At 42.5% G+C, this 63,734-nt stretch overlaps 1 protein-coding gene and 6 pseudogenes across 1 annotated transcript; all 7 read left to right on the top strand.

Moving 5' to 3' along the window:
- The first annotated feature begins 6,243 nt into the window (after nucleotides 1-6,243).
- On the top strand, nucleotides 6,244-11,789 carry LOC141540611 (biotin--protein ligase pseudogene; annotated as a pseudogene).
- A 4,053-nt stretch (nucleotides 11,790-15,842) lies between these two features.
- On the top strand, nucleotides 15,843-16,586 carry LOC141540610 (biotin--protein ligase-like). The gene has a single exon (XM_074264666.1). The coding sequence runs from the start codon at nucleotides 15,843-15,845 to the stop codon at nucleotides 16,584-16,586; it is 744 nt and encodes a 247-aa protein (XP_074120767.1).
- A 4,058-nt stretch (nucleotides 16,587-20,644) lies between these two features.
- Nucleotides 20,645-21,387, top strand: LOC141540609 (biotin--protein ligase pseudogene; annotated as a pseudogene).
- Nucleotides 21,388-25,449: 4,062 nt separating this feature from the next.
- LOC141540608 (biotin--protein ligase pseudogene) lies at nucleotides 25,450-26,193 on the top strand (annotated as a pseudogene).
- A 2,525-nt stretch (nucleotides 26,194-28,718) lies between these two features.
- On the top strand, nucleotides 28,719-30,991 carry LOC141540607 (biotin--protein ligase pseudogene; annotated as a pseudogene).
- Nucleotides 30,992-39,837: 8,846 nt separating this feature from the next.
- LOC141540606 (biotin--protein ligase pseudogene) lies at nucleotides 39,838-40,581 on the top strand (annotated as a pseudogene).
- A 2,538-nt stretch (nucleotides 40,582-43,119) lies between these two features.
- On the top strand, nucleotides 43,120-45,392 carry LOC141540605 (biotin--protein ligase pseudogene; annotated as a pseudogene).
- The last annotated feature ends 18,342 nt before the right edge of the window (nucleotides 45,393-63,734 follow it).

Raw genomic sequence — 63,734 nt, 5'->3', positions numbered from 1 at the left:
AAGTAGAGATCATTTCATCACACTGCATTCATGGAAAACAGACTCCAATTGGATAGTGGTTGGCACCCCAAAACATTGCTTCTGTGCCTCTGCAGGCCTCGGTGCTAAAAGAACTACAGCCACGGACAGTATCCCACATCACAGAAGTGGAGGAGTTTCACATCAAAGCAGAAATGTTGGAGCCTTTGAGAGACAGGGATGACCAAAAGATTCAAAAGGAGGAGTATCGTCGGAAGAAAGGCAATGCTTGTCAGCAAGAAGCCACCAATGCATGGGGAAAAGGAGCTGGATTGGATGAATACCATCACTTCCATCTTTCAAGCTGCCTGAGTGTTTGGGACTAGAAAGCAGCACCACTGAAGCTGTCAGATTGGCATCTGCAGAAGACCTTGCAGATCTTCCTCATGGTTTCAGCAGCAGCCAAGAAGGCAGTGTTAAGCCAACTTGCCAACCTGGACGAAGGAGAAGAGTCAATATTCCCGAGAAGCCACCGAACATTTTACTCTTTGTGGGCTCTGACTCTCAGAAAGGACAGCAGAGATTCCAGCAGCTCCATTCCCTTCTGAAGGATTGTATTGACACTGATTGTTATGTCATCTCCCAGCTGAAGGAGAAAAATGTGCTCAGCCATCCATGGCTGCATCACTGTTTATTGTTGATCATTGCCACAGAAGAGCCTATTTCTGAAGCAGTTTCCCAAAAGTTCATCTTGTACCTGTCCCAAGGTGGGAAGGTTTTGGGGCTATCTTCCTCCTTCACGTTTGGTGGCCTACAGCTGAAAAGCAAAGAGGAACTGAAGAAGAGCATCCAGACATTGGTTTTTTCCAAGGCTGATGACAGTGAAATGAAACTGAATGTAGTGACAAGTGGGATCCTATTTGAAGAAGGCCCTGGACAGCTGCCTACCCATCCTGGACAGCTAGAGGGTTACTTAGAAAACGTGCATCGAGACAGGATGATTGTTCACCTGCCTTGTGGAACAAACGGAGGAGAAGCAATTCTCTGTCAGGTGCACTTGGAAATGTCTCCCAGCACTTTGATAGAAGCTCCAGCTGCCTTTAATTTGCTGAAATCAAGCCATTTCACCCGATTGGAAGTCCTGAAGGAGATCCTGAGGGTCCTTGGCCTAAGGTGTGAATTAAAGAAAATTCCTCCCCTGACTCCTCTCTATTTGCTCACAGCTGATGAGGAAGTCCGAACTTCTTTTATGCAGTGGCTGGCAAGAAATGTGGGACCCGAAGGAGTAATGCAATTCAGCAAGCTGACCCTTCAGTTTGTTTCATCCCATCCACCAGAATTGGAAGTGACCCCATCTCATATGCCAGTTATCACTGCCACAGAGGATTTTGCCCCAGAACATTTTCACCTGGAGCTCTATCAAAAACATTTGCACACAAAGCAACTGGGAAAGATCATTCTGTTTGCTGAAGTGACTTCATCCACAATGGATCTTCTGGACGGCTTGATGGTTGAGGTGCCACCACACCTGGGTTTAGTAGCGATTGCAGCCCAGCAAACTCAAGGAAAAGGTCGTGATGGCAATGTCTGGCTTAGTCCTGTGGGATGTTCTCTTTCCACCTTACACCTCCACATCCCCCTAGATTCTCATCTGGGTCAGAGAATCCCATTTGTTCAACACTTGATGTCTTTGGCAGTGGTGGAGGCAGTTCGATCCATTCCTGACTATCAGGACATCAATTTAAGAGTCAAGTGGCCCAATGATATCTACTACAGTGATCAAATGAAGCTTGGGGGAGTGTTGGTCAACTCAACGCTTATGGGATCAACTTGTCATATTCTTATTGGCTGTGGAGTTAATGTGAATAACAGTCACCCTACTCTTTGCCTCAATGATCTCATCATAGAATATAATAAGAAACACAACCAAAACCTCAGTCTGTTACGTGTGGATTATCTGGTGGCAAGAACAATAACTGTGCTGGAGAGCCTACTGGATGCCTTTCAGGACAAAGGACCTAATGCCATTCTTCCTCTCTATTACAAATACTGGATACACAGCGGTCAGCAAGTCCGTCTGGGAAACGACGAGGGCCCACTGGGATGGATTGTTGGGATTGACGATTCTGGCTTCCTTCAAGTCCATCGAGAAGGAGGGGATGTTATGACTGTGCATCCAGACGGCAACTCTTTCGACATGCTGAAAAACCTCATCATCCCCAAGAATTAATTCAACTGTCCTGAGCAAGAGAGCAGAGTGGGCCATATCGAAGTGAGTTTCATTTCAGGCAAAAGTGCATAGCCACTTGCAAATACATTCCTGCTTTATTTCTTAGCTCTTTCCTACCATTCATCAGAAAGTTCTGTTTGGGATTGGGGAGGCTTGAGGTTTTTTTCCCTTAATGATTTTTCTCATGCCTTTTAGTTACTTTTTGTTTACTAGGGATTTCTCTCTTTTTCAGAAGAGTCGCCTGCCTTTCCCTTCTTAGACGGAACTTGGTGTATGTTGATACCTGGAGCTCTTTTATGCCAACAAGACAGGGAAATTTAGGTGTTTCACAATAGTCAACCCCTCATTATAGCTCCCTTTGAAAAGGGAAAAAATATCAGCCCCCCTTCTTGAGTCATTGCTCAGTTATGTGGGATGGTAATATCCTTTTGACTCAACCAAGGAGATATTTTGAAAACAAACAAACAAACAAACAAACAAATAAATAAATAAAAGCCACACAAAATACAGAAAAAAACCTTTGTTTTTATTTCTTTATTAAGAGAAGAATTATAAATAATCTTTCAGAGATGGTGCTTTCCTTATTTGCATTTGTTATACTTAAGTGGCTAAAGAAATTTAATATATGTGAGTAGAGGTCAAAGATATAGTGGAAAATCACTACTTTATAGTAAATGTCTTGGCCAATGTAGTTCATATATTGAAATTTACTACAAAAGTTGAATGAATATCATATAGTTCAACAACAATGCTATATGATGATCAATTCTCATGGACGTGGCCATCTTCAAAATGAGATGAACCAAATCAGTCCCATTAGAGCAGTAATGAACTGAACCAGCTACATCCAGCGAAAGAACTCTGGGAGATGACTACGAGTCACTACACAGAATTCCCGATCCCTCTATTTCTGTCCGCCTGCATTTTGGGTATCCTTCACAGGCTAATTGTACACTGTTTCAAATTCCGATTCTTCTTGGACAGCAAAACAACTCTTTGGACATGGAGACATATATCGTGTTTAACTTATACTTGAATTTCACATATGTAACATGTATTGGTCAACCTGACATCTGGGGGAGGGAGTGGGGAGAAGGAGGGGAAAGTTGGAACAAAAGGTTCGGCAATTGTCAATGCTGCAAAATCACCCCTGCATATATGTGTTCAATAAAAAGTATTATTAAAAAAAAGGAGTAACTGTTTCATTTTCGTGTTTGTTGTCATATTCTCAATGCCCACAACATTATCTGAAACATAGTAATGAGTCACAAATGATTGTGCATTTCATTCACCCATCAAGAAAGCATTTATTAAGAATCTACTGGCACAGTGTTTAACCCCTGTGTTAAGTGCTTGGGATAGAAGCCCCCAAATCATACAATTTCTGCCTTTAAATCAACAAGCATTTATTAAGCCCCTACCATGTGGCAGGCACTATGCAAAGCACTAGGGATACAAACAGAAGCAAAAAGATAGTCCCTCTCCTCAAAAAGCTTACCCAATTCTGAGGGGGGAAAGAGAACACAAACTTGGAACTGAAAAAGGAAAGGAAAGACAGGGTAGTCATAGGCAGAGAATTCAAAATGCAGCTTGGGAAGAATGGTTGATCTGAGATCCTTTCTCTAAATGGACTCAGAGAATGGCCCAATTCCATCTCCATAAGAGAACTAAGGACTAATGTTCACAGAGAAGCAAAGAAAAGACACATAGAAAGATAAAGCACCATACTAGGGAGGAGGAGAGTACAAACAACTGAGGGCTTCAGAAAGGACCTCTTGAAGAAGATGATACTGAAAGGAGCTAGAGCAGAAGGAGGAGTAAGAACTTTTCTGGCATGGGCAATAACAAAGGTACAGATGAATTAGACCCAGTGGGCCTCAAACTTTCAAATAGGGGGCCAGTTCACTGTCCCTCACACTGTTGGAGGGCAGGACTATAGTACAACAAAAACTCACACTCTGTCTCCGCCCCCTCAGTCCATTGAACACAATCTGGAGGACCTCATAAACCATCCTCAGTGGGTTGAGAACCCCTGAATTAGAGAGTCAGAGCAAAATCATTGGGGCAGTGTTAGGGTTCTGACAAAGTGGTAACAGGGTTATTAGCATGGTACTTAGCTGTTCTCTAGTTTAGAGTTCACACTTTCCCCCCTTTACAAGTTCACACCTCCCCCCCCCCTTTAAGAGTTCACACCTTTCAAAGAGCCTATAAAAGGACAAGCCCACTGGAAGCTCCAGGAGATTCAGAGCAGGATTCAGTGGGGAGATTCACTGGACCAGGAAACCCACAATCCCACCCTCTTGGAGTCTGATCTATTCCGACTTGTACTTTGGGGCTGGCTGGACACACTGGGAGGACATTGACAGGCTGAAGCTGGCTAGAGGCTGGAGGACAAATCTTTGGATTCGGACACACTCCAAGCGAGCTCTTGGGAACCAAGGACAGAGAAAGGCCTCTAGTAAAGCTCACAGGGCCCAGGAAAAGATTCAGGACTTTGAAAGACAAAATCAAAGATCTGGACTTTCACTCCTGCTTGCAGGAAAGTGGGCAGACTCTTGTTTGCCATTAGCCTGAAGACCCGGTGAGCCTTAGAAGCTAGTTGCTGAAGCAAGTAGAGATCATTTCATCACACTGCATTCATGGAAAACAGACTCCAATTGGATAGTGGTTTGGCACCCCAAAACATTGCTTCTGTGCCTCTGCAGGCCTCGGTGCTAAAAGAACTACAGCCACGGACAGTATCCCACATCACAGAAGTGGAGGAGTTTCACATCAAAGCAGAAATGTTGGAGCCTTTGAGAGACAGGGATGACCAAAAGATTCAAAAGGAGGAGTATCGTCGGAAGAAAGGCAATGCTTGTCAGCAAGAAGCCACCAATGCATGGGGAAAAGGAGCTGGATTGGATGAATACCATCACTTCCATCTTTCAAGCTGCCTGGAGTGTTTGGGACTAGAAAGCAGCACCACTGAAGCTGTCAGATTGGCATCTGCAGAAGACCTTGCAGATCTTCCTCATGGTTTCAGCAGCAGCCAAGAAGGCAGTGTTAAGCCAACTTGCCAACCTGGACGAAGGAGAAGAGTCAATATTCCCGAGAAGCCACCGAACATTTTACTCTTTGTGGGCTCTGACTCTCAGAAAGGACAGCAGAGATTCCAGCAGCTCCATTCCCTTCTGAAGGATTGTATTGACACTGATTGTTATGTCATCTCCCAGCTGAAGGAGAAAAATGTGCTCAGCCATCCATGGCTGCATCACTGTTTATTGTTGATCATTGCCACAGAAGAGCCTATTTCTGAAGCAGTTTCCCAAAAGTTCATCTTGTACCTGTCCCAAGGTGGGAAGGTTTTGGGGCTATCTTCCTCCTTCACGTTTGGTGGCCTACAGCTGAAAAGCAAAGAGGAACTGAAGAAGAGCATCCAGACATTGGTTTTTTCCAAGGCTGATGACAGTGAAATGAAACTGAATGTAGTGACAAGTGGGATCCTATTTGAAGAAGGCCCTGGACAGCTGCCTACCCATCCTGGACAGCTAGAGGGTTACTTAGAAAACGTGCATCGAGACAGGATGATTGTTCACCTGCCTTGTGGAACAAACGGAGGAGAAGCAATTCTCTGTCAGGTGCACTTGGAAATGTCTCCCAGCACTTTGATAGAAGCTCCAGCTGCCTTTAATTTGCTGAAATCAAGCCATTTCACCCGATTGGAAGTCCTGAAGGAGATCCTGAGGGTCCTTGGCCTAAGGTGTGAATTAAAGAAAATTCCTCCCCTGACTCCTCTCTATTTGCTCACAGCTGATGAGGAAGTCCGAACTTCTTTTATGCAGTGGCTGGCAAGAAATGTGGGACCCGAAGGAGTAATGCAATTCAGCAAGCTGACCCTTCAGTTTGTTTCATCCCATCCACCAGAATTGGAAGTGACCCCATCTCATATGCCAGTTATCACTGCCACAGAGGATTTTGCCCCAGAACATTTTCACCTGGAGCTCTATCAAAAACATTTGCACACAAAGCAACTGGGAAAGATCATTCTGTTTGCTGAAGTGACTTCATCCACAATGGATCTTCTGGACGGCTTGATGGTTGAGGTGCCACCACACCTGGGTTTAGTAGCGATTGCAGCCCAGCAAACTCAAGGAAAAGGTCGTGATGGCAATGTCTGGCTTAGTCCTGTGGGATGTTCTCTTTCCACCTTACACCTCCACATCCCCCTAGATTCTCATCTGGGTCAGAGAATCCCATTTGTTCAACACTTGATGTCTTTGGCAGTGGTGGAGGCAGTTCGATCCATTCCTGACTATCAGGACATCAATTTAAGAGTCAAGTGGCCCAATGATATCTACTACAGTGATCAAATGAAGCTTGGGGGAGTGTTGGTCAACTCAACGCTTATGGGATCAACTTGTCATATTCTTATTGGCTGTGGAGTTAATGTGAATAACAGTCACCCTACTCTTTGCCTCAATGATCTCATCATAGAATATAATAAGAAACACAACCAAAACCTCAGTCTGTTACGTGTGGATTATCTGGTGGCAAGAACAATAACTGTGCTGGAGAGCCTACTGGATGCCTTTCAGGACAAAGGACCTAATGCCATTCTTCCTCTCTATTACAAATACTGGATACACAGCGGTCAGCAAGTCCGTCTGGGAAACGACGAGGGCCCACTGGGATGGATTGTTGGGATTGACGATTCTGGCTTCCTTCAAGTCCATCGAGAAGGAGGGGATGTTATGACTGTGCATCCAGACGGCAACTCTTTGGACATGCTGAAAAACCTCATCATCCCCAAGAATTAATTCAACTGTCCTGAGCAAGAGAGCAGAGTGGGCCATATCGAAGTGAGTTTCATTTCAGGCAAAAGTGCATAGCCACTTGCAAATACATTCCTGCTTTATTTCTTAGCTCTTTCCTACCATTCATCAGAAAGTTCTGTTTGGGATTGGGGAGGCTTGAGGTTTTTTTCCCTTAATGATTTTTCTCATGCCTTTTAGTTACTTTTTGTTTACTAGGGATTTCTCTCTTTTTCAGAAGAGTCGCCTGCCTTTCCCTTCTTAGACGGAACTTGGTGTATGTTGATACCTGGAGCTCTTTTATGCCAACAAGACAGGGAAATTTAGGTGTTTCACAATAGTCAACCCCTCATTATAGCTCCCTTTGAAAAGGGAAAAAATATCAGCCCCCCTTCTTGAGTCATTGCTCAGTTATGTGGGATGGTAATATCCTTTTGACTCAACCAAGGAGATATTTTGAAAACAAACAAACAAACAAACAAATAAATAAATAAATAAAAGCCACACAAAATACAGAAAAAAACCTTTGTTTTTATTTCTTTATTAAGAGAAGAATTATAAATAATCTTTCAGAGATGGTGCTTTCCTTATTTGCATTTGTTATACTTAAGTGGCTAAAGAAATTTAATATATGTGAGTAGAGGTCAAAGATATAGTGGAAAATCACTACTTTATAGTAAATGTCTTGGCCAATGTAGTTCATATATTGAAATTTACTACAAAAGTTGAATGAATATCATATAGTTCAACAACAATGCTATATGATGATCAATTCTCATGGACGTGGCCATCTTCAAAATGAGATGAACCAAATCAGTCCCATTAGAGCAGTAATGAACTGAACCAGCTACATCCAGCGAAAGAACTCTGGGAGATGACTACGAGTCACTACACAGAATTCCCGATCCCTCTATTTCTGTCCGCCTGCATTTTGGGTATCCTTCACAGGCTAATTGTACACTGTTTCAAATTCCGATTCTTCTTGGACAGCAAAACAACTCTTTGGACATGGAGACATATATCGTGTTTAACTTATACTTGAATTTCACATATGTAACATGTATTGGTCAACCTGACATCTGGGGGAGGGAGTGGGGAGAAGGAGGGGAAAGTTGGAACAAAAGGTTCGGCAATTGTCAATGCTGCAAAATCACCCCTGCATATATGTGTTCAATAAAAAGTATTATTAAAAAAAAGGAGTAACTGTTTCATTTTCGTGTTTGTTGTCATATTCTCAATGCCCACAACATTATCTGAAACATAGTAATGAGTCACAAATGATTGTGCATTTCATTCACCCATCAAGAAAGCATTTATTAAGAATCTACTGGCACAGTGTTTAACCCCTGTGTTAAGTGCTTGGGATAGAAGCCCCCAAATCATACAATTTCTGCCTTTAAATCAACAAGCATTTATTAAGCCCCTACCATGTGGCAGGCACTATGCAAAGCACTAGGGATACAAACAGAAGCAAAAAGATAGTCCCTCTCCTCAAAAAGCTTACCCAATTCTGAGGGGGGAAAGAGAACACAAACTTGGAACTGAAAAAGGAAAGGAAAGACAGGGTAGTCATAGGCAGAGAATTCAAAATGCAGCTTGGGAAGAATGGTTGATCTGAGATCCTTTCTCTAAATGGACTCAGAGAATGGCCCAATTCCATCTCCATAAGAGAACTAAGGACTAATGTTCACAGAGAAGCAAAGAAAAGACACATAGAAGATTAAAGCACCATACTAGGGAAGGAGGAGAGTACAAACAACTGAGGGCTTCAGAAAGGACCTCTTGAAGAAGATGATACTGGAAAGGAGCTAGAGCAGAAGGGAGGAGTAAGAACTTTTCTGGCATGGGCAATAACAAAGGTACAGATGAATTAGACCCAGTGGGCCTCAAACTTTCAAATAGGGGGCCAGTTCACTGTCCCTCACACTGTTGGAGGGCAGGACTATAGTACAAACAAAAACTCACACTCTGTCTCCGCCCCCTCAGTCCATTGAACACAATCTGGAGGACCTCATAAACATCCTCAGTGGGTTTGAGAACCCCTGAATTAGAGAGTCAGAGCAAAATCATTGGGGCAGTGTTAGGGTTCTGACAAAGTGGTAACAGGGTTATTAGCATGGTACTTAGCTGTTCTCTAGTTTAGAGTTCACACTTTCCCCCCTTTACAAGTTCACACCTCCCCCCCCCTTTAAGAGTTCACACCTTTCAAAGAGCCTATAAAAGGACAAGCCCACTGGAAGCTCCAGGAGATTCAGAGCAGGATTCAGTGGGGAGATTCACTGGACCAGGAAACCCACAATCCCACCCTCTTGGAGTCTGATCTATTCCGACTTGTACTTTGGGGCTGGCTGGACACACTGGGAGGACATTGAGAGGCTGAAGCTGGCTAGAGGCTGGAGGACAAATCTTTGGATTCGGACACACTCCAAGCGAGCTCTTGGGAACCAAGGACAGAGAAAGGCCTCTAGTAAAGCTCACAGGGCCCAGGAAAAGATTCAGGACTTTGAAAGACAAAATCAAAGATCTGGACTTTCACTCCTGCTTGCAGGAAAGTGGGCAGACTCTTGTTTGCCATTAGCCTGAAGACCCGGTGAGCCTTAGAAGCTAGTTGCTGATGCAAGTAGAGATCATTTCATCACACTGCATTCATGGAAAACAGACTCCAATTGGATAGTGGTTTGGCACCCCAAAACATTGCTTCTGTGCCTCTGCAGGCCTCGGTGCTAAAAGAACTACAGCCACGGACAGTATCCCACATCACAGAAGTGGAGGAGTTTCACATCAAAGCAGAAATGTTGGAGCCTTTGAGAGACAGGGATGACCAAAAGATTCAAAAGGAGGAGTATCGTCGGAAGAAAGGCAATGCTTGTCAGCAAGAAGCCACCAATGCATGGGGAAAAGGAGCTGGATTGGATGAATACCATCACTTCCATCTTTCAAGCTGCCTGGAGTGTTTGGGACTAGAAAGCAGCACCACTGAAGCTGTCAGATTGGCATCTGCAGAAGACCTTGCAGATCTTCCTCATGGTTTCAGCAGCAGCCAAGAAGGCAGTGTTAAGCCAACTTGCCAACCTGGACGAAGGAGAAGAGTCAATATTCCCGAGAAGCCACCGAACATTTTACTCTTTGTGGGCTCTGACTCTCAGAAAGGACAGCAGAGATTCCAGCAGCTCCATTCCCTTCTGAAGGATTGTATTGACACTGATTGTTATGTCATCTCCCAGCTGAAGGAGAAAAATGTGCTCAGCCATCCATGGCTGCATCACTGTTTATTGTTGATCATTGCCACAGAAGAGCCTATTTCTGAAGCAGTTTCCCAAAAGTTCATCTTGTACCTGTCCCAAGGTGGGAAGGTTTTGGGGCTATCTTCCTCCTTCACGTTTGGTGGCCTACAGCTGAAAAGCAAAGAGGAACTGAAGAAGAGCATCCAGACATTGGTTTTTTCCAAGGCTGATGACAGTGAAATGAAACTGAATGTAGTGACAAGTGGGATCCTATTTGAAGAAGGCCCTGGACAGCTGCCTACCCATCCTGGACAGCTAGAGGGTTACTTAGAAAACGTGCATCGAGACAGGATGATTGTTCACCTGCCTTGTGGAACAAACGGAGGAGAAGCAATTCTCTGTCAGGTGCACTTGGAAATGTCTCCCAGCACTTTGATAGAAGCTCCAGCTGCCTTTAATTTGCTGAAATCAAGCCATTTCACCCGATTGGAAGTCCTGAAGGAGATCCTGAGGGTCCTTGGCCTAAGGTGTGAATTAAAGAAAATTCCTCCCCTGACTCCTCTCTATTTGCTCACAGCTGATGAGGAAGTCCGAACTTCTTTTATGCAGTGGCTGGCAAGAAATGTGGGACCCGAAGGAGTAATGCAATTCAGCAAGCTGACCCTTCAGTTTGTTTCATCCCATCCACCAGAATTGGAAGTGACCCCATCTCATATGCCAGTTATCACTGCCACAGAGGATTTTGCCCCAGAACATTTTCACCTGGAGCTCTATCAAAAACATTTGCACACAAAGCAACTGGGAAAGATCATTCTGTTTGCTGAAGTGACTTCATCCACAATGGATCTTCTGGACGGCTTGATGGTTGAGGTGCCACCACACCTGGGTTTAGTAGCGATTGCAGCCCAGCAAACTCAAGGAAAAGGTCGTGATGGCAATGTCTGGCTTAGTCCTGTGGGATGTTCTCTTTCCACCTTACACCTCCACATCCCCCTAGATTCTCATCTGGGTCAGAGAATCCCATTTGTTCAACACTTGATGTCTTTGGCAGTGGTGGAGGCAGTTCGATCCATTCCTGACTATCAGGACATCAATTTAAGAGTCAAGTGGCCCAATGATATCTACTACAGTGATCAAATGAAGCTTGGGGGAGTGTTGGTCAACTCAACGCTTATGGGATCAACTTGTCATATTCTTATTGGCTGTGGAGTTAATGTGAATAACAGTCACCCTACTCTTTGCCTCAATGATCTCATCATAGAATATAATAAGAAACACAACCAAAACCTCAGTCTGTTACGTGTGGATTATCTGGTGGCAAGAACAATAACTGTGCTGGAGAGCCTACTGGATGCCTTTCAGGACAAAGGACCTAATGCCATTCTTCCTCTCTATTACAAATACTGGATACACAGCGGTCAGCAAGTCCGTCTGGGAAACGACGAGGGCCCACTGGGATGGATTGTTGGGATTGACGATTCTGGCTTCCTTCAAGTCCATCGAGAAGGAGGGGATGTTATGACTGTGCATCCAGACGGCAACTCTTTCGACATGCTGAAAAACCTCATCATCCCCAAGAATTAATTCAACTGTCCTGAGCAAGAGAGCAGAGTGGGCCATATCGAAGTGAGTTTCATTTCAGGCAAAAGTGCATAGCCACTTGCAAATACATTCCTGCTTTATTTCTTAGCTCTTTCCTACCATTCATCAGAAAGTTCTGTTTGGGATTGGGGAGGCTTGAGGTTTTTTTCCCTTAATGATTTTTCTCATGCCTTTTAGTTACTTTTTGTTTACTAGGGATTTCTCTCTTTTTCAGAAGAGTCGCCTGCCTTTCCCTTCTTAGACGGAACTTGGTGTATGTTGATACCTGGAGCTCTTTTATGCCAACAAGACAGGGAAATTTAGGTGTTTCACAATAGTCAACCCCTCATTATAGCTCCCTTTGAAAAGGGAAAAAATATCAGCCCCCCTTCTTGAGTCATTGCTCAGTTATGTGGGATGGTAATATCCTTTTGACTCAACCAAGGAGATATTTTGAAAACAAACAAACAAACAAACAAATAAATAAATAAAAGCCACACAAAATACAGAAAAAAACCTTTGTTTTTATTTCTTTATTAAGAGAAGAATTATAAATAATCTTTCAGAGATGGTGCTTTCCTTATTTGCATTTGTTATACTTAAGTGGCTAAAGAAATTTAATATATGTGAGTAGAGGTCAAAGATATAGTGGAAAATCACTACTTTATAGTAAATGTCTTGGCCAATGTAGTTCATATATTGAAATTTACTACAAAAGTTGAATGAATATCATATAGTTCAACAACAATGCTATATGATGATCAATTCTCATGGACGTGGCCATCTTCAAAATGAGATGAACCAAATCAGTCCCATTAGAGCAGTAATGAACTGAACCAGCTACATCCAGCGAAAGAACTCTGGGAGATGACTACGAGTCACTACACAGAATTCCCGATCCCTCTATTTCTGTCCGCCTGCATTTTGGGTATCCTTCACAGGCTAATTGTACACTGTTTCAAATTCCGATTCTTCTTGGACAGCAAAACAACTCTTTGGACATGGAGACATATATCGTGTTTAACTTATACTTGAATTTCACATATGTAACATGTATTGGTCAACCTGACATCTGGGGGAGGGAGTGGGGAGAAGGAGGGGAAAGTTGGAACAAAAGGTTCGGCAATTGTCAATGCTGCAAAATCACCCCTGCATATATGTGTTCAATAAAAAGTATTATTAAAAAAAAGGAGTAACTGTTTCATTTTCGTGTTTGTTGTCATATTCTCAATGCCCACAACATTATCTGAAACATAGTAATGAGTCACAAATGATTGTGCATTTCATTCACCCATCAAGAAAGCATTTATTAAGAATCTACTGGCACAGTGTTTAACCCCTGTGTTAAGTGCTTGGGATAGAAGCCCCCAAATCATACAATTTCTGCCTTTAAATCAACAAGCATTTATTAAGCCCCTACCATGTGGCAGGCACTATGCAAAGCACTAGGGATACAAACAGAAGCAAAAAGATAGTCCCTCTCCTCAAAAACCTTACCCAATTCTGAGGGGGGAAAGAGAACACAAACTTGGAACTGAAAAAGGAAAGGAAAGACAGGGTAGTCATAGGCAGAGAATTCAAAATGCAGCTTGGGAAGAATGGTTGATCTGAGATCCTTTCTCTAAATGGACTCAGAGAATGGCCCAATTCCATCTCCATAAGAGAACTAAGGACTAATGTTCACAGAGAAGCAAAGAAAAGACACATAGAAGATTAAAGCACCATACTAGGGAAGGAGGAGAGTACAAACAACTGAGGGCTTCAGAAAGGACCTCTTGAAGAAGATGATACTGGAAAGGAGCTAGAGCAGAAGGGAGGAGTAAGAACTTTTCTGGCATGGGCAATAACAAAGGTACAGATGAATTAGACCCAGTGGGCCTCAAACTTTCAAATAGGGGGCCAGTTCACTGTCCCTCACACTGTTGGAGGGCAGGACTATAGTACAAACAAAAACTCACACTCTGTCTCCGCCCCCTCAGTCCATTGAACACAATCTGGAGGACCTCATAAACATCCTCAGTGGGTTTGAGAACCCCTGAATTAGAGAGTCAGAGCAAAATCATTGGGGCAGTGTTAGGGTTCTGACAAAGTGGTAACAGGGTTATTAGCATGGTACTTAGCTGTTCTCTAGTTTAGAGTTCACACTTTCCCCCCTTTACAAGTTCACACCTCCCCCCCCCTTTAAGAGTTCACACCTTTCAAAGAGCCTATAAAAGGACAAGCCCACTGGAAGCTCCAGGAGATTCAGAGCAGGATTCAGTGGGGAGATTCACTGGACCAGGAAACCCACAATCCCACCCTCTTGGAGTCTGATCTATTCCGACTTGTACTTTGGGGCTGGCTGGACACACTGGGAGGACATTGAGAGGCTGAAGCTGGCTAGAGGCTGGAGGACAAATCTTTGGATTCGGACACACTCCAAGCGAGCTCTTGGGAACCAAGGACAGAGAAAGGCCTCTAGTAAAGCTCACAGGGCCCAGGAAAAGATTCAGGACTTTGAAAGACAAAATCAAAGATCTGGACTTTCACTCCTGCTTGCAGGAAAGTGGGCAGACTCTTGTTTGCCATTAGCCTGAAGACCCGGTGAGCCTTAGAAGCTAGTTGCTGAAGCAAGTAGAGATCATTTCATCACACTGCATTCATGGAAAACAGACTCCAATTGGATAGTGGTTTGGCACCCCAAAACATTGCTTCTGTGCCTCTGCAGGCCTCGGTGCTAAAAGAACTACAGCCACGGACAGTATCCCACATCACAGAAGTGGAGGAGTTTCACATCAAAGCAGAAATGTTGGAGCCTTTGAGAGACAGGGATGACCAAAAGATTCAAAAGGAGGAGTATCGTCGGAAGAAAGGCAATGCTTGTCAGCAAGAAGCCACCAATGCATGGGGAAAAGGAGCTGGATTGGATGAATACCATCACTTCCATCTTTCAAGCTGCCTGGAGTGTTTGGGACTAGAAAGCAGCACCACTGAAGCTGTCAGATTGGCATCTGCAGAAGACCTTGCAGATCTTCCTCATGGTTTCAGCAGCAGCCAAGAAGGCAGTGTTAAGCCAACTTGCCAACCTGGACGAAGGAGAAGAGTCAATATTCCCGAGAAGCCACCGAACATTTTACTCTTTGTGGGCTCTGACTCTCAGAAAGGACAGCAGAGATTCCAGCAGCTCCATTCCCTTCTGAAGGATTGTATTGACACTGATTGTTATGTCATCTCCCAGCTGAAGGAGAAAAATGTGTTCAGCCATCCATGGCTGCATCACTGTTTATTGTTGATCATTGCCACAGAAGAGCCTATTTCTGAAGCAGTTTCCCAAAAGTTCATCTTGTACCTGTCCCAAGGTGGGAAGGTTTTGGGGCTATCTTCCTCCTTCACGTTTGGTGGCCTACAGCTGAAAAGCAAAGAGGAACTGAAGAAGAGCATCCAGACATTGGTTTTTTCCAAGGCTGATGACAGTGAAATGAAACTGAATGTAGTGACAAGTGGGATCCTATTTGAAGAAGGCCCTGGACAGCTGCCTACCCATCCTGGACAGCTAGAGGGTTACTTAGAAAACGTGCATCGAGACAGGATGATTGTTCACCTGCCTTGTGGAACAAACGGAGGAGAAGCAATTCTCTGTCAGGTGCACTTGGAAATGTCTCCCAGCACTTTGATAGAAGCTCCAGCTGCCTTTAATTTGCTGAAATCAAGCCATTTCACCCGATTGGAAGTCCTGAAGGAGATCCTGAGGGTCCTTGGCCTAAGGTGTGAATTAAAGAAAATTCCTCCCCTGACTCCTCTCTATTTGCTCACAGCTGATGAGGAAGTCCGAACTTCTTTTATGCAGTGGCTGGCAAGAAATGTGGGACCCGAAGGAGTAATGCAATTCAGCAAGCTGACCCTTCAGTTTGTTTCATCCCATCCACCAGAATTGGAAGTGACCCCATCTCATATGCCAGTTATCACTGCCACAGAGGATTTTGCCCCAGAACATTTTCACCTGGAGCTCTATCAAAAACATTTCACACAAAGCAACTGGGAAAGATCATTCTGTTTGCTGAAGTGACTTCATCCACAATGGATCTTCTGGACGGCTTGATGGTTGAGGTGCCACCACACCTGGGTTTAGTAGCGATTGCAGCCCAGCAAACTCAAGGAAAAGGTCGTGATGGCAATGTCTGGCTTAGTCCTGTGGGATGTTCTCTTTCCACCTTACACCTCCACATCCCCCTAGATTCTCATCTGGGTCAGAGAATCCCATTTGTTCAACACTTGATGTCTTTGGCAGTGGTGGAGGCAGTTCGATCCATTCCTGACTATCAGGACATCAATTTAAGAGTCAAGTGGCCCAATGATATCTACTACAGTGATCAAATGAAGCTTGGGGGAGTGTTGGTCAACTCAACGCTTATGGGATCAACTTGTCATATTCTTATTGGCTGTGGAGTTAATGTGAATAACAGTCACCCTACTCTTTGCCTCAATGATCTCATCATAGAATATAATAAGAAACACAACCAAAACCTCAGTCTGTTACGTGTGGATTATCTTGTGGCAAGAACAATAACTGTGCTGGAGAGCCTACTGGATGCCTTTCAGGACAAAGGACCTAATGCCATTCTTCCTCTCTATTACAAATACTGGATACACAGCGGTCAGCAAGTCCGTCTGGGAAACGACGAGGGCCCACTGGTATGGATTGTTGGGATTGACGATTCTGGCTTCCTTCAAGTCCATCGAGAAGGAGGGGATGTTATGACTGTGCATCCAGACGGCAACTCTTTCGACATGCTGAAAAACCTCATCATCCCCAAGAATTAATTCAACTGTCCTGAGCAAGAGAGCAGAGTGGGCCATATCGAAGTGAGTTTCATTTCAGGCAAAAGTGCATAGCCACTTGCAAATACATTCCTGCTTTATTTCTTAGCTCTTTCCTACCATTCATCAGAAAGTTCTGTTTGGGATTGGGGAGGCTTGAGGTTTTTTTCCCTTAATGATTTTTCTCATGCCTTTTAGTTACTTTTTGTTTACTAGGGATTTCTCTCTTTTTCAGAAGAGTCGCCTGCCTTTCCCTTCTTAGACGGAACTTGGTGTATGTTGATACCTGGAGCTCTTTTATGCCAACAAGACAGGGAAATTTAGGTGTTTCACAATAGTCAACCCCTCATTATAGCTCCCTTTGAAAAGGGAAAAAATATCAGCCCCCCTTCTTGAGTCATTGCTCAGTTATGTGGGATGGTAATATCCTTTTGACTCAACCAAGGAGATATTTTGAAAACAAACAAACAAACAAACAAACAAATAAATAAATAAAAGCCACACAAAATACAGAAAAAAACCTTTGTTTTTATTTCTTTATTAAGAGAAGAATTATAAATAATCTTTCAGAGATGGTGCTTTCCTTATTTGCATTTGTTATACTTAAGTGGCTAAAGAAATTTAATATATGTGAGTAGAGGTCAAAGATATAGTGGAAAATCACTACTTTATAGTAAATGTCTTGGCCAATGTAGTTCATATATTGAAATTTACTACAAAAGTTGAATGAATATCATATAGTTCAACAACAATGCTATATGATGATCAATTCTCATGGACGTGGCCATCTTCAAAATGAGATGAACCAAATCAGTCCCATTAGAGCAGTAATGAACTGAACCAGCTACATCCAGCGAAAGAACTCTGGGAGATGACTACGAGTCACTACACAGAATTCCCGATCCCTCTATTTCTGTCCGCCTGCATTTTGGGTATCCTTCACAGGCTAATTGTACACTGTTTCAAATTCCGATTCTTCTTGGACAGCAAAACAACTCTTTGGACATGGAGACATATATCGTGTTTAACTTATACTTGAATTTCACATATGTAACATGTATTGGTCAACCTGACATCTGGGGGAGGGAGTGGGGAGAAGGAGGGGAAAGTTGGAACAAAAGGTTCGGCAATTGTCAATGCTGCAAAATCACCCCTGCATATATGTGTTCAATAAAAAGTATTATTAAAAAAAAGGAGTAACTGTTTCATTTTCGTGTTTGTTGTCATATTCTCAATGCCCACAACATTATCTGAAACATAGTAATGAGTCACAAATGATTGTGCATTTCATTCACCCATCAAGAAAGCATTTATTAAGAATCTACTGGCACAGTGTTTAACCCCTGTGTTAAGTGCTTGGGATAGAAGCCCCCAAATCATACAATTTCTGCCTTTAAATCAACAAGCATTTATTAAGCCCCTACCATGTGGCAGGCACTATGCAAAGCACTAGGGATACAAACAGAAGCAAAAAGATAGTCCCTCTCCTCAAAAAGCTTACCCAATTCTGAGGGGGGAAAGAGAACACAAACTTGGAACTGAAAAAGGAAAGGAAAGACAGGGTAGTCATAGGCAGAGAATTCAAAATGCAGCTTGGGAAGAATGGTTGATCTGAGATCCTTTCTCTAAATGGACTCAGAGAATGGCCCAATTCCATCTCCATAAGAGAACTAAGGACTAATGTTCACAGAGAAGCAAAGAAAAGACACATAGAAGATTAAAGCACCATACTAGGGAAGGAGGAGAGTACAAACAACTGAGGGCTTCAGAAAGGACCTCTTGAAGAAGATGATACTGGAAAGGAGCTAGAGCAGAAGGGAGGAGTAAGAACTTTTCTGGCATGGGCAATAACAAAGGTACAGATGAATTAGACCCAGTGGGCCTCAAACTTTCAAATAGGGGGCCAGTTCACTGTCCCTCACACTGTTGGAGGGCAGGACTATAGTACAAACAAAAACTCACACTCTGTCTCCGCCCCCTCAGTCCATTGAACACAATCTGGAGGACCTCATAAACATCCTCAGTGGGTTTGAGAACCCCTGAATTAGAGAGTCAGAGCAAAATCATTGGGGCAGTGTTAGGGTTCTGACAAAGTGGTAACAGGGTTATTAGCATGGTACTTAGCTGTTCTCTAGTTTAGAGTTCACACTTTCCCCCCTTTACAAGTTCACACCTCCCCCCCCCTTTAAGAGTTCACACCTTTCAAAGAGCCTATAAAAGGACAAGCCCACTGGAAGCTCCAGGAGATTCAGAGCAGGATTCAGTGGGGAGATTCACTGGACCAGGAAACCCACAATCCCACCCTCTTGGAGTCTGATCTATTCCGACTTGTACTTTGGGGCTGGCTGGACACACTGGGAGGACATTGAGAGGCTGAAGCTGGCTAGAGGCTGGAGGACAAATCTTTGGATTCGGACACACTCCAAGCGAGCTCTTGGGAACCAAGGACAGAGAAAGGCCTCTAGTAAAGCTCACAGGGCCCAGGAAAAGATTCAGGACTTTGAAAGACAAAATCAAAGATCTGGACTTTCACTCCTGCTTGCAGGAAAGTGGGCAGACTCTTGTTTGCCATTAGCCTGAAGACCCGGTGAGCCTTAGAAGCTAGTTGCTGAAGCAAGTAGAGATCATTTCATCACACTGCATTCATGGAAAACAGACTCCAATTGGATAGTGGTTTGGCACCCCAAAACATTGCTTCTGTGCCTCTGCAGGCCTCGGTGCTAAAAGAACTACAGCCACGGACAGTATCCCACATCACAGAAGTGGAGGAGTTTCACATCAAAGCAGAAATGTTGGAGCCTTTGAGAGACAGGGATGACCAAAAGATTCAAAAGGAGGAGTATCGTCGGAAGAAAGGCAATGCTTGTCAGCAAGAAGCCACCAATGCATGGGGAAAAGGAGCTGGATTGGATGAATACCATCACTTCCATCTTTCAAGCTGCCTGGAGTGTTTGGGACTAGAAAGCAGCACCACTGAAGCTGTCAGATTGGCATCTGCAGAAGACCTTGCAGATCTTCCTCATGGTTTCAGCAGCAGCCAAGAAGGCAGTGTTAAGCCAACTTGCCAACCTGGACGAAGGAGAAGAGTCAATATTCCCGAGAAGCCACCGAACATTTTACTCTTTGTGGGCTCTGACTCTCAGAAAGGACAGCAGAGATTCCAGCAGCTCCATTCCCTTCTGAAGGATTGTATTGACACTGATTGTTATGTCATCTCCCAGCTGAAGGAGAAAAATGTGTTCAGCCATCCATGGCTGCATCACTGTTTATTGTTGATCATTGCCACAGAAGAGCCTATTTCTGAAGCAGTTTCCCAAAAGTTCATCTTGTACCTGTCCCAAGGTGGGAAGGTTTTGGGGCTATCTTCCTCCTTCACGTTTGGTGGCCTACAGCTGAAAAGCAAAGAGGAACTGAAGAAGAGCATCCAGACATTGGTTTTTTCCAAGGCTGATGACAGTGAAATGAAACTGAATGTAGTGACAAGTGGGATCCTATTTGAAGAAGGCCCTGGACAGCTGCCTACCCATCCTGGACAGCTAGAGGGTTACTTAGAAAACGTGCATCGAGACAGGATGATTGTTCACCTGCCTTGTGGAACAAACGGAGGAGAAGCAATTCTCTGTCAGGTGCACTTGGAAATGTCTCCCAGCACTTTGATAGAAGCTCCAGCTGCCTTTAATTTGCTGAAATCAAGCCATTTCACCCGATTGGAAGTCCTGAAGGAGATCCTGAGGGTCCTTGGCCTAAGGTGTGAATTAAAGAAAATTCCTCCCCTGACTCCTCTCTATTTGCTCACAGCTGATGAGGAAGTCCGAACTTCTTTTATGCAGTGGCTGGCAAGAAATGTGGGACCCGAAGGAGTAATGCAATTCAGCAAGCTGACCCTTCAGTTTGTTTCATCCCATCCACCAGAATTGGAAGTGACCCCATCTCATATGCCAGTTATCACTGCCACAGAGGATTTTGCCCCAGAACATTTTCACCTGGAGCTCTATCAAAAACATTTGCACACAAAGCAACTGGGAAAGATCATTCTGTTTGCTGAAGTGACTTCATCCACAATGGATCTTCTGGACGGCTTGATGGTTGAGGTGCCACCACACCTGGGTTTAGTAGCGATTGCAGCCCAGCAAACTCAAGGAAAAGGTCGTGATGGCAATGTCTGGCTTAGTCCTGTGGGATGTTCTCTTTCCACCTTACACCTCCACATCCCCCTAGATTCTCATCTGGGTCAGAGAATCCCATTTGTTCAACACTTGATGTCTTTGGCAGTGGTGGAGGCAGTTCGATCCATTCCTGACTATCAGGACATCAATTTAAGAGTCAAGTGGCCCAATGATATCTACTACAGTGATCAAATGAAGCTTGGGGAGTGTTGGTCAACTCAACGCTTATGGGATCAACTTGTCATATTCTTATTGGCTGTGGAGTTAATGTGAATAACAGTCACCCTACTCTTTGCCTCAATGATCTCATCATAGAATATAATAAGAAACACAACCAAAACCTCAGTCTGTTACGTGTGGATTATCTGGTGGCAAGAACAATAACTGTGCTGGAGAGCCTACTGGATGCCTTTCAGGACAAAGGACCTAATGCCATTCTTCCTCTCTATTACAAATACTGGATACACAGCGGTCAGCAAGTCCGTCTGGGAAACGACGAGGGCCCACTGGTATGGATTGTTGGGATTGACGATTCTGGCTTCCTTCAAGTCCATCGAGAAGGAGGGGATGTTATGACTGTGCATCCAGACGGCAACTCTTTGGACATGCTGAAAAACCTCATCATCCCCAAGAATTAATTCAACTGTCCTGAGCAAGAGAGCAGAGTGGGCCATATCGAAGTGAGTTTCATTTCAGGCAAAAGTGCATAGCCACTTGCAAATACATTCCTGCTTTATTTCTTAGCTCTTTCCTACCATTCATCAGAAAGTTCTGTTTGGGATTGGGGAGGCTTGAGGTTTTTTTCCCTTAATGATTTTTCTCATGCCTTTTAGTTACTTTTTGTTTACTAGGGATTTCTCTCTTTTTCAGAAGAGTCGCCTGCCTTTCCCTTCTTAGACGGAACTTGGTGTATGTTGATACCTGGAGCTCTTTTATGCCAACAAGACAGGGAAATTTAGGTGTTTCACAATAGTCAACCCCTCATTATAGCTCCCTTTGAAAAGGGAAAAAATATCAGCCCCCCTTCTTGAGTCATTGCTCAGTTATGTGGGATGGTAATATCCTTTTGACTCAACCAAGGAGATATTTTGAAAACAAACAAACAAACAAACAAACAAACAAATAAATAAGTAAAAGCCACACAAAATACAGAAAAAAACCTTTGTTTTTATTTCTTTATTAAGAGAAGAATTATAAATAATCTTTCAGAGATGGTGCTTTCCTTATTTGCATTTGTTATACTTAAGTGGCTAAAGAAATTTAATATATGTGAGTAGAGGTCAAAGATATAGTGGAAAATCACTACTTTATAGTAAATGTCTTGGCCAATGTAGTTCATATATTGAAATTTACTACAAAAGTTGAATGAATATCATATAGTTCAACAACAATGCTATATGATGATCAATTCTCATGGACGTGGCCATCTTCAAAATGAGATGAACCAAATCAGTCCCATTAGAGCAGTAATGAACTGAACCAGCTACATCCAGCGAAAGAACTCTGGGAGATGACTACGAGTCACTACACAGAATTCCCGATCCCTCTATTTCTGTCCGCCTGCATTTTGGGTATCCTTCACAGGCTAATTGTACACTGTTTCAAATTCCGATTCTTCTTGGACAGCAAAACAACTCTTTGGACATGGAGACATATATCGTGTTTAACTTATACTTGAATTTCACATATGTAACATGTATTGGTCAACCTGACATCTGGGGGAGGGAGTGGGGAGAAGGAGGGGAAAGTTGGAACAAAAGGTTCGGCAATTGTCAATGCTGCAAAATCACCCCTGCATATATGTGTTCAATAAAAAGTATTATTAAAAAAAAGGAGTAACTGTTTCATTTTCGTGTTTGTTGTCATATTCTCAATGCCCACAACATTATCTGAAACATAGTAATGAGTCACAAATGATTGTGCATTTCATTCACCCATCAAGAAAGCATTTATTAAGAATCTACTGGCACAGTGTTTAACCCCTGTGTTAAGTGCTTGGGATAGAAGCCCCCAAATCATACAATTTCTGCCTTTAAATCAACAAGCATTTATTAAGCCCCTACCATGTGGCAGGCACTATGCAAAGCACTAGGGATACAAACAGAAGCAAAAAGATAGTCCCTCTCCTCAAAAAGCTTACCCAATTCTGAGGGGGGAAAGAGAACACAAACTTGGAACTGAAAAAGGAAAGGAAAGACAGGGTAGTCATAGGCAGAGAATTCAAAATGCAGCTTGGGAAGAATGGTTGATCTGAGATCCTTTCTCTAAATGGACTCAGAGAATGGCCCAATTCCATCTCCATAAGAGAACTAAGGACTAATGTTCACAGAGAAGCAAAGAAAAGACACATAGAAGATTAAAGCACCATACTAGGGAAGGAGGAGAGTACAAACAACTGAGGGCTTCAGAAAGGACCTCTTGAAGAAGATGATACTGGAAAGGAGCTAGAGCAGAAGGGAGGAGTAAGAACTTTTCTGGCATGGGCAATAACAAAGGTACAGATGAATTAGACCCAGTGGGCCTCAAACTTTCAAATAGGGGGCCAGTTCACTGTCCCTCACACTGTTGGAGGGCAGGACTATAGTACAAACAAAAACTCACACTCTGTCTCCGCCCCCTCAGTCCATTGAACACAATCTGGAGGACCTCATAAACATCCTCAGTGGGTTTGAGAACCCCTGAATTAGAGAGTCAGAGCAAAATCATTGGGGCAGTGTTAGGGTTCTGACAAAGTGGTAACAGGGTTATTAGCATGGTACTTAGCTGTTCTCTAGTTTAGAGTTCACACTTTCCCCCCTTTACAAGTTCACACCTCCCCCCCCCTTTAAGAGTTCACACCTTTCAAAGAGCCTATAAAAGGACAAGCCCACTGGAAGCTCCAGGAGATTCAGAGCAGGATTCAGTGGGGAGATTCACTGGACCAGGAAACCCACAATCCCACCCTCTTGGAGTCTGATCTATTCCGACTTGTACTTTGGGGCTGGCTGGACACACTGGGAGGACATTGACAGGCTGAAGCTGGCTAGAGGCTGGAGGACAAATCTTTGGATTCGGACACACTCCAAGCGAGCTCTTGGGAACCAAGGACAGAGAAAGGCCTCTAGTAAAGCTCACAGGGCCCAGGAAAAGATTCAGGACTTTGAAAGACAAAATCAAAGATCTGGACTTTCACTCCTGCTTGCAGGAAAGTGGGCAGACTCTTGTTTGCCATTAGCCTGAAGACCCGGTGAGCCTTAGAAGCTAGTTGCTGAAGCAAGTAGAGATCATTTCATCACACTGCATTCATGGAAAACAGACTCCAATTGGATAGTGGTTTGGCACCCCAAAACATTGCTTCTGTGCCTCTGCAGGCCTCGGTGCTAAAAGAACTACAGCCACGGACAGTATCCCACATCACAGAAGTGGAGGAGTTTCACATCAAAGCAGAAATGTTGGAGCCTTTGAGAGACAGGGATGACCAAAAGATTCAAAAGGAGGAGTATCGTCGGAAGAAAGGCAATGCTTGTCAGCAAGAAGCCACCAATGCATGGGGAAAAGGAGCTGGATTGGATGAATACCATCACTTCCATCTTTCAAGCTGCCTGGAGTGTTTGGGACTAGAAAGCAGCACCACTGAAGCTGTCAGATTGGCATCTGCAGAAGACCTTGCAGATCTTCCTCATGGTTTCAGCAGCAGCCAAGAAGGCAGTGTTAAGCCAACTTGCCAACCTGGACGAAGGAGAAGAGTCAATATTCCCGAGAAGCCACCGAACATTTTACTCTTTGTGGGCTCTGACTCTCAGAAAGGACAGCAGAGATTCCAGCAGCTCCATTCCCTTCTGAAGGATTGTATTGACACTGATTGTTATGTCATCTCCCAGCTGAAGGAGAAAAATGTGCTCAGCCATCCATGGCTGCATCACTGTTTATTGTTGATCATTGCCACAGAAGAGCCTATTTCTGAAGCAGTTTCCCAAAAGTTCATCTTGTACCTGTCCCAAGGTGGGAAGGTTTTGGGGCTATCTTCCTCCTTCACGTTTGGTGGCCTACAGCTGAAAAGCCAAGAGGAACTGAAGAAGAGCATCCAGACATTGGTTTTTTCCAAGGCTGATGACAGTGAAATGAAACTGAATGTAGTGACAAGTGGGATCCTATTTGAAGAAGGCCCTGGACAGCTGCCTACCCATCCTGGACAGCTAGAGGGTTACTTAGAAAACGTGCATCGAGACAGGATGATTGTTCACCTGCCTTGTGGAACAAACGGAGGAGAAGCAATTCTCTGTCAGGTGCACTTGGAAATGTCTCCCAGCACTTTGATAGAAGCTCCAGCTGCCTTTAATTTGCTGAAATCAAGCCATTTCACCCGATTGGAAGTCCTGAAGGAGATCCTGAGGGTCCTTGGCCTAAGGTGTGAATTAAAGAAAATTCCTCCCCTGACTCCTCTCTATTTGCTCACAGCTGATGAGGAAGTCCGAACTTCTTTTATGCAGTGGCTGGCAAGAAATGTGGGACCCGAAGGAGTAATGCAATTCAGCAAGCTGACCCTTCAGTTTGTTTCATCCCATCCACCAGAATTGGAAGTGACCCCATCTCATATGCCAGTTATCACTGCCACAGAGGATTTTGCCCCAGAACATTTTCACCTGGAGCTCTATCAAAAACATTTGCACACAAAGCAACTGGGAAAGATCATTCTGTTTGCTGAAGTGACTTCATCCACAATGGATCTTCTGGACGGCTTGATGGTTGAGGTGCCACCACACCTGGGTTTAGTAGCGATTGCAGCCCAGCAAACTCAAGGAAAAGGTCGTGATGGCAATGTCTGGCTTAGTCCTGTGGGATGTTCTCTTTCCACCTTACACCTCCACATCCCCCTAGATTCTCATCTGGGTCAGAGAATCCCATTTGTTCAACACTTGATGTCTTTGGCAGTGGTGGAGGCAGTTCGATCCATTCCTGACTATCAGGACATCAATTTAAGAGTCAAGTGGCCCAATGATATCTACTACAGTGATCAAATGAAGCTTGGGGGAGTGTTGGTCAACTCAACGCTTATGGGATCAACTTGTCATATTCTTATTGGCTGTGGAGTTAATGTGAATAACAGTCACCCTACTCTTTGCCTCAATGATCTCATCATAGAATATAATAAGAAACACAACCAAAACCTCAGTCTGTTACGTGTGGATTATCTGGTGGCAAGAACAATAACTGTGCTGGAGAGCCTACTGGATGCCTTTCAGGACAAAGGACCTAATGCCATTCTTCCTCTCTATTACAAATACTGGATACACAGCGGTCAGCAAGTCCGTCTGGGAAACGACGAGGGCCCACTGGTATGGATTGTTGGGATTGACGATTCTGGCTTCCTTCAAGTCCATCGAGAAGGAGGGGATGTTATGACTGTGCATCCAGACGGCAACTCTTTGGACATGCTGAAAAACCTCATCATCCCCAAGAATTAATTCAACTGTCCTGAGCAAGAGAGCAGAGTGGGCCATATCGAAGTGAGTTTCATTTCAGGCAAAAGTGCATAGCCACTTGCAAATACATTCCTGCTTTATTTCTTAGCTCTTTCCTACCATTCATCAGAAAGTTCTGTTTGGGATTGGGGAGGCTTGAGGTTTTTTTCCCTTAATGATTTTTCTCATGCCTTTTAGTTACTTTTTGTTTACTAGGGATTTCTCTCTTTTTCAGAAGAGTCGCCTGCCTTTCCCTTCTTAGACGGAACTTGGTGTATGTTGATACCTGGAGCTCTTTTATGCCAACAAGACAGGGAAATTTAGGTGTTTCACAATAGTCAACCCCTCATTATAGCTCCCTTTGAAAAGGGAAAAAATATCAGCCCCCCTTCTTGAGTCATTGCTCAGTTATGTGGGATGGTAATATCCTTTTGACTCAACCAAGGAGATATTTTGAAAACAAACAAACAAACAAATAAATAAATAAATAAAAGCCACACAAAATACAGAAAAAAACCTTTGTTTTTATTTCTTTATTAAGAGAAGAATTATAAATAATCTTTCAGAGATGGTGCTTTCCTTATTTGCATTTGTTATACTTAAGTGGCTAAAGAAATTTAATATATGTGAGTAGAGGTCAAAGATATAGTGGAAAATCACTACTTTATAGTAAATGTCTTGGCCAATGTAGTTCATATATTGAAATTTACTACAAAAGTTGAATGAATATCATATAGTTCAACAACAATGCTATATGATGATCAATTCTCATGGACGTGGCCATCTTCAAAATGAGATGAACCAAATCAGTCCCATTAGAGCAGTAATGAACTGAACCAGCTACATCCAGCGAAAGAACTCTGGGAGATGACTACGAGTCACTACACAGAATTCCCGATCCCTCTATTTCTGTCCGCCTGCATTTTGGGTATCCTTCACAGGCTAATTGTACACTGTTTCAAATTCCGATTCTTCTTGGACAGCAAAACAACTCTTTGGACATGGAGACATATATCGTGTTTAACTTATACTTGAATTTCACATATGTAACATGTATTGGTCAACCTGACATCTGGGGGAGGGAGTGGGGAGAAGGAGGGGAAAGTTGGAACAAAAGGTTCGGCAATTGTCAATGCTGCAAAATCACCCCTGCATATATGTGTTCAATAAAAAGTATTATTAAAAAAAAGGAGTAACTGTTTCATTTTCGTGTTTGTTGTCATATTCTCAATGCCCACAACATTATCTGAAACATAGTAATGAGTCACAAATGATTGTGCATTTCATTCACCCATCAAGAAAGCATTTATTAAGAATCTACTGGCACAGTGTTTAACCCCTGTGTTAAGTGCTTGGGATAGAAGCCCCCAAATCATACAATTTCTGCCTTTAAATCAACAAGCATTTATTAAGCCCCTACCATGTGGCAGGCACTATGCAAAGCACTAGGGATACAAACAGAAGCAAAAAGATAGTCCCTCTCCTCAAAAAGCTTACCCAATTCTGAGGGGGGAAAGAGAACACAAACTTGGAACTGAAAAAGGAAAGGAAAGACAGGGTAGTCATAGGCAGAGAATTCAAAATGCAGCTTGGGAAGAATGGTTGATCTGAGATCCTTTCTCTAAATGGACTCAGAGAATGGCCCAATTCCATCTCCATAAGAGAACTAAGGACTAATGTTCACAGAGAAGCAAAGAAAAGACACATAGAAGATTAAAGCACCATACTAGGGAAGGAGGAGAGTACAAACAACTGAGGGCTTCAGAAAGGACCTCTTGAAGAAGATGATACTGGAAAGGAGCTAGAGCAGAAGGGAGGAGTAAGAACTTTTCTGGCATGGGCAATAACAAAGGTACAGATGAATTAGACCCAGTGGGCCTCAAACTTTCAAATAGGGGGCCAGTTCACTGTCCCTCACACTGTTGGAGGGCAGGACTATAGTACAAACAAAAACTCACACTCTGTCTCCGCCCCCTCAGTCCATTGAACACAATCTGGAGGACCTCATAAACATCCTCAGTGGGTTTGAGAACCCCTGAATTAGAGAGTCAGAGCAAAATCATTGGGGCAGTGTTAGGGTTCTGACAAAGTGGTAACAGGGTTATTAGCATGGTACTTAGCTGTTCTCTAGTTTAGAGTTCACACTTTCCCCCCTTTACAAGTTCACACCTCCCCCCCCCTTTAAGAGTTCACACCTTTCAAAGAGCCTATAAAAGGACAAGCCCACTGGAAGCTCCAGGAGATTCAGAGCAGGATTCAGTGGGGAGATTCACTGGACCAGGAAACCCACAATCCCACCCTCTTGGAGTCTGATCTATTCCGACTTGTACTTTGGGGCTGGCTGGACACACTGGGAGGACATTGACAGGCTGAAGCTGGCTAGAGGCTGGAGGACAAATCTTTGGATTCGGACACACTCCAAGCGAGCTCTTGGGAACCAAGGACAGAGAAAGGCCTCTAGTAAAGCTCACAGGGCCCAGGAAAAGATTCAGGACTTTGAAAGACAAAATCAAAGATCTGGACTTTCACTCCTGCTTGCAGGAAAGTGGGCAGACTCTTGTTTGCCATTAGCCTGAAGACCCGGTGAGCCTTAGAAGCTAGTTGCTGAAGCAAGTAGAGATCATTTCATCACACTGCATTCATGGAAAACAGACTCCAATTGGATAGTGGTTTGGCACCCCAAAACATTGCTTCTGTGCCTCTGCAGGCCTCGGTGCTAAAAGAACTACAGCCACGGACAGTATCCCACATCACAGAAGTGGAGGAGTTTCACATCAAAGCAGAAATGTTGGAGCCTTTGAGAGACAGGGATGACCAAAAGATTCAAAAGGAGGAGTATCGTCGGAAGAAAGGCAATGCTTGTCAGCAAGAAGCCACCAATGCATGGGGAAAAGGAGCTGGATTGGATGAATACCATCACTTCCATCTTTCAAGCTGCCTGGAGTGTTTGGGACTAGAAAGCAGCACCACTGAAGCTGTCAGATTGGCATCTGCAGAAGACCTTGCAGATCTTCCTCATGGTTTCAGCAGCAGCCAAGAAGGCAGTGTTAAGCCAACTTGCCAACCTGGACGAAGGAGAAGAGTCAATATTCCCGAGAAGCCACCGAACATTTTACTCTTTGTGGGCTCTGACTCTCAGAAAGGACAGCAGAGATTCCAGCAGCTCCATTCCCTTCTGAAGGATTGTATTGACACTGATTGTTATGTCATCTCCCAGCTGAAGGAGAAAAATGTGCTCAGCCATCCATGGCTGCATCACTGTTTATTGTTGATCATTGCCACAGAAGAGCCTATTTCTGAAGCAGTTTCCCAAAAGTTCATCTTGTACCTGTCCCAAGGTGGGAAGGTTTTGGGGCTATCTTCCTCCTTCACGTTTGGTGGCCTACAGCTGAAAAGCAAAGAGGAACTGAAGAAGAGCATCCAGACATTGGTTTTTTCCAAGGCTGATGACAGTGAAATGAAACTGAATGTAGTGACAAGTGGGATCCTATTTGAAGAAGGCCCTGGACAGCTGCCTACCCATCCTGGACAGCTAGAGGGTTACTTAGAAAACGTGCATCGAGACAGGATGATTGTTCACCTGCCTTGTGGAACAAACGGAGGAGAAGCAATTCTCTGTCAGGTGCACTTGGAAATGTCTCCCAGCACTTTGATAGAAGCTCCAGCTGCCTTTAATTTGCTGAAATCAAGCCATTTCACCCGATTGGAAGTCCTGAAGGAGATCCTGAGGGTCCTTGGCCTAAGGTGTGAATTAAAGAAAATTCCTCCCCTGACTCCTCTCTATTTGCTCACAGCTGATGAGGAAGTCCGAACTTCTTTTATGCAGTGGCTGGCAAGAAATGTTGGACCTGAAGGAGTAATGCAATTCAGCAAGCTGACCCTTCAGTTTGTTTCATCCCATCCACCAGAATTGGAAGTGACCCCATCTCATATGCCAGTTATCACTGCCACAGAGGATTTTGCCCCAGAACATTTTCACCTGGAGCTCTATCAAAAACATTTGCACACAAAGCAACTGGGAAAGATCATTCTGTTTGCTGAAGTGACTTCATCCACAATGGATCTTCTGGACGGCTTGATGGTTGAGGTGCCACCACACCTGGGTTTAGTAGCGATTGCAGCCCAGCAAACTCAAGGAAAAGGTCGTGATGGCAATGTCTGGCTTAGTCCTGTGGGATGTTCTCTTTCCACCTTACACCTCCACATCCCCCTAGATTCTCATCTGGGTCAGAGAATCCCATTTGTTCAACACTTGATGTCTTTGGCAGTGGTGGAGGCAGTTCGATCCATTCCTGACTATCAGGACATCAATTTAAGAGTCAAGTGGCCCAATGATATCTACTACAGTGATCAAATGAAGCTTGGGGGAGTGTTGGTCAACTCAACGCTTATGGGATCAACTTGTCATATTCTTATTGGCTGTGGAGTTAATGTGAATAACAGTCACCCTACTCTTTGCCTCAATGATCTCATCATAGAATATAATAAGAAACACAACCAAAACCTCAGTCTGTTACGTGTGGATTATCTGGTGGCAAGAACAATAACTGTGCTGGAGAGCCTACTGGATGCCTTTCAGGACAAAGGACCTAATGCCATTCTTCCTCTCTATTACAAATACTGGATACACAGCGGTCAGCAAGTCCGTCTGGGAAACGACGAGGGCCCACTGGTATGGATTGTTGGGATTGACGATTCTGGCTTCCTTCAAGTCCATCGAGAAGGAGGGGATGTTATGACTGTGCATCCAGACGGCAACTCTTTGGACATGCTGAAAAACCTCATCATCCCCAAGAATTAATTCAACTGTCCTGAGCAAGAGAGCAGAGTGGGCCATATCGAAGTGAGTTTCATTTCAGGCAAAAGTGCATAGCCACTTGCAAATACATTCCTGCTTTATTTCTTAGCTCTTTCCTAACATTCATCAGAAAGTTCTGTTTGGGATTGGGGAGGCTTGAGGTTTTTTTCCCTTAATGATTTTTCTCATGCCTTTTAGTTACTTTTTGTTTACTAGGGATTTCTCTCTTTTTCAGAAGAGTCGCCTGCCTTTCCTTCTTAGACGGAACTTGGTGTATGTTGATACCTGGAGCTCTTTTATGCCAACAAGACAGGGAAATTTAGGTGTTTCACAATAGTCAACCCCTCATTATAGCTCCCTTTGAAAAGGGAAAAAATATCAGCCCCCCTTCTTGAGTCATTGCTCAGTTATGTGGGATGGTAATATCCTTTTGACTCAACCAAGGAGATATTTTGAAAACAAACAAACAAACAAACAAATAAATAAATAAAAGCCACACAAAATACAGAAAAAAACCTTTGTTTTTATTTCTTTATTAAGAGAAGAATTATAAATAATCTTTCAGAGATGGTGCTTTCCTTATTTGCATTTGTTATACTTAAGTGGCTAAAGAAATTTAATATATGTGAGTAGAGGTCAAAGATATAGTGGAAAATCACTACTTTATAGTAAATGTCTTGGCCAATGTAGTTCATATATTGAAATTTACTACAAAAGTTGAATGAATATCATATAGTTCAACAACAATGCTATATGATGATCAATTCTCATGGACGTGGCCATCTTCAAAATGAGATGAACCAAATCAGTCCCATTAGAGCAGTAATGAACTGAACCAGCTACATCCAGCGAAAGAACTCTGGGAGATGACTACGAGTCACTACACAGAATTCCCGATCCCTCTATTTCTGTCCGCCTGCATTTTGGGTATCCTTCACAGGCTAATTGTACACTGTTTCAAATTCCGATTCTTCTTGGACAGCAAAACAACTCTTTGGACATGGAGACATATATCGTGTTTAACTTATACTTGAATTTCACATATGTAACATGTATTGGTCAACCTGACATCTGGGGGAGGGAGTGGGGAGAAGGAGGGGAAAGTTGGAACAAAAGGTTCGGCAATTGTCAATGCTGCAAAATCACCCCTGCATATATGTGTTCAATAAAAAGTATTATTAAAAAAAAGGAGTAACTGTTTCATTTTCGTGTTTGTTGTCATATTCTCAATGCCCACAACATTATCTGAAACATAGTAATGAGTCACAAATGATTGTGCATTTCATTCACCCATCAAGAAAGCATTTATTAAGAATCTACTGGCACAGTGTTTAACCCCTGTGTTAAGTGCTTGGGATAGAAGCCCCCAAATCATACAATTTCTGCCTTTAAATCAACAAGCATTTATTAAGCCCCTACCATGTGGCAGGCACTATGCAAAGCACTAGGGATACAAACAGAAGCAAAAAGATAGTCCCTCTCCTCAAAAAGCTTACCCAATTCTGAGGGGGAAAGAGAACACAAACTTGGAACTGAAAAAGGAAAGGAAAGACAGGGTAGTCATAGGCAGAGAATTCAAAATGCAGCTTGGGAAGAATGGTTGATCTGAGATCCTTTCTCTAAATGGACTCAGAGAATGGCCCAATTCCATCTCCATAAGAGAACTAAGGACTAATGTTCACAGAGAAGCAAAGAAAAGACACATAGAAGATTAAAGCACCATACTAGGGAAGGAGGAGAGTACAACAACTGAGGGCTTCAGAAAGGACCTCTTGAAGAAGATGATACTGGAAAGGAGCTAGAGCAGAAGGGAGGAGTAAGAACTTTTCTGGCATGGGCAATAACAAAGGTACAGATGAATTAGACCCAGTGGGCCTCAAACTTTCAAAGAGGGGGCCAGTTCACTGTCCCTCACACTGTTGGAGGGCAGGACTATAGTACAAACAAAAACTCACACTCTGTCTCCGCCCCCTCAGTCCATTGAACACAATCTGGAGGACCTCATAAACATCCTCAGTGGGTTTGAGAACCCCTGAATTAGAGAGTCAGAGCAAAATCATTGGGCAGTGTTAGGGTTCTGACAAAGTGGTAACAGGGTTATTAGCATGGTACTTAGCTGTTCTCTAGTTTAGAGTTCACACTTTCCCCCTTTACAAGTTCACACCTCCCCCCCCTTTAAGAGTTCACACCTTTCAAAGAGCCTATAAAAGGACAAGCCCACTGGAAGCTCCAGGAGATTCAGAGCAGGATTCAGTGGGGAGATTCACTGGACCAGGAAACCCACAATCCCACCCTCTTGGAGTCTGATCTATTCCGACTTGTACTTTGGGGCTGGCTGGACACACTGGGAGGACATTGAGAGGCTGAAGCTGGCTAGAGGCTGGAGGACAAATCTTTGGATTCGGACACACTCCAAGCGAGCTCTTGGGAACCAAGGACAGAGAAAGGCCTCTAGTAAAGCTCACAGGGCCCAGGAAAAGATTCAGGACTTTGAAAGACAAAATCAAAGATCTGGACTTTCACTCCTGCTTGCAGGAAAGTGGGCAGACTCTTGTTTGCCATTAGCCTGAAGACCCGGTGAGCCTTAGAAGCTAGTTGCTGAAGCAAGTAGAGATCATTTCATCACACTGCATTCATGGAAAACAGACTCCAATTGGATAGTGGTTTGGCACCCCAAAACATTGCTTCTGTGCCTCTGCAGGCCTCGGTGCTAAAAGAACTACAGCCACGGACAGTATCCCACATCACAGAAGTGGAGGAGTTTCACATCAAAGCAGAAATGTTGGAGCCTTTGAGAGACAGGGATGACCAAAAGATTCAAAAGGAGGAGTATCGTCGGAAGAAAGGCAATGCTTGTCAGCAAGAAGCCACCAATGCATGGGGAAAAGGAGCTGGATTGGATGAATACCATCACTTCCATCTTTCAAGCTGCCTGGAGTGTTTGGGACTAGAAAGCAGCACCACTGAAGCTGTCAGATTGGCATCTGCAGAAGACCTTGCAGATCTTCCTCATGGTTTCAGCAGCAGCCAAGAAGGCAGTGTTAAGCCAACTTGCCAACCTGGACGAAGGAGAAGAGTCAATATTCCCGAGAAACCACCGAACATTTTACTCTTTGTGGGCTCTGACTCTCAGAAAGGACAGCAGAGATTCCAGCAGCTCCATTCCCTTCTGAAGGATTGTATTGACACTGATTGTTATGTCATCTCCCAGCTGAAGGAGAAAAATGTGCTCAGCCATCCATGGCTGCATCACTGTTTATTGTTGATCATTGCCACAGAAGAGCCTATTTCTGAAGCAGTTTCCCAAAAGTTCATCTTGTACCTGTCCCAAGGTGGGAAGGTTTTGGGGCTATCTTCCTCCTTCACGTTTGGTGGCCTACAGCTGAAAAGCCAAGAGGAACTGAAGAAGAGCATCCAGACATTGGTTTTTTCCAAGGCTGATGACAGTGAAATGAAACTGAATGTAGTGACAAGTGGGATCCTATTTGAAGAAGGCCCTGGACAGCTGCCTACCCATCCTGGACAGCTAGAGGGTTACTTAGAAAACGTGCATCGAGACAGGATGATTGTTCACCTGCCTTGTGGAACAAACGGAGGAGAAGCAATTCTCTGTCAGGTGCACTTGGAAATGTCTCCCAGCACTTTGATAGAAGCTCCAGCTGCCTTTAATTTGCTGAAATCAAGCCATTTCACCCGATTGGAAGTCCTGAAGGAGATCCTGAGGGTCCTTGGCCTAAGGTGTGAATTAAAGAAAATTCCTCCCCTGACTCCTCTCTATTTGCTCACAGCTGATGAGGAAGTCCGAACTTCTTTTATGCAGTGGCTGGCAAGAAATGTGGGACCCGAAGGAGTAATGCAATTCAGCAAGCTGACCCTTCAGTTTGTTTCATCCCATCCACCAGAATTGGAAGTGACCCCATCTCATATGCCAGTTATCACTGCCACAGAGGATTTTGCCCCAGAACATTTTCACCTGGAGCTCTATCAAAAACATTTGCACACAAAGCAACTGGGAAAGATCATTCTGTTTGCTGAAGTGACTTCATCCACAATGGATCTTCTGGACGGCTTGATGGTTGAGGTGCCACCACACCTGGGTTTAGTAGCGATTGCAGCCCAGCAAACTCAAGGAAAAGGTCGTGATGGCAATGTCTGGCTTAGTCCTGTGGGATGTTCTCTTTCCACCTTACACCTCCACATCCCCCTAGATTCTCATCTGGGTCAGAGAATCCCATTTGTTCAACACTTGATGTCTTTGGCAGTGGTGGAGGCAGTTCGATCCATTCCTGACTATCAGGACATCAATTTAAGAGTCAAGTGGCCCAATGATATCTACTACAGTGATCAAATGAAGCTTGGGGGAGTGTTGGTCAACTCAACGCTTATGGGATCAACTTGTCATATTCTTATTGGCTGTGGAGTTAATGTGAATAACAGTCACCCTACTCTTTGCCTCAATGATCTCATCATAGAATATAATAAGAAACACAACCAAAACCTCAGTCTGTTACGTGTGGATTATCTGGTGGCAAGAACAATAACTGTGCTGGAGAGCCTACTGGATGCCTTTCAGGACAAAGGACCTAATGCCATTCTTCCTCTCTATTACAAATACTGGATACACAGCGGTCAGCAAGTCCGTCTGGGAAACGACGAGGGCCCACTGGGATGGATTGTTGGGATTGACGATTCTGGCTTCCTTCAAGTCCATCGAGAAGGAGGGGATGTTATGACTGTGCATCCAGACGGCAACTCTTTGGACATGCTGAAAAACCTCATCATCCCCAAGAATTAATTCAACTGTCCTGAGCAAGAGAGCAGAGTGGGCCATATCGAAGTGAGTTTCATTTCAGGCAAAAGTGCATAGCCACTTGCAAATACATTCCTGCTTTATTTCTTAGCTCTTTCCTACCATTCATCAGAAAGTTCTGTTTGGGATTGGGGAGGCTTGAGGTTTTTTTCCCTTAATGATTTTTCTCATGCCTTTTAGTTACTTTTTGTTTACTAGGGATTTCTCTCTTTTTCAGAAGAGTCGCCTGCCTTTCCCTTCTTAGACGGAACTTGGTGTATGTTGATACCTGGAGCTCTTTTATGCCAACAAGACAGGGAAATTTAGGTGTTTCACAATAGTCAACCCCTCATTATAGCTCCCTTTGAAAAGGGAAAAAATATCAGCCCCCCTTCTTGAGTCATTGCTCAGTTATGTGGGATGGTAATATCCTTTTGACTCAACCAAGGAGATATTTTGAAAACAAACAAACAAAGAAACAAACAAATAAATAAATAAAAGCCACACAAAATACAGAAAAAAACCTTTGTTTTTATTTCTTTATTAAGAGAAGAATTATAAATAATCTTTCAGAGATGGTGCTTTCCTTATTTGCATTTGTTATACTTAAGTGGCTAAAGAAATTTAATATATGTGAGTAGAGGTCAAAGATATAGTGGAAAATCACTACTTTATAGTAAATGTCTTGGCCAATGTAGTTCATATATTGAAATTTACTACAAAAGTTGAATGAATATCATATAGTTCAACAACAATGCTATATGATGATCAATTCTCATGGACGTGGCCATCTTCAAAATGAGATGAACCAAATCAGTCCCATTAGAGCAGTAATGAACTGAACCAGCTACATCCAGCGAAAGAACTCTGGGAGATGACTACGAGTCACTACACAGAATTCCCGATCCCTCTATTTCTGTCCGCCTGCATTTTGGGTATCCTTCACAGGCTAATTGTACACTGTTTCAAATTCCGATTCTTCTTGGACAGCAAAACAACTCTTTGGACATGGAGACATATATCGTGTTTAACTTATACTTGAATTTCACATATGTAACATGTATTGGTCAACCTGACATCTGGGGGAGGGAGTGGGGAGAAGGAGGGGAAAGTTGGAACAAAAGGTTCGGCAATTGTCAATGCTGCAAAATCACCCCTGCATATATGTGTTCAATAAAAAGTATTATTAAAAAAAAGGAGTAACTGTTTCATTTTCGTGTTTGTTGTCATATTCTCAATGCCCACAACATTATCTGAAACATAGTAATGAGTCACAAATGATTGTGCATTTCATTCACCCATCAAGAAAGCATTTATTAAGAATCTACTGGCACAGTGTTTAACCCCTGTGTTAAGTGCTTGGGATAGAAGCCCCCAAATCATACAATTTCTGCCTTTAAATCAACAAGCATTTATTAAGCCCCTACCATGTGGCAGGCACTATGCAAAGCACTAGGGATACAAACAGAAGCAAAAAGATAGTCCCTCTCCTCAAAAAGCTTACCCAATTCTGAGGGGGGAAAGAGAACACAAACTTGGAACTGAAAAAGGAAAGGAAAGACAGGGTAGTCATAGGCAGAGAATTCAAAATGCAGCTTGGAAGAATGGTTGATCTGAGATCCTTTCTCTAAATGGACTCAGAGAATGGCCCAATTCCATCTCCATAAGAGAACTAAGGACTAATGTTCACAGAGAAGCAAAGAAAAGACACATAGAAGATTAAAGCACCATACTAGGGAAGGAGGAGAGTACAAACAACTGAGGGCTTCAGAAAGGACCTCTTGAAGAAGATGATACTGGAAAGGAGCTAGAGCAGAAGGGAGGAGTAAGAACTTTTCTGGCATGGGCAATAACAAAGGTACAGATGAATTAGACCCAGTGGGCCTCAAACTTTCAAATAGGGGGCCAGTTCACTGTCCCTCACACTGTTGGAGGGCAGGACTATAGTACAAACAAAAACTCACACTCTGTCTCCGCCCCCTCAGTCCATTGAACACAATCTGGAGGGACCTCATAAACATCCTCAGTGGGTTTGAGAACCCCTGAATTAGAGAGTCAGAGCAAAATCATTGGGGCAGTGTTAGGGTTCTGACAAAGTGGTAACAGGGTTATTAGCATGGTACTTAGCTGTTCTCTAGTTTAGAGTTCACACTTTCCCCCCTTTACAAGTTCATACCTCCCCCCCCCTTTAAGAGTTCACACCTTTCAAAGAGCCTATAAAAGGACAAGCCCACTGGAAGCTCCAGGAGATTCAGAGCAGGATTCAGTGGGGAGATTCACTGGACCAGGAAACCCACAATCCCACCCTCTTGGAGTCTGATCTATTCCGACTTGTACTTTGGGGCTGGCTGGACACACTGGGAGGACATTGAGAGGCTGAAAGCTGGCTAGAGGCTGGAGGACAAATCTTTGGATTCGGACACACTCCAAGCGAGCTCTTGGGAACCAAGGACAGAGAAAGGCCTCTAGTAAAGCTCACAGGGCCCAGGAAAAGATTCAGGACTTTGAAAGACAAAATCAAAGATCTGGACTTTCACTCCTGCTTGCAGGAAAGTGGGCAGACTCTTGTTTGCCATTAGCCTGAAGACCCGGTGAGCCTTAGAAGCTAGTTGCTGAAGCAAGTAGAGATCATTTCATCACACTGCATTCATGGAAAACAGACTCCAATTGGATAGTGGTTTTGGCACCCCAAAACATTGCTTCTGTGCCTCTGCAGGCCTCGGTGCTAAAAGAACTACAGCCACGGACAGTATCCCACATCACAGAAGTGGAGGAGTTTCACATCAAAGCAGAAATGTTGGAGCCTTTGAGAGACAGGGATGACCAAAAGATTCAAAAGGAGGAGTATCGTCGGAAGAAAGGCAATGCTTGTCAGCAAGAAGCCACCAATGCATGGGGAAAAGGAGCTGGATTGGATGAATACCATCACTTCCATCTTTCAAGCTGCCTGGAGTGTTTTGGGACTAGAAAGCAGCACCACTGAAGCTGTCAGATTGGCATCTGCAGAAGACCTTGCAGATCTTCCTCATGGTTTCAGCAGCAGCCAAGAAGGCAGTGTTAAGCCAACTTGCCAACCTGGACGAAGGAGAAGAGTCAATATTCCCGAGAAGCCACCGAACATTTTACTCTTTGTGGGCTCTGACTCTCAGAAAGGACAGCAGAGATTCCAGCAGCTCCATTCCCTTCTGAAGGATTGTATTGACACTGATTGTTATGTCATCTCCCAGCTGAAGGAGAAAAATGTGCTCAGCCATCCATGGCTGCATCACTGTTTATTGTTGATCATTGCCACAGAAGAGCCTATTTCTGAAGCAGTTTCCCAAAAGTTCATCTTGTACCTGTCCCAAGGTGGGAAGGTTTTTGGGGCTATCTTCCTCCTTCACGTTTGGTGGCCTACAGCTGAAAAGCAAAGAGGAACTGAAGAAGAGCATCCAGACATTGGTTTTTTCCAAGGCTGATGACAGTGAAATGAAACTGAATGTAGTGACAAGTGGGATCCTATTTGAAGAAGGCCCTGGACAGCTGCCTACCCATCCTGGACAGCTAGAGGGTTACTTAGAAAACGTGCATCGAGACAGGATGATTGTTCACCTGCCTTGTGGAACAAACGGAGGAGAAGCAATTCTCTGTCAGGTGCACTTGGAAATGTCTCCCAGCACTTTGATAGAAGCTCCAGCTGCCTTTAATTTGCTGAAATCAAGCCATTTCACCCGATTGGAAGTCCTGAAGGAGATCCTGAGGGTCCTTGGCCTAAGGTGTGAATTAAAGAAAATTCCTCCCCTGACTCCTCTCTATTTGCTCACAGCTGATGAGGAAGTCCGAACTTCTTTTTATGCAGTGGCTGGCAAGAAATGTGGGACCCGAAGGAGTAATGCAATTCAGCAAGCTGACCCTTCAGTTTGTTTCATCCCATCCACCAGATGTGGAAGTGACCCATCTCATATGCAGTTATCACTGCCACAGAGGATTTTGCCCCAGAACATTTTCACCTGGAGCTCTATCAAAAACATTTGCACACAAAGCAACTGGGAAAGATCATTCTGTTTGCTGAAGTGACACAATGGATCTTCTGGACGGCTTGATGGTTGAGGTGCCACCACACCTGGGTTTAGTAGCGATTGCAGCCCAGCAAACTCAAGGAAAAGGTCGTGATGGCAATGTCTGGCTTAGTCCTGTGGGATGTTCTCTTTCCACCTTACACCTCCACATCCCCCTAGATTCTCATCTGGGTCAGAGAATCCCATTTGTTCAACACTTGATGTCTTTGGCAGTGGTGGAGGCAGTTCGATCCATTCCTGACTATCAGGACATCAATTTAAGAGTCAAGTGGCCCAATGATATCTACTACAGTGATCAAATGAAGCTTGGGGGAGTGTTGGTCAACTCAACGCTTATGGGATCAACTTGTCATATTCTTATTGGCTGTGGAGTTAATGTGAATAACAGTCACCCTACTCTTTGCCTCAATGATCTCATCATAGAATATAATAAGAAACACAACCAAAACCTCAGTCTGTTACGTGTGGATTATCTGGTGGCAAGAACAATAACTGTGCTGGAGAGCCTACTGGATGCCTTTCAGGACAAAGGACCTAATGCCATTCTTCCTCTCTATTACAAATACTGGATACACAGCGGTCAGCAAGTCCGTCTGGGAAACGACGAGGGCCCACTGGTATGGATTGTTGGGATTGACGATTCTGGCTTCCTTCAAGTCCATCGAGAAGGAGGGGATGTTATGACTGTGCATCCAGACGGCAACTCTTTGGACATGCTGAAAAACCTCATCATCCCCAAGAATTAATTCAACTGTCCTGAGCAAGAGAGCAGAGTGGGCCATATCGAAGTGAGTTTCATTTCAGGCAAAAGTGCATAGCCACTTGCAAATACATTCCTGCTTTATTTCTTAGCTCTTTCCTACCATTCATCAGAAAGTTCTGTTTGGGATTGGGGAGGCTTGAGGTTTTTTTCCCTTAATGATTTTTCTCATGCCTTTTAGTTACTTTTTGTTTACTAGGGATTTCTCTCTTTTTCAGAAGAGTCGCCTGCCTTTCCCTTCTTAGACGGAACTTGGTGTATGTTGATACCTGGAGCTCTTTTATGCCAACAAGACAGGGAAATTTAGGTGTTTCACAATAGTCAACCCCTCATTATAGCTCCCTTTGAAAAGGGAAAAAATATCAGCCCCCCTTCTTGAGTCATTGCTCAGTTATGTGGGATGGTAATATCCTTTTGACTCAACCAAGGAGATATTTTGAAAACAAACAAACAAACAAACAAACAAACAAACAAATAAATAAATAAAAGCCACACAAAATACAGAAAAAACCCTTTGTTTTTATTTCTTCATTAAGAGAAGAATTATAAATAATCTTTCAGAGATGGTGCTTACCTTATTTGCATTTGTTATACTTAAGTGGCTAAAGAAATTTAATATATGTGAGTAGAGGTCAAAGATATAGTGGAAAATCACTACTTTATAGTAAATGTCTTGGCCAATGTAGTTCATATATTGAAATTTACTACAAAAGTTGAATGAATATCATATAGTTCAACAACAATGCTATATGATGATCAATTCTCATGGACGTGGCCATCTTCAAAATGAAATGAACCAAATCAGTCCCATTAGAGCAGTAATGAACTGAACCAGCTACATCCAGCGAAAGAACTCTGGGAGATGACTACGAGTCACTACACAGAATTCCCGATCCCTCTATTTCTGTCCGCCTGCATTTTGGATTTCCTTCACAGGCTAATTGTACACTGTTTCAAATTCCGATTCTTCTTGGACAGCAAAACAACTCTTTGGACATGTATACATATATCGTGTTTAACTTATACTTGAATTTCACATATGTAACATGTATTGGTCAACCTGACATCTGGGGGAGGGAGTGGGGAGAAGGAGGGGAAAGTTGGAACAAAAGGTTCGGCAATTGTCAATGCTGCAAAATCACCCCTGCATATATGTGTTCAATAAAAAGTATTATTAAAAAAAAGGAGTAACTGTTTCATTTTCGTGTTTGTTGTCATATTCTCAATGCCCACAACATTATCTGAAACATAGTAATGAGTCACAAATGATTGTGCATTTCATTCACCCATCAAGAAAGCATTTATTAAGAATCTACTGGCACAGTGTTTAACCCCTGTGTTAAGTGCTTGGGATAGAAGCCCCCAAATCATACAATTTCTGCCTTTAAATCAACAAGCATTTATTAAGCCCCTACCATGTGGCAGGCACTATGCAAAGCACTAGGGATACAAACAGAAGCAAAAAGATAGTCCCTCTCCTCAAAAAGCTTACCCAATTCTGAGGGGGGAAAGAGAACACAAACTTGGAACTGAAAAAGGAAAGGAAAGACAGGGTAGTCATAGGCAGAGAATTCAAAATGCAGCTTGGGAAGAATGGTTGATCTGAGATCCTTTCTCTAAATGGACTCAGAGAATGGCCCAATTCCATCTCCATAAGAGAACTAAGGACTAATGTTCACAGAGAAGCAAAGAAAAGACACATAGAAGATTAAAGCACCATACTAGGGAAGGAGGAGAGTACAAACAACTGAGGGCTTCAGAAAGGACCTCTTGAAGAAGATGATACTGGAAAGGAGCTAGAGCAGAAGGGAGGAGTAAGAACTTTTCTGGCATGGGCAATAACAAAGGTACAGATGAATTAGACCCAGTGGGCCTCAAACTTTCAAATAGGGGGCCAGTTCACTGTCCCTCACACTGTTGGAGGGCAGGACTATAGTACAAACAAAAACTCACACTCTGTCTCCGCCCCCTCAGTCCATTGAACACAATCTGGAGGACCTCATAAACATCCTCAGTGGGTTTGAGAACCCCTGAATTAGAGAGTCAGAGCAAAATCATTGGGGCAGTGTTAGGGTTCTGACAAAGTGGTAACAGGGTTATTAGCATGGTACTTAGCTGTTCTCTAGTTTAGAGTTCACACTTTCCCCCCTTTACAAGTTCACACCTCCCCCCCCCCTTTAAGAGTTCACACCTTTCAAAGAGCCTATAAAAGGACAAGCCCACTGGAAGCTCCAGGAGATTCAGAGCAGGATTCAGTGGGGAGATTCACTGGACCAGGAAACCCACAATCCCACCCTCTTGGAGTCTGATCTATTCCGACTTGTACTTTGGGGCTGGCTGGACACACTGGGAGGACATTGACAGGCTGAAGCTGGCTAGAGGCTGGAGGACAAATCTTTGGATTCGGACACACTCCAAGCGAGCTCTTGGGAACCAAGGACAGAGAAAGGCCTCTAGTAAAGCTCACAGGGCCCAGGAAAAGATTCAGGACTTTGAAAGACAAAATCAAAGATCTGGACTTTCACTCCTGCTTGCAGGAAAGTGGGCAGACTCTTGTTTGCCATTAGCCTGAAGACCCGGTGAGCCTTAGAAGCTAGTTGCTGAAGCAAGTAGAGATCATTTCATCACACTGCATTCATGGAAAACAGACTCCAATTGGATAGTGGTTTGGCACCCCAAAACATTGCTTCTGTGCCTCTGCAGGCCTCGGTGCTAAAAGAACTACAGCCACGGACAGTATCCCACATCACAGAAGTGGAGGAGTTTCACATCAAAGCAGAAATGTTGGAGCCTTTGAGAGACAGGGATGACCAAAAGATTCAAAAGGAGGAGTATCGTCGGAAGAAAGGCAATGCTTGTCAGCAAGAAGCCACCAATGCATGGGGAAAAGGAGCTGGATTGGATGAATACCATCACTTCCATCTTTCAAGCTGCCTGGAGTGTTTGGGACTAGAAAGCAGCACCACTGAAGCTGTCAGATTGGCATCTGCAGAAGACCTTGCAGATCTTCCTCATGGTTTCAGCAGCAGCCAAGAAGGCAGTGTTAAGCCAACTTGCCAACCTGGACGAAGGAGAAGAGTCAATATTCCCGAGAAGCCACCGAACATTTTACTCTTTGTGGGCTCTGACTCTCAGAAAGGACAGCAGAGATTCCAGCAGCTCCATTCCCTTCTGAAGGATTGTATTGACACTGATTGTTATGTCATCTCCCAGCTGAAGGAGAAAAATGTGCTCAGCCATCCATGGCTGCATCACTGTTTATTGTTGATCATTGCCACAGAAGAGCCTATTTCTGAAGCAGTTTCCCAAAAGTTCATCTTGTACCTGTCCCAAGGTGGGAAGGTTTTGGGGCTATCTTCCTCCTTCACGTTTGGTGGCCTACAGCTGAAAAGCAAAGAGGAACTGAAGAAGAGCATCCAGACATTGGTTTTTTCCAAGGCTGATGACAGTGAAATGAAACTGAATGTAGTGACAAGTGGGATCCTATTTGAAGAAGGCCCTGGACAGCTGCCTACCCATCCTGGACAGCTAGAGGGTTACTTAGAAAACGTGCATCGAGACAGGATGATTGTTCACCTGCCTTGTGGAACAAACGGAGGAGAAGCAATTCTCTGTCAGGTGCACTTGGAAATGTCTCCCAGCACTTTGATAGAAGCTCCAGCTGCCTTTAATTTGCTGAAATCAAGCCATTTCACCCGATTGGAAGTCCTGAAGGAGATCCTGAGGGTCCTTGGCCTAAGGTGTGAATTAAAGAAAATTCCTCCCCTGACTCCTCTCTATTTGCTCACAGCTGATGAGGAAGTCCGAACTTCTTTTATGCAGTGGCTGGCAAGAAATGTGGGACCCGAAGGAGTAATGCAATTCAGCAAGCTGACCCTTCAGTTTGTTTCATCCCATCCACCAGAATTGGAAGTGACCCCATCTCATATGCCAGTTATCACTGCCACAGAGGATTTTGCCCCAGAACATTTTCACCTGGAGCTCTATCAAAAACATTTGCACACAAAGCAACTGGGAAAGATCATTCTGTTTGCTGAAGTGACTTCATCCACAATGGATCTTCTGGACGGCTTGATGGTTGAGGTGCCACCACACCTGGGTTTAGTAGCGATTGCAGCCCAGCAAACTCAAGGAAAAGGTCGTGATGGCAATGTCTGGCTTAGTCCTGTGGGATGTTCTCTTTCCACCTTACACCTCCACATCCCCCTAGATTCTCATCTGGGTCAGAGAATCCCATTTGTTCAACACTTGATGTCTTTGGCAGTGGTGGAGGCAGTTCGATCCATTCCTGACTATCAGGACATCAATTTAAGAGTCAAGTGGCCCAATGATATCTACTACAGTGATCAAATGAAGCTTGGGGGAGTGTTGGTCAACTCAACGCTTATGGGATCAACTTGTCATATTCTTATTGGCTGTGGAGTTAATGTGAATAACAGTCACCCTACTCTTTGCCTCAATGATCTCATCATAGAATATAATAAGAAACACAACCAAAACCTCAGTCTGTTACGTGTGGATTATCTGGTGGCAAGAACAATAACTGTGCTGGAGAGCCTACTGGATGCCTTTCAGGACAAAGGACCTAATGCCATTCTTCCTCTCTATTACAAATACTGGATACACAGCGGTCAGCAAGTCCGTCTGGGAAACGACGAGGGCCCACTGGTATGGATTGTTGGGATTGACGATTCTGGCTTCCTTCAAGTCCATCGAGAAGGAGGGGATGTTATGACTGTGCATCCAGACGGCAACTCTTTGGACATGCTGAAAAACCTCATCATCCCCAAGAATTAATTCAACTGTCCTGAGCAAGAGAGCAGAGTGGGCCATATCGAAGTGAGTTTCATTTCAGGCAAAAGTGCATAGCCACTTGCAAATACATTCCTGCTTTATTTCTTAGCTCTTTCCTACCATTCATCAGAAAGTTCTGTTTGGGATTGGGAATGCTTGAGGTTTTTTTCCCTAATTGATTTTTCTCATGCCTTTTAGTTACTTTTTGTTTACTAGGGATTTCTCTCTTTTTCAGAAGAGTCGCCTGCCTTTCCCTTCTTAGACGGAACTTGGTGTATGTTGATACCTGGAGCTCTTTTATGACAACAAGACAGGGAAATTTAGGTGTTTCACAATAGTCAACCCCTCATTATAGCTCCCTTTGAAAAGGGAAAAAATATCAGCCCCCCTTCTTGAGTCATTGCTCAGTTATGTGGGCTGGTAATATCCTTTTGACTCAACCAGGGAGATATTTTGAAAACAAACAAACAAACAAACAAACAAACAAACAAATAAATAAATAAATAAATAAATAAAACCCACAAAAAATACAGAAAAAAACCTTTGTTTTTATTTCTTCATTAAAAGAAGAATTATAAATAATCTTTCAGAGATGGTGCTTACCTTATTTGCATTTGTTATACTTAAGTGGCTAAAGAAATTTAATATATGTGAGTAGAGGTCAAAGATATAGTGGAAATCACTAGTTTATAGTAAATGTCTTGGCCAATGTCGTTCATATATTGAAATTTACTACAAAAGTTGAATGAACATCATATAGTTCAACAACAATGCTATATGATGATCAGTTCTCATGGACGTGACCATCTTCAAAATGAGATGAACCAAATCAGTCCCATTAGAGCAGTAATGAACTGAACCAGCTACATCCAGCGAAAGAACTCTGGGAGATGACTACGAGTCACTACATAGAATTCCCAATCCCTCTATTTCTGTCCGCCTGCATTTTGGATTTCCTTCACAGGCTAATTGTACTGTGTTTCAAGGTCCGATTCTTTTTGTGCAGCAAAACAACTATTTGGACATGTAGACATATATTATATTTAATTTATACTTTAACATATTTAACATGTATTGGTCAACCTGCCATCTTGGGGGGAGGAGGGAGGGAAAAAATTAAAACAAAAGAATTGGCAATTGTCTATGCTGTAATATTATCCATGTATGCATGGATAATAATAATAATAATAATCTGTCAAATAAAAACTATTAAAAAAAAAAAAAAGAGAAAGACCTCTGCCCCAAAATCCTTTTACATTAGAAGGACGATTAAATCCCGTTGAGAAGAGCTTTAAAAAGCAAAAACAAACTTTGCTTTGTGGCGTGGGTATTAGAGTCCAAGGGCTTCTAAACTCATCCGGATACATGAGTCCGATTGCAGAATCCTAGAACGGAGGAGGTTAGGAGCTATGTGGGGTGGGGGTGGGGTGGGGGGCTCGAGAAAAGGAGGGTGGAGGTATCTGAATGTGAGAAAATGCCCCAGCTCTTACTCCGGACCACCTGGAATTTGGCGCTTTCCGGCGGCGCCCTTTGCCCCCCTCCAAAAATGCCACACACAGAGTCCGTCTCAGCTTCTCCTTCCACCCTCCGCCCCAGGGCACAGAGAGCGCGGCCCCTTTAAGAGTTTCTCCGCTGTACCTTGCTCCGTTTACACGACGGGCAGCACCCCCTCCTTCCCCTGCAAACATTCCCCCACCCTGCCCCTGTGCACCCCGGGCCGGAGCCGGACCCACCGCGCAGCTCGCAGGGCAGGACTCACCGCTGGGCGCCCCGGCTCCGCTTCGGATCCCTGCCCGGGGTGGGTGGGAGATGGGAGGAGGGCCGAGGAACTCAGTGCCCTGCGCCCAGCTGCTCTCCCCGCCCTGGCACGGCTGCGCCTTCCCCAGCTCAGGAAAGGTGAGCGGCTCCCCAGAGAAGCTGCAACCTGAGCCGGAGGGGGAGGAGGGAAGGAAGAAGGGAGAGAAGGGGGACGGGCGGGAAGGGGAGGAGGAAAGCAAAAGCCCAGCCCCCGGCCGGAGTTTTTCCACTTGTCCAAATTGGCTCCACTCCCTACCCAACCTCCTCCCGGCGCTGCCCTCCGCCGCTGCCAATCCCCGGGGCCAGCTCTGCCCAGGTGCCCACCCCCTCCTCCCAGCTCCGAGAGCTCCGAGACCGCAGCCAGCCTTAAAGATCATGGGGTCCAGGTTTTATGTGGGAAGGAGAGAGTCTGTGTAATACTTTTTAGTGAGACTGGAAAAAATGGGTTGTATCTCCTACTCAATAATGTCCAATGGTTCCCTAGTACCTCTAGGTGTGAACAAATCCTTCTTGACGTTTAAAGGCCTTCACAACTTGGTTTCAACCTCCCTCTCCAGCCTGATTACAGAGTATTCTCCTTTAGACATATAATGCCTTTTCATCATTCCTTATATTTGTCTATTTTCTGTCCCGTTGCCTTTTAATGGCTTTCCTCTATGCCAGGAATGCACTTTCTCCTTACATCTGCCTCTTGGAATCCATAGTTTCTTTCAAGAATCATCTCAAGCACTGTTCTCTGTGTGAAGCCTCCTTTGACCCCTGGTGCCTTCCCTAAAAAATATCTTCTATCTACTTTGCAGTTTACCTTTCTATCCCTTCTCGGTCTTTGTATATCTCTGTCTCTCAGTGTCTCTCTGCATCTCTCTTTCAGTCTCTTTCTGGCTCAGTGTCTCTCTCTCTCTCTCTCTCTCTCTCTCTCTCTCTCTTTCTCTCTCTCTCTCTCTCTCTCTCTCTCTCTCTCTCTCTCTCTCTCTCTCTCTCTCTCTCTCTCTCTCTCTCTCTCTCTCTCTCTCTCTCTCTCTCCTTATGTACATATATATGTGTGTGTCTCATCAGCTAGATTGTAAACTCCTTAAGGGTAGGATCTGCCTCCTAGTGGGACACAAGAAGTGCTTAAAAATGCTTGTTGATTGATGAATTGGAGGATTGAGAATCGTGGAATCTTCGAATGTCAGAACTGGAAGAGGATCTAGTCCAAATCCCTCCTTTTAAAGATAAGGAAACAAACATTCAATAACCTGCCCAATGAGACATATTTTTGTGTGTAGCAGTCAGGATTAAATTCATGGCCACTGATTCAAAAACCTGTGTCCTTTTTTACTGTAAACATGCCTTTTTTGATCCTTGAGGCTGAGGAAAATCATGCAGTGAGGGTCATAGCTCCATCATTGGGAATTGGGAATTGGGAGACACATCGTGGAATGCAAGTAGAGTAAGGGTTCAAATCCTAGTCATGGCATTTCCTACCTGTGAGATCTTGGTCAAGACACTTAGCCCTCTGGACTTCAGTGTCTTCCTCTGTAAAAGAAGAGATTTGGACAGATGATGATTTACAAGGTCCCTTATGTTAATAGTTATGATCCAGTGATTTTTAAATTAAAATTGAGAAAACCTCTGGGAAGAGGAATGAAAAAATGTGAATTGACAAAAGGTTTCTTACCACATCTCTTTTTTTCTCTGCTTTCCAAAGAGCAAGAAGAAGGAAAGTGGCAAAGTGTGCAGCAGGGAGGGTGAGATTGGCCACCAGGAAAAACTGGCCCCTAACGGGGGAGAGGGGGGAGCCAGTAAGGTTGGAGTTTTTTCCATCTTACACAGATATCTGTACAGAGAAAGAGGAACCTCACTTCTCCCATCAGCCAGAAAAAGGGGAGGGAAGTACCATATGGCTGGGATGCTGCAGGGCAGCCAGCGGTATGGATGAGATGAGCATCAGCGGGCCTTGACTGCTGATGGAGACTGATTTCTGCCAGCTGTGACCTACAGGAGTATCTCATCAAAGTATTGATGCCATAGTGCCAGGCTCTGATGGGGGCTGAGGCCATCTTCCGTTGGGGCCAATTTGGAAACTACCAGGAGGAATCCTGAGTAGGACTGTGTCATTGTGTAGAGTGACCTCCCATTTGAAGGAAAGAAGCTAGATTTCCTAAGATCCTTTTCCCCCCAGGGCATTCATGACTCTGGCAGGAGACAGAGAGCTGCTTAGCAGTTCTGACAGCTTGAGCTGATGGGGAAGGACAGAGCCAGAAGGAAAAGCAGGAAGGAAAACAGCAACCTCTACCTGAGAAGTAGAGAGGGGGAAAGAGAGGGTGATGTGGACAGAGAGGGGCTGGAGATGAAGGAATGAAGGGTGGAAGGTAGAAGGAAGGATGCTTGTGCAAGGAAATGCCTTCCACACCTAAACCCTTCACCCCAGATCCCCAAGGGAATCTGTTAGGTTTCCACTAACTCTCTGGGTTGGGTTGGTTAATAAAAGCTTGCTTCAACGGGACAAGATTTAAAGAGTTTTTTTAAATTATGGAATTTAAAGGGAAGAAAGAAAAATTCATTTATTTATTTAAGACTTCATGCATTGATCAAAAGGATCTGGTTGCTTTGTGAGACAATGAGTTCCCCATCACTGGAGACGTTTTAAGAGAAGCAGAAGACCACTCTCATAGAAGATTTTAGAGACCTTTCATGATTCAGGTTGGACTAGGTTACCCCTGAAACACCTTCTAATTTCAAGATTCTATGACTAAAACAAAACATTTTGAAGAAACACAGGACAGGAAGAAGCTCGCTGACTACTTTCAGAAAAAAAAATCATATTCTGATGCTGGCATTTACTTCCCTTCTGACATTGGGCAGGGCACTGAAATCTCTATGGATCTCAGTTTCTTCATCTGTAAAATGAAGGGCTTGGATTAGCTCAGGGTCTCTTAACTCTCTTGTGTGATGGGCTACTTTGACAATCTGGTTCAGGACAAAACTCAAAGGAAACCAATTATATTAAAATAGTTATCAAAATATTTTTTAAAATATATCACAATTTTTATTAAATTAAAGCTTTTTATTGATAATATGTACATGGATAATTTTCAACATTCACCCTTACAAAATCTTGTGTTCTAAACTTTTCTCTCACTTCCCCTTACTCTCTCCCCTAGACAGCAAGTAATCCAATATATGTTGAATATGTGCAATTCTTCTATACATATTTCCACAAATATCATACTGCACAAGAAAAATCAGATCAAAAAGAAAAAAAATGAGAAAGAAAACAAAATGCAAGCAAACAACAACAAAAAGAGTGAAAATACTATGTTGTGATCCACACTCAGGTCCCACAGTTCTCTCTCTGGGTGCGATGCTCTCTTTATCACAGGATCATTGGAACTGGACTGACATCTTATTATTGAAGAGAGCCATTTCCATCAGAATTGATCATTGTATAATCTTGTTGTTGGGGAGAATAATGATCTCCTGGTTCTGCTCATTTCACTCAGCATCAGTTCATGTAAGTTTCTCCAGGGCTCTCTGAAATCATCCTGCTGATTATTTCTTATAGAACAATAATATTCCATATCATTCATATACCAGCCATTCCCCAACTGATGGGCATCTACTGAGTCAATACAAAGAGGGCTGCCACAAATGTTTTTGCACATGTGGGATACTCTGAGAATAAACATTTATTGAAAGGAAGTGGAAGGGCAGGTAGCAGCTCTACAGCACACCTGAATGATCAGCTAAGTACAGAAAGACTCCACCTGAATGAACAAGCATGGCCAGTGCACACAGTCCTGAGCACACCAGGTACAACAAGATAAAACCGAGAAATTGAATGAGCAGGGAAGTGAAAGTAAGATGCACTGAGAAAACCTGGGGTGATGAGGAGAAATGCCTGAATGCCCCTGGCTGATCCAACTGAGGACTCTGCTTAGCAATGAGAACTATCTCCTTAGTAAAGGAGCAGGGTTGGTCACTCCTAAGAGTCAGGTCTGATTTTCCAAAGTAGTGACAACTACCTGAAGCTGCAGGTGGGTGAATGGAAGAGTGTGGGCATGCCTTACTCAGACTTGTTTTCTTGGCTGGAAAATGTGTTAGTGGATTCCCTCAGGCTAGGAATCACTTTAACTAGGTTCTCTTTCCTGATTTTTATAAGCCCTAGAGCAGCTAACTAACCACTTGGTGACTTAACTGATTTCTAATATTAACTTCCTAAGGGGAAACAAAGCACCTTGGTGTGAGCATCCCTGTGTCCCTCCAGAGGCAGCTGGATGGGAAGATCAAATCCAGCATCTGGCACTTACTATCTATGTGACCCTGGGTAATCCTCAGTATCCTCAACTGTAAAATAAGATATAATAATGGCACAATAGCACCTACTTCCCAGAGTAATATTTGTAAAGGCTTAGCACAGAGCTCAGCATATAGTGGATATTTAATAAATGCTTGCTTCTTTCCTTTATTATTTTTTTCTCTTTTACTTTTTAGCACTTTTATTTAAAGTTTTGAATTCCAAATTTTATCCCTCTCTAGTCCCTGAGTATGTTATACTTGTGTAATTACGTGAAATATTTCACATCATTCTATGTGTGAAACATTCCATATTCTACAAGAATAAAAAAATGAAAGAAAGTGAAAAGTAGTACTTTTGATTTGTATTCAATCAATGTCAATTTTTTCTCTAGAGGCAAATAGTATGTTTCATCCTTATGGGGATTTGGGGGATTGTCTTCAACTACTCTATTGCTGAGAATAACTCAGTCAGTCACAGTTCTTCATCAAATAATGCTGCTGTTACTATATACGATGTTCTCCTGATTCTGTTCACTTCACTTTGCATCAGTTCATGTAAGTCTTTCCAGGCTTTTCTGAAATCATCATGCTTGTCATTTCTTAGAGCACAATACATTACATTAAATAACTATCCTTCAGCAACCCCAGCCACCGGAGACTCCAAAGAGGAAGTCCCATCCTTCCATGTCTTGGTATTATTAACTGGGGCAGCATCAAAATGGATACTGTCTTATTAGTGAAAATAACATGTACCCTAAGGACCATGAGAATTTTTCATCCTACTTGGCTATTGGAAGTTCTTATATGTGTTGTCTCTCCAATAGGAATGTCAGCTCCTAGAAAAAGAACAAATTAAAAAATCTCAATTAAATGCCAAATTTTAAATTCTGAAAATAAAAGGAGAGATTTCATAAAATTGAAAGTAAGAAAACTATCAAAGTAGTAAATAAAACAAAGAGTTGGCTTTATGAAAAAGCCAACAAAACAGACAAACCTTTAGTTAATTTTGAAAAATTAACTTAAAGAAGAAAACTAAGATTAATTTAGAGTAAGAAAAAAGATTAGGAAAAAAGGAAAGAAGCAAATCAAATTACTAGTATCAAATATGAAAAGGGTGAGCTTATCACCAATGAAGAAGAAATTAAAGCAACAATTATGAACTATTTTGCCCAACTGTATAGCAACAAATCTGATAATCTAAGCAATGGATGAATATAGATATATGGATCTATCTATCTATCTCTCTATCCATATTGCCTAGATTAACAGAGGAGGAAATAAATTACTTAAATAGTCCCATTTTAGAACGTCAGCTCCTGGAGAACTGGCATTGTTTGGCCTTTCTATTTGTGTTCCAGGGCTTTGTCTAGTAAACACTTAAATGCTTTTTCATTCATTCATTCACTAATTCATGCATTCCTGGTAGGCTTCCCCAAGATAGTGCTACTCAGGCCAAAAGGACATCTAGTCCAGTTCTCCAGGAAGGATTGCTAAAGCTCACATTCATGGAGTTCTGTTCATGGCTTGAAGACCCATCTTCCCAGCAAATGTTCTAACCTTTTACTGACTAAAGGTCTTTGGTGCTTAGGAAGTTCTCTCAATGGTTAGCTCCCATTCTTCCATCCGTAGCTTGGGGTAAAAACAGAGGCAAGAAAGGGAGATACCAATCCTAGCCTGTCTCATCTTTCCCCAGGATGTACAGAGTCCTTATTCCTTTTTGAGCTAATGAAAAAAGCATGTCATGGGACTAACTCATGGAGAACATTGAACCACTTTGGCCCTGGTGACAATCCCTGGGAATTGGACCACTACCAGCCTGGAGTTAGTTTATCAGTTCATCATACATAATTGCAAGCCTCTAAATCTCTTCCCTCAGCCTCCTTTCCCTCCTGCCCCCAGGTGATTCACTTTCTCAGACTTTCCAATGGACATCTCTTCTGTCAGCCAAGATGGCCCTGCCCTGGCAAGGACTGAGGGCTTCCCTACTCCCACCCAAAGCTGGCTGCCTTCCTAGGAGAAATAGGCTGAGATAAGATAGATAGGATAGGGAAATGAGTCAGGAAATTAAAGGGATCTGCATGGACCTTCCAGAGCTACCAGTCAATGTAGTTATCAAGGACATGACATAGAGAAAGAAATCCCAGTGACACTCACCCACCCTCTCATTAGCATTGATCTAAAGGATCTGACCTCCACATTCTCTGTTTATTAGCTGTTTTTGTATTCCCTCACCTCAAAGGCCCTGGCTTCCAATAATGTGTCCTGTTTATTAAAGCAGCCAAGCACACTGATCCAGCCCGACAGGCAGATGGAAATCAGCAGACAGGTGAATCAAAACATGGTTAAAAATGGAAAACCTCATTCTCTCAGTGATCTGTTCTCCCACTCCCCTAGCCCTAGCCCCAAACAAATAACAACAACTCCAAAACCACAAACCCAGGCCTTTTTATTCCTCTACATTCTATATTCTCTGGTATGGGGATGGGGAAGGGGGTTAGACAATGAGGATGGGGCTGCATGTAAGGCAGGGAGTGGTGAGCCTGTAAAGAGAAGGGAGGGGGAATCTAGAGCATGAAGTCTGAGACTTTATCTTTTAGAGAGGGGTATTAGAGAGGATATCATATATAATACATTCATTAAATTTGTGGTATTTGTGAAACACTTAGCACAGTTCCTGGCACATAGTAGGTGATTATCAAATGCCTATTTCTTTCCTTCTATTCATTTATTCACTTAACAAACATCCATTAAATACCCAATATTCAGTGTGCCCTCACTAAAGTACTCCCCTTGGCCATTATGGGATAGAGGTGACCATGTATTCTTCTTTTTTCATAATTCTAGTAAATCACAAAATCCTATCATAATCAGTGGGGTAGATATCATCATGCCCTCTTTCACAGATATGAAAACTGAGACTTAGAGAAAATAACTGACTTATCCAATGTGATGACTAATTTAGTGAACAGGCCTTGAACAGAGAATGTCTAATTCTTTCCAAGTCATCATGTTGCCATTTTTTCACCAGAGGTGTTGGTGACCAAGTATTCTTGAAGACTTTCAGAACAGTGTAAGATCTAGTAGGTTTTCCCAAGGTAGAAAGGGCCTTGCTGGCAGCCTCATGGTATTTCTGTAGACTCAGGACCATCCCACCCAAGTACTGAGAGGCTCATTCCCAGTGGTTTGAGCACCTGCCAACAGGAAGTCATTCAAACAGCTGCAACAGTACTCTAGGAAGGCCTGCTATCTCAAGTAGGGAAAAGAGTATCCTCTTGAAATGAAATAATGAATACTTAGGATATTCAAATAACTTCTGGTCTAACCTTCCCATTCTACAGAGCTGATACTTTCTTGAGCTGTTAGATCTTCTTTGTCTAGATAAAGGTAGACAGAAGTATATAAGCCCATGGATATTGAGAGAACACAAGCAAAAGGAGAAATGTGAGACTTACTTTAAAAATATATGTGCACAGGGCAGCAGTGGATAGAGCACCAGCCCTGAATTCAGAAGGACTCAAGTTCAAATCTGGTCTCAGACACTTAACACTTCCTAGCTGTGTGACCTTGGGCAAGTAACTTAACCCCAGCCTTGGGGGGGGGGGGGGAATATATATATGTGTGTGTGTGTGTGTGTGTGTGTGTGTGTGTGAGTGTGTGAGTGTGTGTGTGCACATGTATATATATATATATGGGTCATTCTCTGCAAAAAAAAAAAAAAATGTGTCTGAATGCACCTGTATATGAATGACTATGTGTGTGTGTCTGGGAATTACCCTAGAAGGATGCTATTTGTATCTAGGCAGAGATGCTGATAAATGCATAGGGTAGGATATCAGTGTCAGATAGAATGTCAGACATCACAGGGTTTATAGCATAGAGCATCTCCCAAAAGTCTGAATTAATATATATGCTTAGGGATGCATTAAGACTTTTGGAACACTGTCTATTAATATGTAGAGGAAGCCAGATGGGTAGAGTCCAGCACCTGAAGTCAGAAAGATTCATCTTACCTGAGTTCAAATTTGGCTACCTGTGTGACCTTGGACAAACTGCTTCATCCTATTTGCCTCAGTTTCCTCATCTGTAAAATGAGCTGGAGAAGACAATGGGAAATCATACCAATATCTGTGCCCAGAAAACCTGAAATGGGAAAATGAAGAGTCAGACACGATTGAAAAACAAAACAGAATCAATATGTAGGTATACTTTAAAGGATTTTATTGATGGTATACTTTAAAGGATTTGTTGATAGATGCTGCCAATGGGGTAGATCCCAATCTCGCTGTCTGAACATTTGATGACACCTAACCTGTATCCTCCTATAAATAAAAACTTCATAGAGATTCTTCCAATACCTTAAAAGCCTTCCTGTAGGTTAGGACTCTTAATATGGCTCTTTAAATTTACTTTTCTTTTCTAAATAAAACAGCTAAGTGGTACAGTGGATAGAGTGCTGAATTTGAACTCAAGAACACCTGAATTCAAAGATAATCATTAGCTATGTGATGTTGGGTCTATCTTTTCACTTCTGGCTACTTCAGTTTCCCCATTTGGAAAATACCCTTCTGGGTTATAGTAAGGATAAAATGAGATAATATTTGTAAAGTTATTTTATAAACTTTAAAGCAATATATAAATGATAGCTATTATTATTTTGGAATTATATTTCAATAATTCTATTTCAATGGAAATAGTTTCCTTTGTAGTTCTATGTTTTTTATGCATTAAAAACTTAAATATGAAAACACTAAAACACTGGTCTGCCAAAACATCTATTGGATTAAAAAATAAAAATAAAAAAGGTAAAGAATCTCTGAGCTGGGTCTTTTTGCCTTTATAGATAGCATGACAATGTGCTAACTTTGGAGTCAGTTCAGGACTTGACTTTGGTTGAGCCTTGAACAACATTCTAAAACTAAGTTTTGTTTGTTTTAAGCTACTATATGTAGCTTAGCCTTCAAAGTCATGGGCAGCTAGGTGGCTCCACAGTGGATAGAATGTCAGACCTCATCTTTCTGAATTCAAATCTGGCCTCAGACACTTATTAACTGTGTGACCCTGGGCTAGTCACTTAACAGGTTTGCCTCAGTTTATTCATTTGTGAAGTGAGCTAGAGAAGAAAATGACAAACCACTCTAGAATCTCTGCCAAGAAACTTCCCTCTGCCCCCCAAGAGGAGGTGGTGCAGAGTGGGACAGTACCGAAACAGCTGAAAAAATTAAGTCATAGCCAGAAGAGAGTTCCCACAACAATAAAATCACTCAGTCTCTCCAAGTTCTATCTCTCATTCTGTGATTAACCCAGTTTCCTTCAAGGTTCAGCTCAAACATCTCCATGATCCTCCCCAGCTGCTAATGTCTAACCCACAAATTACCTTGGATTATTTCATCTCTACCTATATTTGTTGGTATTGCTTCCCTTGGATTGCCTGTCAAAGACAGGGATTGTCTCATTGTTATCTTTTTATCTCCAGTACCCAACTCAGTGCTTGGTGCATGTTGATTATTTGATTAAAATCATATTCCTCGAAAATATTTCCTGGAAAAAAAAGTTTTGCAATTGTCAATGACAAATAATTACCTATGCATATATCTTGTAAATAAAAAGCTATATTAATAAAAAACTAATTATGAGAAAAAAAGAAAATATTTCCTGGATTATATCAATGGGATGTATAATAATACTACTAATAAATGTAATATATAATATAATTATAATATATAATATAATAATATTTCTATAACACTTCATAATTTACAAAAGAGGAGGGAGGAAAGAAGCAAATTTATTTATTAATTGCCTACTTTATGCCAGACATTATGCTAAGAACTTTAAAAATATTATGTCATTTGAGAATAATAATAATAGCTAACATTTATATATCCCTTACTATGTTCCAAGAACTATTTTTCCCTCTTTTTTTTATTATAGCTTTTTATTTACAAGGTATATGCATGGGTAATTTTTCAGCACTGGCAATTGAAAAACCTTTTATTCCAACTTTTTACCTCCTTCTCCCCACCCCTTCCCCCAGAGGGCAGGTTGACCAATACATGCTAAATATGTTAAAGTATAAATTAAATACAATATATGTATACATGTCCAAACAGTTATTTTGCTGTACAAAAAGAATCAGACTTTGAAATAGTGTACAATTAGCCTGTGAAGTAAATGAAAAATGCAGGCAGACGAAACAGAGGGATTGGAAATTCTATGTAGTGGTTCATAGTCATCTCCCAGAATTCTTTTGCTGGGTGTAGCTGGTTCAGTTCATTACTGCTCTATTGGAACTGATTTGGTTCATCTCATTGTTGGAGAGGGCCACATCCATCAGAATTGATCATCATATAGTATTGTTGTTGAAGTATACAACAATCTCCTGGTCCTGCTCATTTCACTCAGCATCAGTTCATGTACGTTTCTCCAGGCCTTTCTGAAATCATCCTGCTGGTCATTCCAAGAACTACTTTTTAAATTTTATTTTTATTTTTTTTCCTGAGGCTGGGGTTAAGTGACTTGCCCAGGGTCACACAACTAGGAAGTGTTAAGTATCTGAGATCATATTTGAACTCAGGTCCTCCTGACTTCAGGGCTGGTGCTCTATCTACTGCGCCAACTAGCTGCCCCTTGTTCCAAGAACTGTTAAGGACTTTATAATTATTATCGCATTTGATCCTTCCAATAACCCTAGCAAGTAGGTGCTTTACTATCTCCATTTTAGAGTTGAGGAAACTGAGGTAGACAAAGACTAAGTCATACTGCTAGTCAATATCTGAGACTGAATTTGAATTCAGGACTTTTTGACTGCAGGTTAAGCTGTACCTCCTAGCTGCCTTGAAAGAACACTTCCAATATATCTTTTGATGCTGAGAACACAGAGGAGCAGATACTATCAGCATTATTGTCCCGTTTTACAAATGAGTAAATTTGGACCTGGAATGGCAAAATGACCTGTCCAAGGTCATACACCTAGAAAGTAGCTAAGGTGAAATTTTACCTCATATCTTCTCACATCTAGGTTTAGTACACACACACACACACACACACACACACACACACACACACACACACACTCACTCACTATTTGTCTCCATTAATAATTGACATGGACAAAGAATTCATGATCCCAATGAACCATCTCCTAGTGAACCTTTCTAAGACTCAGGACCGAAGTCCTGCCTGGGATTAGAGTTAGGGCTCTAACCACGTGAGTACTGCTTAATTTTATGAGTGACCTTTGATGAGAGTGAAACCAGACAGCCCAGTAAAGTTACTTAAAATCACCAACAAAATGTTATACAAATTTAAATGGACTTACATTCTCTGGAGAAGAGCTCCTTTCTTATACAAACTTAAATGGCCCCACATCCTTCAGATACAAACTTAAGTAGTCTTGCCTATTCTATTCTATTATGCTGTAGCTGTATAAAGTAAGTCTTCAGATTATGTTTCTTTGCAACATCACTTCTCTCTTGAGGTGATTTGCCCACCAAAACATCTTGGCATTTATTTCTAACCAATAGAGCCTTTCTTATCACAGCTTTGAGTACTAGAAATTCTTTCGCTACGGACCCACCCATAAAACTTTGGAGAGAGAAGAACCGCAGATCCATCCCTGCCCTATACCACTCCTCATCAACCTTGAGAAAACATGACTGGATAGACCAGCCTCATCCACGGCTGCTTTTCCATTGGTAGCCACGTGGGTATATGCTGTCACCTACTGGCCATAAAGAACCAAGACTCTCAGAGCTGGCCCTTTAGTTAGACTGTTTTTAATCTCACATTGAGATTAGTCATCTACTATGTGCAAGACATCGTGGATAGGCTGTAGGGATTTTGGCATGCACATATGTTTGCATATGCACAATAATAGATACATACATTTATATATATATATATATATATATGCATATACACACAAGCCCTGGACTTAGGAATCTTACAACCTAATTGGGGAAATAGGATTTCAAACATTAGCTTAATCTATACAGCATATTCTATACATATAATCTATACAGCATACAGAGAAAGAACTGATGGAGTCTGAATGCAGATTAAAACACACTACTTTCAATTTATTTTCTGTGTTTTTTCTTTTGATCTGTTTCTCCTTTCAAAACATGAATAAAATAGAAATCTTTTACATATCGCATATATATAGATAGTCTATATCAAATTGTTTGCTATTTTGGAAAAAATATGCAACTGAAATATTTTAAAAGAAATTAATTTTAAAATTTGTCTTAACATGTAATTGGAAAAAATAAAATGTTTTTAAAAAATAATAAGAAAAACATCTACAGGGTGTTTTACCATGCTGCAAGACACTTTCCTTACAAGACTGTGAAGTACTGAAGGTAATATATTCATCAATTGGAGAATGACTTGATTTCTTACAAATTAGAGTCAGTTCTCTATATATTTTGGAAATGAGAGCTTTATCAGAAATTTTAACTGTAAAAGTGTTTTCCCAGTTTGTTACTTCCCTTATAATCTTGTTTGCATTAGTTTTGTTTGTACAAAAGTTTTTTAATTTGATGTAATCAAAATTTTCTATTTTGTGATCAATAATGATCTCTAGTTCTCCTTGGTCACAAATTCCTTCCTCTTCCACAAGTCTGAGAGGTAAACTATCCTATGCAAATGAAACATTTTTAAAGAAATTAATCTTAAAAATTGTTTTAGCATGTAATTGGAAGAAATAAAATGTTTTTAGAAATAAAAAAAATAATAAGAAAAACATCTACTTGGTGTTTTACCATGCTATAAGACACTTTCCTCACGAGACTGTGAAGTACTGAAGGTAATATATTTATCACACCCATGTTAAACTGAAGGAACGTCACAGAATCAGAATGGTCTAGAGCTTGTTGAAGACTCAGAAATCATTCAGTTTATTATCTTCATTTTATAACTAAAAAAGTTGAAATCGGTGAAATAAGTGGCATTAGCGAAAATATTTTCTGACACAATTCTTCCACAAAATTCCAGCTGCCTCTTAGGTACATAAAGAAAGATGACAATTCTAGGAAGTGTGTGATGTGGCAAAAAAAAACAAAACAGAGGAAATACTGTGGCTGAGGAATGGGAGATGTTCATGGTATACAGGTCAAGGCAGCTTTACAGAGGAGATTGGCCTGACTCAGGCTTGGAAGGTTGGCTAGGAATAAGTTAGATAAGGAATGGGGTAGCAGATCTGGGAAAAAGTTGAGGATTTCAGGTCTCCATAGAATTACAGGAAGATACAAGTAAAAATATCCATCTGGCAGTTAGGGCTGCTTGTTCTTAATTCCACTGCCTTCCTGTTTATTAGTTCTTATTTATACTGCATCTAGCTGGTTTTGTATATTTGTTTGCATGTGATTTCTTCCATTAGCTTATAAGCTCCTTGAGGGTAATGACTGCTTTTTGCCTCATTTTGTACTCCCATTGCTTTGCAGAGTGCTATGCATATAGTAGGTGCCTAATAAATGTTGATTGATAGCTTAGGACAGAGGGCAAAAATGGTGACAGAATTTGGGGATTAAATCACATAGAGACTACAAATAAATTTGGATAAATTCTTCAAAAAAAAAGAGAAGACCAAGATCTAAGGCTTAAACACTAAATATAGTTATTTCTACAATAAGAAAGCAGAGGAAAATCGGGAAAGGAAGCAACGAAAGGATAAATGAAAAAGTACTTATTAATTGCTTGCTATGTGTTGGACTGACCTGAGAGGCAGTAGAGGAAAACAGACCCATCCAGAAATGAATATTTTGGGTGCCTTATAAAAATAAGAAGGAAAGGAAAGAAAATAAACATTTACTAAGAACCTGCTGCATACCAGATATTGTGCTGCGCTTTATGAATTTTATCTCATTTGATTTTTGTAACTACCATTAAAGGTAGGTGTTATTATTATTCACATTATATACTTGATGAAACTGAGGCAAACAGTGATTAAGTGACTTGCCCAGAGTCACACTGTAAGTAAATGCTTGGGACCAGATTTAAATCAGGGACATTTCAATTAAGAAAAGGGGACAGCTTTTGGAAGGTGTGAGGCTGCTCTTTGGGGCTTAAAAGAAGAAATACTGGAGAAATCAGGAGAATACAGGTACTTAGAGACCAAGCCAGGAGAGTCTCCTTTGAGACCAGAGGTGCCTATTTTGTTAATAAAGATCCAATGTCCTGGGATGGATCCCCCTACCAATAGCATAGGAAAGTTTCTTGTCCAGAGTGCAGATGCTTACCCTCTATTGGCCACTAGAGGGCAGAAGGGGCCCATTGGCAGAGTGGGGATCTAGCATGCATCCAAGATGGAAGCTCCAAAAACTGGGTGGTTTTCCTTAGTAGGGGAGACACGTTCTCCTTGATCCTAGATTATGCACAGCTCAGTTATTTGGTCTGCCCTTGTACACCCGCCCTTTGTTGCTGTTTGGATAAGTTCCCCAATCTGGGAGAACCTGCCCAGAAACTTTCTGAATGTCACAGTCGAGTTTAAGCTCCGTTCAGTGGGCAGTGGGGAATCACTAGAAGTGTCTGAACAGAATGACCTGGCTGAAGCGATGCATTATGCATTAGGACAGTTATTTGGGTCATGGATGAAGGATCCGGTGACTTTCACGTAGACTGCCAAATTTTATTATTCAGCTAGTACTTATTGTGTCTATTCTGGGAACCACTATGGACTATGGACTTTTGAGGTTCATTTGTGGAAGTGTGAGAAACAATCCCTGTTCACAGTGAATTTATGAAGCTCCTGCAATCCCAGAGATGATTTAGGGTGATGCTTTTCTTTGTTGTTGTTGTTTTAAGATGAAGAAACTGAATGATAGGGCAACCTATCAGAAAGGTCACACAAGAAAGTCACTCAAGTAGCAGATAATGGAACCAGGATTTGAATGAAGCGCCTCTGTCTCCAGATCCTGTGCTATTTATACTAGAATGTGTGGCTTCCCTCATCTGGTTGGGGAGATAGGAATTGGATTTTTGATTTCATTGGTGCAGAAATTCCTAAATGAAGAAACTCCTTCTAATAAATTAGATCAGCATCTGTAGTCTTAGAGATACCTAGAACCCTGAGAGGTTCCATGTTCCCCCAGCCAGTATCCAAAGTAAGACTTGAACAAATCATTCTGCTTCAGAAGCCGGATGTCTATCATCCCATGTTATCTTTGCAGATGGGGAAGATTCTCTCTGTCTAGCTTTTCTCTTTTCTTTTTCTATCTATGTATCTGTCTGTCTCATCCCAAAAGTCTTAGTTCAAGTTTAAAACTTAAAACACATACTAGTGTTTAATAAATGCTAGTTGACTGACTGACTGCATAGTTATTTGCATGTTGTCTCCCCCTTTAAACTGGGAACTTCTTGAGAAAAAGGACTGGGTTTTTTGTTTGTTTGTTTTGTTTTTGCCTTTCTTTGTAATCTCCTGTGCTTAAACATAGTGTCTGGCACATAGTAGGCACTTAATAAATGCTAATTGGCTAGCCAACTGTCTGTGTTTAAAAACTTAAACTAAGACTTTTGGGATATCCTGTACATACATATACATATATATATATATACATATACATATATACATGTACTTCATATAAAAAGAGAGTTAATTAAACATATAGGAGAGTATATGCAAAGTGCCAGGCAAGCAGAAAGTAATAATGGTAACAGCATTTATATAGCTTATTAAGGTTTGCAAATTACAAATCTTTTAATTTAATCCTTACAAAAACCTGGGAAATAAATTCTATTACTATCCCCATCTCACATATTAGGAAACTGTGCCAGATATATTAAGTGACTTGCTTACTGTCTTATAATTTGTGTGTCTGATTATTCGGTCACATTATTCAGTCACATCTGACTGTGAACCCATGTGGGGTTTTCTTGGCAAAGATACTAGAGTAGCTTGCTATTTCCTTCTCCAGCTCATTTTGCAGATGGGGAAACTGAGGCCCACATGGTTAAGTGATTTGCTCAGGGTCACACAGCTGAATCTCATGTGAGATCACATTTGAACTCAGAGTGATGAGTCTTTCTGATTCCATCTCTCCACCCACATGAGGAAGTCAATAATGTCTAAGGTTCTCTCCAGCTCAAAATCTTTGCCTATGGCTTTAAGAGCTTTGGGAAGATTAATCTGGAGGCTGTGGGCAGGCTGGGTGGCAGGAAGAAAACGAGAGGTAAAGAAGAAGCCTCTTAGGAGGCTATTTTTAGTCTTAGGCAAGAGGTAACGAGAACTAGAAAGAGGATAGTACTGAGGAACTAGAAAGGCAAAGATGA

This window comes from Sminthopsis crassicaudata, chromosome 4 (assembly GCF_048593235.1).
Source record: "Sminthopsis crassicaudata isolate SCR6 chromosome 4, ASM4859323v1, whole genome shotgun sequence".
In the NCBI taxonomy this organism is placed as follows: domain Eukaryota; kingdom Metazoa; phylum Chordata; class Mammalia; order Dasyuromorphia; family Dasyuridae; genus Sminthopsis; species Sminthopsis crassicaudata.
This window is presented reverse-complemented; position numbering and strand designations above follow the sequence as displayed.

Bases quoted from the DNA above. Each gene is read 5' to 3' on its own strand.
- LOC141540610 (XM_074264666.1), top strand. From the start codon at position 15,843: ATGGATCTTCTGGACGGCTTGATGGTTGAGGTGCCACCACACCTGGGT.